The sequence below is a fragment of the Hyla sarda genome, chromosome 4 (assembly GCF_029499605.1).
Source record: "Hyla sarda isolate aHylSar1 chromosome 4, aHylSar1.hap1, whole genome shotgun sequence".
Taxonomy (NCBI): domain Eukaryota; kingdom Metazoa; phylum Chordata; class Amphibia; order Anura; family Hylidae; genus Hyla; species Hyla sarda.
This window is the reverse complement of record NC_079192.1, coordinates 327,629,963-327,690,693: the sequence shown is the minus strand read 5'-3', so window position 1 is coordinate 327,690,693 and position 60,731 is coordinate 327,629,963. Positions and strand designations below refer to the sequence as shown.

The 60,731-nt window shown below is 42.2% G+C and overlaps 1 protein-coding gene across 2 annotated transcripts; it reads right to left on the bottom strand.

Moving 5' to 3' along the window:
- Positions 1-9,973: 9,973 nt before the first annotated feature.
- On the bottom strand, positions 9,974-40,833 carry LOC130369600 (lateral signaling target protein 2 homolog). Of its 2 annotated transcripts, none has more exons than XM_056575025.1 (13): positions 40,716-40,833; positions 30,338-30,478; positions 26,792-26,929; positions 26,506-26,708; positions 23,918-24,007; positions 18,859-18,948; positions 17,165-17,266; positions 15,549-15,905; positions 14,044-14,123; positions 13,856-13,966; positions 12,582-12,659; positions 10,994-11,097; positions 9,974-10,903 (listed from the first exon to the last, which is right to left on the bottom strand). In XM_056575025.1, the coding sequence occupies exons 1-13, from the start codon at positions 40,755-40,757 to the stop codon at positions 10,760-10,762; spliced, it is 1,680 nt and encodes a 559-aa protein (XP_056431000.1). In that variant the 5' UTR covers positions 40,758-40,833; the 3' UTR covers positions 9,974-10,759. The 2 variants fall into 2 exon arrangements, with proteins under 2 accessions (XP_056431000.1, XP_056431001.1); XM_056575026.1 differs by lacking the exon at positions 40,716-40,833 and adding an exon at positions 33,736-33,954.
- Between the last annotated feature and the right edge of the window lie 19,898 nt (positions 40,834-60,731).

The following is a 60,731-nucleotide window of genomic DNA, read 5'->3' as shown; positions in this document are numbered from 1 at the left end:
TTGCCTAGAGATCCAAGGGCTCCTATGGATAGAGCAAAACTTTTGATGTATAAGCAAATTTAATAGGGGAAACAATGAAGCTTTTATTAAAAAAAAAAAAAAAAAAAAAAGCATAGGTACAAAAATGCAGTAACCAGAAAGGGTTTAAGCAAAAACTCGGGGTTAGAGAACAAAGGCAAAAGGGGGGTCACGGGGGACTGCAGAGAAAAATTAAAGAGCAACAATCTCCACAGAGAAAGGGCACTAAAGAGGTTAGAGGGCAGGGGGTCCACAAAGGTGAAGTAATGGAGTAAGGGGCAATCAATTCAGCCTCCATCCTTACCCACCTTGAAGCGTAAAAAAAGGTCATATAAACAAGAGTAGGTTGGGCTACCTGAGCAGCAAAATAATATTGAAAAAAAAAAAAAACACCGCTTGCATGTGAAAATGCATAATAGCTCTAGAAATACGCAGTCTCTTATAGGACCAAATATATGCAAAGACATGGCGCTGTAGGGATTGCAAGCCTACTTTCAGTATCGGAACAGGCACTGAACAAATAAAAAAGGCAAGGGATATATATGCGGCAAATGCCATTTCTTTACGTCTGCCGCAATGGTACGAAACAGTGGGAAATTGCGAATAAAGGGATTGTAAGTGAAGAGTCAGTCTGAGTGGGGGAGGCCAAAGGAAGAATGCTGAAAGCCAAATTAATTGTTGTACAGTGACAGGTGTATTGCAAAACAATCTCAGATTTAGTCATTTTTACTTGGCTTAAAGAAATTAAACAAGGTATGTAACAAATTTGGAAGGGACGGAAGAGGACTAGTACGTTTTAATAAAAGATTATCTGCATAAAGATTGATTAGAATATGTTGAGGAACCCCTCATATCAATTGGTGGCTAAAATAGAGAAGTATTTTAGCCACCAAATTAAGAAGTGAAATGTGGCAAAAATGTACTGGATGTAAAAGGGTGTTTTGGGGGTTTAGATATAACTTATTAGGGCATCTAAGAATTCTGAGGAAAAGAAGAAGAGAAGAGGGTGTCATAGAAAGAAGTAATGTGAGGTAACAAAATAAAGCAAACTATTTATAATATGAGGCCAATATACCATCTGGCCGGAGTCTACAACCCACACAAGTGGCCCAGGTAGTGCCGATCATCCAGGAGTACGTTGGCTGTGAGAGCCACAGAAGATAGTTCACCAACTACTGACCCTAGAAAACCACCGATACTTCACATAAGGAAGGGGGGGGGGGAAGGACCCCATGACTGTCCAGAGCCCGGAGAATACGCAGGGTCACTCTACAGAGCCCCTTGTACCAGTAGCAGGGTACTAGAACCACCGAGAAAAAGGCAATGACAGCATGGGCTTCTGGCCAGGACAATAGCAGACAGCACTGTGCACCCATGTTACATCCACATGGCAGCAATAAAGTGATCGCTTCTGCTGGAGAAGGTGGAACATTGCACCTGGAGGGTTAGTCATTGGACACCTCCCACAGGTAGTGGGGGACCGGAACCTCAGCTGCAAATGTGGCAGACTGCATGCTCCCTGAGACATTATAGGGAGAGCTCAGTACACGCAGGATCAACCCTTTGGCAACTCCCACGGGCAGTGGGGTACCAGAACTGCCAGTGCGGATGTGACAGACATCGCGCTGTCCATGGACGTCACAAAGGGTCCAAACTACATCGGTCCACTCACACGTATAGTGGGGTATTGGAACTGAAGCCGCCGATGCGGCAGACGTCACATACTCCCTAGGAGTCGTAGAGGGTCCATTATATGTCGGCAACTCTCACTCACAGTGGAGTGCCGGAACTGCGGATGTGGTAGACATCACGCCATCTATGGGTGTCGCAGAGTGTCCATTCTACATCAATCCACTCGCACATAGTGGGGCACCGAACTGGAGCTGCGGATGCGTCACATACTCCCTAGGAGTCGTAGAGGGACAATTGTACATCGGCCTACTTGCTGGAACTGCAAACGCAGATGTGGTATACACCACGCTGTCCATGGGCATCGTAGAGGGTCCATTCTACATCGGTCCACTCACACATAGTGGGGTACCATAGTGGGAAACTGGAGCCGCGGTTGCGAAAGGAGTCACGTACTCCCTAGGAGTCGTAAAGGGCAATGTGAGGTGCCAGGCAACCCCAAGCCACATAACTGAATAGGGGGTCTGAGGGAGATACTCCAAACCACAGAAGTGACAGGAGCAGGGGAAGGGCCATAGAAAAAAAAATTATGCAACTGTAATAACCATGTGTGGCCACTAGAGGGGGCCTAACACAGGGGGAGCAAACAGTGCTGAACAACATTCAGCCACTGGAGGGTGCAGAGTTTTCTTTTTAAAATATATTAATATGCAGATCGCACAGCCCTCAGGAGAAAGGGTGCACTGGTGAAAACACTCCCCCCAGATGCTGCCGAAGACGGCCTACAGTAAGGAGAAGCCGGACATTAAATTTATGGAACGCCTGCGGCCGCCGGGGCTCAGTGTGCTGGACACCGTGCCTCCCCGGCAGCCGTCCCAGTGACCAGGCCAGGTCCACACGGGGTCTCTGCTGCATGATCGGGGTGCCGACACACCTAAGGAAAGGAGGCGGAGCTATAGTTAGGCCCAAGCCGCGGGCTCAAATAGAGGACCGTCCGCGGCATAGCCGAGAAAAAGACAGCCCTTGTGTGCGCAGCACAGCGCAAGAAGCGGGCTGCGCATCGCAGCGCAGACCAGAGTGCTGCCAGGAGAGAAGACACAACGCTCCTCATGCCCCACAGCTTGTGGCCCGGATGAAGAAGACTGCCGTGCAGTGCAGGAGAAGGTGAGGGACTGACCCCTGTAGCAAAAATCAGGCACCGCCATACTCCAGTCGCCCCACGCTATAGAATAACAACAAAAGGAAAGAGGAAACTAAAAACTTTAGCTGGAACTAGGAAAAGAAACTAAAGAAATAAGACCAGGTTTGGAGAGCTCCAGACATGGGTCTGCCTCCTGCTGACACTAAGCTAAAACTGATTAGCTGTGTCTGAGGGCGGGTATATCCTGCTGGGAGAAGCAGACTTTTTTTTGCCTAGTAGTGTCAGCCTCCTAGTGGACAGCAGCATGGTCTCTGTGTTCCCCCAATAAGGCAACTGAGAAATGAACGTTGTTGAGCCCCAATCTAGCTTGCCATTAAAGGGGTACTCCAGTGGAAAACTTATTTTTTAAATCAACTGGTGCCAGAAAGTTAAACAGATTTGTAAATTACTTCTATAAAAAAATTGGGAAAATTGAAAAGAAAACCACAATTCAGCAAAATTTTGGAAAGTTTTGTTTTCACGCTGTACACTTTCCGGTAAAAATGACACGTTTTCTTTATTCTGTCGGTCAATACAATTAAAATGATACCCATGTTATATGCTTTTCTATGATTGTACCGCTAAAAAAAAATAAAATAAAAAAAAATATTTTTTAAACAAAATTAGTGTTTGAAATTGCCCTATTTTGACCACCTATAGCTTTCTAATTTTTCCTTATATGGGGCGATATGAGGGCTACTTTTTTACGCCATGATCTGTAGTTTTTATCAGTACCACTTTTGCTTAGGGTTGACTTTTTATACATTTTTTTGGAATAAAATGTGACAAAAACAGCACCTATTTTGGACTAACATGTTTTACGTTCACGCCGTTCCACATACGGGATAACTATTTTTTTTAATGCTTTTTGGGGGGATAAAATGGGAAAAACATACGTTTTACAGACGTTTATGAAAATTTTTTTTTTTTTTTTACACTTTAATAGTCCCCATAGGGCACTATTTATAGCAATCATTTGATTGCTAATACTGTGCAGTGCTATGTATAGGGAATAGCACTGCTCAGTATTATCGGTGATCTTCTGCTCTGGTCTGCTCGATCTCAGACCAGAGCAGAACACCCCGGGAGACAGCCATGCTGGATGATCAGATGATCATGGCGTCTGAGGGGTTAATTGCAGACATCCGCGGAAGTCCGCCATTACCGGCGGGTCACTGGCTACCGATCATGGCGGTGCGTAAATGTACGTCATGGTGCGTTCAGTACCAAGGCAGTTAACCCCTTAAGAACCAAGGACGTACCGGTACGTCCTTGGTCCTGCTCTCCCGATATAACGCGGGGTTACACAGTAACCCCGCTTCATATCATGGCGGGCCCAGCGTCATAGTGAAGCCGGGACCCGCCTCTAATAGCGTGCAGCGCCGATCGCGGCGCCGCGCGCTCAGAGCTGAGCCGCACGGCTAAAAGTGAAAGTTGCCGGCTAGCTCAGTCGGGCTAATTGCCGCGGCTAATCGCGGCATCCCGAACAGCTGACAGGACAGCAGGAGGGCCCCTACCTGCCTCCTCGCTGTCCGATCGCCGAATGACTGCTCAGTGCCTGAGATCCAGGCATGAGCAGTCATGCGGCAGAATCGTTGATCACTGGTTTCTTATGAGAAACCAGTGATCAGCATAGAAGATCAGTGTGTGCAGTGTTATAGGTCCCTATGGGAGCTATAACACTGCAAAAGAAAAGTGAAAAAAAAAAAGTGAATAAAGATAATTTAACTCCTCCCCTATTAAAAGTTTGAATCACCCCCCTTTTCCAATAAAAAAAAAAAAACAGTGTAAATTAAAATAAACATATATGGTATCACCGCGTGCGGAAATGTCCGAATTATAAAAATATATCATTAATTAAACCGCTCGGTCAATGGCGTGCGCGCAAAAAAATTCCAAAGTCCAAAATAGTGCATTTTTGGTCACTTTTTATATAATTTAAAAATGAATAAAAAGCGATCAATAAGTCCTATCAATGCAAAAATGGTACCGTTAAAAACTTCAGATCACGGCGCAAAAAATGAGCCCTCATACACGGAAAAATAAAAAAGTTATAGGGGTCAGAAGATGACAATTTTAAACGTATTAATTTTTCTAAACGCATTAAAGTCCGACAAAATCAAACCTATATAAGTAGGGTATCATTTTAATCGTATGGACCTACAGAATAAAGATAAGTTGTCAATTTTTCCCGAAAAATGTACTACGTAGAAACGGAAGCCCCCAAAAGTTACAAAACAGAGTTTTTTTTTTTCAATTTTGTCGCACAATTTTTTTTCCGTTTCACCGTAGATTTTTGGGCAAAATGACTGACGTCATTACAAAGTAGAATTGGTGGCGCAAAAAATAAGCCATCATATGGATTTTTAGGTGCAAAATTGAAAGAGTTATGATTTTTTAAAGGCAAGGAGCAAAAAACGAAAATGCAAAAACGGAAAAAACCCCGGTCCTTAAGGGGTTAAAGACTCAATTAAAATCACCATTTGGAATCAATTTTTTGTAGATCAGGGATTCAAGAAGTGTACACATACCAGAATAAAAAAAGACTGAGGAGAATCTGCTGGGGCATAAGTATTTACAAAAAAGTTTTTTTTGTTTTTGTTTTTTTTAAACCCCGTGGCCAATAAAATGTAATATCTACCCTCAGGGTCCTTAATTTTGTAACAGCATAAGAACACCTTTTCTCTTTGAAGCAAAAAGGAAGACATAAAACCTCTAGAGTAGGACCTGCGGAAAAATGAGGGTAAGAGGAGATAGTAACATGAGATTACTGACTAGAATATCAGGCTAGTGGACATAATCCCGAAAACATTTTTTGTGTTTGCTGGGCAAATTAAAACCTCTAACATAATGGGATATCACTCTACACGATTGTTTTGTAAAAACGCTAATGGCACAGCAAATGCAAAGAAGCAAAAATAAGATGGCAGATAAAAAAATAAAAATAAAAAAACGTATTGAGAGAATTTTAGCCAATGCAAATTGGAGGTATAGGTAGTGTATCCGAACAAAAAAATAAAAAAATAAAAAAAATAAAAAAAAAAAGTGAAAAAAGACACCAGATTGTCATACTTCCCAACCCCGGATTGGAAAAGTGGAGCACAGTCATACAGACCCTGCTGAGCCATCATATTAATTTATGGCACAAAACATAGGTAGAAATAGATCAGAGGCCCAAACAGAAAACAGTAGAAAGTTCAAAATTAGACTTCATAAGTACGGGATAGTGTCCTGAGAACATTGGACCAAAATGTTCTCCTCTGCAGGAGCAGTGGTACCTAAGCAAACAAGGATCACGGGGGCCAGAGCATTGTGAGGTCATGGCCCAGCCCCCGTGTGACGTCACACTCCGCCCCCTCAATGCAAGCCTATGGGAGGGGGTGTGACAGCTGTCACTCCCCCTCCCATAGGCTTGCATTGAGGGGGCGGAGTGTGACGTCACACGGATTGGGGCCGTGACATCACAATGCTCCGTCCCCCGTGATCGCCAGTAATCAGACCCAGAGCGAACGTGCTCCAGGGACTGATTCTAACGTGGTGCTGCGTGCAAGATCACAGGGGGTCCCCAGCGACGGGACCCCCACAATCAGGCATCTTATCCCCTATCCTTTGGATAGGGGATAAGATGTCTTAGCGCTGGAGTACCCCTTTAATCTGCTCCTTCTTTAGAGGGATGAGACCAAAGTCTGTCCTTTGTACCTGTATAGACAGAGCCAAATCTGAAGATAGATGTATAGAGGGAGACATACCTGGAAGCACAGAGGTAGAGATTTATCAAAACCTGTGCAAAGGAAAAGTTGACCAATTGCCTATAGCAACCAGATTGTTTTTTTTTTTTTTTTTTTTTAAAGGCATCTGAAAAATAAAAGTAGTAAATCTGATTGGTGCTATGGGCAACAGGTCAACTTTTCCTCTGCACAGGTTTTGATAAAACTCCCCCAGAGATATTTTCTTGTAGCTTGCAATAAAATATTTCTAACCTCCGAATAGCCGATATTTAGATTTGCGTTTCTGGGCAAACCTACATTTTTCGGTAATGCCAATGCTCTGTGGATGCGGTTAAACTACAAAAGCTCCAGCTCAAGTGGAGGAGCTAGGTCACAGCTTTAGAAAGGTAGTAATTTCAGGCAGGCCTTGCAAACGTTAATTATTTTCCATGTACTCTTGTCATCTAAAGTGCTCGTAACTTAGGCTCTTGCTCATCCATGTCTCTGTACGATCTCTACAGCATCCACGAGTTCTTCCATCTTGCATTCTGCAACAAAGAGCTGCGGTGAAAGCCCCGGAATCTGCAAAGTTAAGTCCAGTACTGCCTTGCTTCGTTCAGCCGGAAACACCTGCGTTACATAACAAAAAATGGCTGCAGGAGTAAGATCTTCCTGCTCTGTCACATCCACTCTCAGAGTGCCTGTCTAGGGACCACATACAGGACAACACCCATCTTGGCTAAGGTGCCTGCCCGGAAGACCTCTGGGATAGATAGTATGTTTAAACTATGGAATTTAGCAAGGAAAATTGCCTCACGAATTTCTCTTGAATCTATGCCCTGTCTACAATTTAACTGGAGCAGAAATGAGGCAGAATTGGCGCTTATTTCCGAGGCGATAGGACACAAAAAATTAACATGAAATTCAAACTAACATATGCTCCTCCAATACCACTGGGCAGCAGAGCCTTTAAAGAACATTGATAAGCAGCTATTTAGTGAAAAGGTTTTAAACACTTTAGGCTAGATAAATGGTCGCCGTTTAGGCCAGAGACTGTCAGCAAAGTGTGATCACATCCAGAGGTTGACTGCAATATACGGTACCTCCTATTTTACCACGGACTGATCAGAAGACCTGGGTTGATCTTATCTATGCTTTAAATAGATAGATATATCTATCGATATTTCTTTTTTTCTTGTATGTACAATTCAGGGGGAAATGGCACCCTCTTTAGCTGTGCAACCCCTCCCCCTTTTTCACAGGTGGAGTTTTAAATGGATCCAGCATGTCACCCAGTCAGAGGCTATATGCCCAGCAGAGGTGAGTGGATAGTTGAGCGTTAGGATGGGAACCTAGCACAAATTCTGAGCCTAAATGAGGCCACCTCCCCGTGGTGGATGGGGGATATGTTTTGATCAAAAGGTGTGCTAAGAGCCTTTATTTTTTGACCAATGTGTGCTGCTGCTGCAATCATATATTTATTTAATATATATATATATATATATATTATATATATATATTTATTTAATATTATATATATATATATATATATATATATATATATATATATATATATATATATATATATATATATCCATATCCACCTTCAACCGATCAAAGAACTTTCCTACATTGAGTTGATCATCTGTTTCTCATTTGTAACCATTTAAATTGTATTTAAAGAGGATTGTTTTTCACATCTATTTTGTAACATGCCCGATGAAGGGACCCAAGAGGTCTTGAAAGCTTGCAATCTAGATCTACCTTAGCCAACAAAAGGTATCATCGCTACTGCACTTGTCTCTATATTTGTCTAGGTAGACACTATTGTTTGAGGCTCATAGTGGACCTTAAGTCACCGACCAAAAAATTGATAATATGATATAGCAAAGGAGAGGTATACTGACATTGATTCACCGACAAGGACCTCACTATTCAGTAAATTATATAACAACCATTAAAACGTAACCTTTACTTAATTCATTAAAAAGGTAAACTATAATATAGATAATGGAAAATGAAAACACCTATGTAGTGATAAACCCCTGGAGCCCTGTGGAGTACACAGCCATGAACTTGGATATAGGTAGAAAGACCACTAATAGATGTTGAGTCTCGGGATTCCAAAGTTAATAATGATAATTGGATGGATAGTAACTATAGGAGGGGGAATGGTGCCCACTATTGGTAGTTGCCCGTCCCTCTGACCCTGCCTTTTGAGGGACCCATCTCCTTAACAGGGTGGCCTCAACCACGGTGATGGACCCTACTCTATTATTTTTTCCCTCATGTAGAGGTAGAGTAGGGTCCGTCACCGTGGTTGAGGCCACCCTGTTAAGGAGGTGGGTCCCTCAAAAGGCAGGGCCAGAGGGACGGGCAACTACCAATAGTGGGCACCATTCCCCCTCCTATAGTTACTATCCATCCAATCATTATTAACTTTGGAATCCCGAGACTCAAAATCTATTAGTGGTCTTTCTACCTATATCCAAGTTCATGGCTGTGTACTCCACAGGGCTCCAGGGGTTTATCACTACATAGGTGTTTTTCATTTTCCATTATCTATATTATCGTTTACCTTTTAATTAATTAAGTAAAGGCTAAGTTTTAATGGTTGTTATTTGCTGAATACTGAGGTCCTTGTCGGTGAATCATATTGGACCTTAACAACATGAGCATTCCAGAAGTTGGAAAGCTATTATGCAGGGCTGTGGAGGCAGTAAGCCAAACTTTCCATAGCAACTCCAAAACCTCTATATACATTTTGTATGTACAGTGATACCTTATTGAGAAGGCCACCCAAAATTGAGCACCCCCATAGAAGACCACCTTTCTGTGCAAAGGAAATGGCACTATGCATAATGTATAGTTGACTGGAAATCTAGTATTGATAAGAGGGTGATCTTCTTAAAGATTTGATCATTTGGAGAGCATAGGAGCTGTCAGCAGTTCAGGCAGAAGCAGTCAGCCTTAACATGGTAAGGGGGTCTCCAGTCCACCCTGGCCTAGGTACTTGATTGCAACTGCTACCTAAGAGCCTTCTAGTTACTGCCTCTCTCGCGCTATAGCATACCATCAGAAGCAGCAGCATAGAAGACATTATAAAGCAATGCAAGATGTAAGTCAAATAGTTGGATGAGAAATACTACAAGATGCAGCAGCCTGTGTGCCTTCATGTTTCCCCTCTCAGCTTGTCAATTGATCCTTCAGTAAGCCCATGAAGACATTTTTCAGGTAGGTGGAGAAAGAGGCATCTTCACCTAATATGATATTTTTACTAGGTTCCTTTGATTTAACTAGTTGTTTATGTAGAGTTTGCTGCATGTGCAATTCCTATTAAACTTCTAACAATGTTGGATGCCCAAATATCCTTTCTAAGCCTTCTACATGTAAAGCAGTGAAACACACTGTGTAAATATAAAACAATTTATTGCCATGACAACAGTAAAATGGTGCGCCCTGCACACCCTTAAGTTACTCATCTGTAATACAGCCCCTGAGTGATAGAAAATTGGAGGATTAAAAAGACAAAAAGTTATACAAAATATAACCAGTTGTAAGAACTCCACATACAAAACTATTGCTTTTTATAATTTTCCAGCATGTAGTTTACATGAGTGATAATGTTTAATCCTACATTACAATTAGATGCTATCGTAATGTTTGAAATACTCAAAAATCACAAATTTTATAAACCAGAGAGCTGAAGTATCACTTTAAAGTGCAACCAAATCCTGCAAAGAGGCTGGCACTGTGCTCCTCTTGGTACATAGCGAAGTCTTCAGTTCAGAGCTCAGAATTTGGCCACACTACGAATGTAGCGTACAGATCAAAAAGTATATTGCATATATTAGCAGAAGAGTATATACACCAAACATACTATACACATAGGGAAACAACATACAATCAGGTAAAGAGCCACAGTATAAAAATATACAAACAAACACTATAAAAACAGTCAAAAGGTATCAAAATCTTAAAAGTTGGCATTTCAATTGGGCTCAAATATGTACTAAAATCTAATTTATAAATTAGATACCCTGTAAAAAAAAAAATGATGTGCTCTATAAAACAGGCCCACTGCTTACACTTTAATGTAAACACATACAAGACTGCCTAAAAATATATACCCATATAAACCAGTCCATATCAGCACTGTTACAAGGGGCGCGTGAAATGTAGTTTTCAAACCACTTTTTTCCCAGGTGCCAATACAAGTGTCCAGCTAAGTGGTAATCTCGACCTCCTTTCTCTGCCGATTGTGAGGACTGCCATGCACGTGATAACAATGAGAACATACACGGACAGGTTGAGTACCGTAAACATGAGGAAGTGATGTTGTATAACCTGAGCAGCGGGAGCAGAAAATCTAAAGAGAAGGACAAAATTAAATGAGCATACTAGACCTAAGCTGTCCATTTGACCAACCAAACCAAGAAAAATAGTAATAATTTGCTACCTTTCCACAACTCCGACAGTGATGTCGTCTTCGCAATAGGGTGAAGGGTGCATAGCAGCTCATGCACAGAGTACTGGCACTGTCTGGAACCCATTCTGGAGGTTCTGGGCAAAAGAAAGAACAGCAATATAAGTATAACCTAATACCAAAATGCCAGTAAAACTCCCATGTAGGAGGCACTCTGACTAAAGGGTATGCTGCGTGCACGCTGTGCGGACACTTCTCTTACAGGCACACAGCAAACAGTGTTTGTGTGTGGGGCTGTGACTAGCACCATGGCGGCCAGCACAAGCAAGGCTGCACGTTATTAAGAGTCACCACAGACACAGGCAGATGATGGCTCATACAGCCGGACTGCAGAGGCTGGAGAGGGTAAATTTACCTGGCTGTTCTCCTCTGACCCATCTGACAAACCTGCAAGTCCCTCTGCACACCTGCCCGGTGGCTTTTAAAGCTTGTCCTATGACTGGACAAGCAGAGCAGAAGGGAGTCATCGGGTGCCATCACACCGAAGCAAAGAACAGTGAGAGCAGAGTAGAGGATCATGTTGCTGGTCTGAGCTTAAAGGGGTATTCCAGGCAAAACCTTTTTTTTTATATACATCAACTGGCTCCGGAAAGTTAAACAGATTTGTAAATTACTTCTATTAAAAAATCTTAATCCTTCCAATAGTTATTAGCTTCTGAAGTTTTCTGTCTAACTGCTCAATGATGATGTCACATCCTGGGAGCTGTGCATGATGGGAAAATATCCCCATAGGAACTGCACAGCTCCTGGGACATGAGTCATCAGAGAGCAGTTAGACAGAAAACAACTCAGCTTCAGAAGCTAATAACTATTGGAAGGATTAAGATTTTTTAATAGTAGTAATTTACAAATCTGTTTAACTTTCCGGAGCCAGTTGATATATATAAAAAAAAGGTTTTGCCTGGAATACCCCTTTAAGCCAGTAGCAGCAGAGAATACTAGAGAGGCCAGAGAAGAGTGTGAGAGTGAGTTTCACAAGATATATGGGGGAACTGTATATATCTGGGCACAATTATGGGGGCAATTTGGTAGGTGGCAGGTGCTGGACCCCTGGAACCCCCTGCGATCTCTTGTACGGCACACCAGCTCTCCTTGCGCACGGAGTACCGAACAGGAGACCGTGGGGTGGGAGTCTCAGCGGTTGGACCACGGCAATCATATCACTATCCCCAACGATCAGATATTGATCAGCTGTTTGAAGGGGCCACAGTTAGATGTAAGTACTGCAGCCTCTTCAATGTTTGTTTCTACTTGTCCTTGCATTGCCATACTTTTAGTAGCTGTGGTGCAGTATAAATTAGAGATTTCCTATTAAAATGAACTTAACGCAGTAATGTGCACCAGTACTACTAGTAGTACAGCTATAGAAGAATGAGCGGAAACAGTGCATATTATATTCTACTTGCCTACCATGCAAGCAGCAACAAGTACACAAAACTAAAATCAATTAAATGAACTAAATTATTAGACAAAGCCCACAAAAAAAACTAACTTAAATGTTGTAAATGGTAAGGAGTTTTCTGGAGCAGCACTGACAGTCCTAAACAGACAACAAACTTACCAACTGGTGCTTCCACAACTTTCCGCTCTCTTTGGCAAGCAGAACAATCTGGTAAATGAAATGCATTTTCAGGTGTTCCTGTAATAAAAATTGAATTAAAACAAGCTACTAGTTTAAATCAGCTTAGTGTACATACAACCCTACACTAGTATAGAAATAGAACTAGAATAAAGCACCACCTTCATAACAAGTGTGAAATGAGGATAACATGTGGGTATATTTAAGAAGGTGTTTTATCAGCATGAATATTCATCACACCCAGCTGTCTTCAAGCTTTCTAGCTTCAAAACCACATTAAAAAGGGAGACGTGAAAAAAATAAATAAATAAATAAATAAAGGTTAAAAAAAGGGACTCCGTTATTCCGCCTGAACCACTGGCAACATAAATCCAGACAAGCTCCGTTTTGCAGTGCCAACTATAGAAAATAGTCAGTCAAACTCCTGAGAGGCATGGCCATAAGCATACTGTCAGTGTGTTGTTAACAGAGGGAGTGGTCATCTGTCAAAAAGGTACAATACTTGTTATAGAGAGAAGAACCAGGGAAGACGAATGATAAGTTAGTAATGGCACACGCTAAGATATCACACCAGGACTTTATACGCAGTTAAGGCTGCTGATGCTGCTATTTAGAAGTGCATGATCTTCTCTGTGTGTGGTAGACATCATAGCCATAAGGCTCCACCCACCAGCTCTGGGAGAACTGAAAATTTGAGATGAAGCCTTCCAAGCAGAAATCTGGCATAAAATACCAAATACAAGTTATATAATGGCCAGAAAGAGTGCTGCATCTCATGTACACACAGGGCAGCTCATACTGAAAAGTCACCTAAAATGACATATACGCTTTAAGTGCTGACTGTAGAATTAATTGCCTCTGATAGATCTTGCAAAGTTGTTATAGTAGTAGGGGGTCTATAGCCTCTCCAACTTTCCACCTGGTGCCCTAGATGCCTGTGTAATCTGATATTTGCATATTGCTTAAAATGTCCCCTTTTAAAGAACAGACATTCAGTAAATACCACATAATACACAAGAGTCTGCCCTTTAACTATCATAGAAATCTGACACTGGTGGCAGCAGCGAGTATACCGTCACCAAGTTTACAAGAAATAACTATTTTGAGAGGGTCACGCATTTAGTCCTACTTTAGATAGTGGTCCATCAAGTGCAAAAAAAATATGGATCAGATGCGTTGAAATCCAACATGTATAACCAGCTATTTATAAACAGACATATCAGTTAAGTAGCATGAGCATACGGTATGTTGTTCACCTGTCTCACTTTGTGTGTCCACTTGCTGCCTAGAGCTCACTGTTTCAAACACTGTTTTCAGAATAACACGTAGGTCACTTGCAAAGTTAGTCTGTAGTTGGTCAGCAACACCTGCAAGACAGAGGACTACAATCAAGCTAGATGTAGGGCTACACATTAATATAAGAAAGTGTCAGAGGAAGACTTACCAGCAATGCACACAAAAAGGCGATGTAGCATATCACTGTCACTGCGGTACCGGGAGCGCACTTCACCGAGTTTGGATCCCCTACAATATAAAGAAATTTCAGCCCTTTCACTGCCAGAGAAAGTGTAATTATCTGGAATTAGTCACAACTGCAGGAGGACATTTAAATCACACCACAAACATTTTAAGATTTCACATGATCAATAAAGAGAAAAAAATTCCCATGCAATTGGCAACTCTCATATCCTTTATATGTGGCAAATTAGGGCTATTTATTACACACTTGCCATGAAGGGAATGGAAGTTACTGAGTGCCAGCGAGATGCAAAGAGAGCACAATAAAGGCCTTGTTCACACACTAAAATTGAAAAAAATAAACACTTTTTTTTACTGTAAAATAGTTATAATAAGCAATTTTTATATGTAATCATGTTTAATGTTGGTCTATGGAAAAGTGCACATATTGGCCCGGATTTATCAATCTGCCAGAAACAAAAACCATTAGATTTTAGAAAATATGCTTTTTATACCTATTTTACAGCCTGTTAAAAAAAGATAAAAAAAAAAAAAAAATTTTAAACAGGCTGTAAAATAGGTATAAAAAGCATATTTTCTAAAATCTAATGTTTTGTTTCTGGCAGATTGATAAATCCGGGCCAATATGTGCACTTTTCCATGGACCAACATTAAACTTGATTACATTAAAAATATTGCTTTTTATACCTATTTTATAGTAAATGTCATTTTTTTTTTTTTAATTCACGCATTCCAAGAGCCATAACTTTGTTCATTTACTGAGCTGAGCTATGTAAAGCTTTATTTAAAAAAAATTAAAAAAGTTTTTTTTTTTTTATAATAATAAATAATATTAATAAAATAATAATAAATAAAAACAACATGTATTCTGGTGTACTGATCTACTACATCCTGTCTCTAAAGAACCATCATAGCAGACCTGTGGGCTTTAGATGACCCGGCTGCCACGATTCAGCACCCTGCAATTTTGCCATAAAAGTGGGGGGGGTTGGCTCTGTCTAACTGCCTAGATGTTGTGGTTTCTGCCTATGGCATTTAGAGGGTTAAATGGCCAAAATGTATATGCTCTCCCCAATTATGGCTACTGCCAGTGGGTGTATGGTGTAATACACACCAGCCTGATGCAACTAGAAGAAAACAACATACCTCTGAAATGAGTCTGGACTCACAAGCCATAGTCCTACTACAGGTAATACAGCTATTTGACAGTCTGGACCACCTGATGCTAGGCTCTGCATAGGAAACATTCAGTGCCAAGGATGGCATCGGATCAGAAAAGCTTTCACCCAAAGTCTATAAGAGCAGTGTTTCCCAACCAGTGTGCCTCCAGCTGTTGCAAAACTACAACTCCCAGCATGCCTGGACAGCCTTCGGCTGTCCAGGCATGCTGGGAGTTGTAGTCTTGCAACAGCTGGAGGCACACTGGTTGGGAAACACTGCTCTATAGAGGATTGTTAGACATCTATTTACCTAATAGAACATCGGATATGTACACTGCGGAGAATCTCTGCAGGTCGTCTTGTAGGATTCATCAGTTTCACATCTTGGCTTCTCATGTATTCCGAGTCTACTGCCACACTACTTTGCTGACCACATGGAAAGTATGCACCAGATACCGTACTGTGTGAGAAATGTGTCCAAGGTGTATTTTGTTCACTAGCAGAGGAGAGCTGGGTATTCACAGATTGGTGACTGTCGTCTGAAGAACTTGTATCACTTGAAGTTGGCAGACATGATGACAGGCGCGTGGTAGGATCTTCAGAGGAAGAGCACAGTGCTCTCTCCAGGGACAATAGTTCATTTTCAGTCAATATGCAGAGCAGTTCCCTGATATAAGAAAGATAGTAGTGAATACTTTGAGCAACTAGACTACCTTGTTTCTTACTTTATTAAATCTACAACATTTAGGAAATATATAAGGGGAGATTTATCAAAACTTGTGTAGAGGAAAAATGGTATAGCCGCCCATAGCAGCCAGACTGCTTCTTTGATTTTTGAAAAGGTCTACGAAAAAGTGAAGCGATTGGTTGCTATGGGCAACTGCACCACTTTCCCTCAGCACAGATTTTGATAAATCCCCCCCAGAGTCTTTGTAGAAGAGTCAAGTCAAGCTGTACATGGTTTTTCTATTCTAAAAAAGGTATGAAGTGTTGATGTCATGAATGGGAGAAAGCATAGCTTCAAAGCAAGTCTGTGCAGCCAACTAGAGATGAGCGAACTTACAGTAAATTCGATTCGTCACGAACTTCTCGGCTCGGCAGTTGATGACTTTTCCTGCATAAATTAGTTCAGCTTTCCGGTGCTCCAGTGGGCTGGAAAAGGTGGATACAGTCCTAGGAGACTCTTTCCTAGGAATGTATCCACCTTTTCCAGCCCACCGGACCACCTGAAGGCTGAACTAATTTACGCAGGATAACTCCTCAACTGCCGAGCCGAGAAGTTCGTGACAAATCAAATTTACTGTAAGTTCGCTCATCTCTACAGCCAACCTACTAACAGGCTAATTTTAAAATACATAGAATACTAAAAAATAAATTTAAAAAAGTGTATTGTTTTCTACAATCTACACTAATTGAAAGCTAATCTTTTTTGTGCAGGTTCAAGCAAAGTTGTTAATTTTTCTTTCATCTATGAAGGCAATATGGGACTACAGTGTAAGGGGGTTTCCTGGTTTTATCAATGCTGTGTTGTCCAATCTAAAGGGGGTGAGTAAATCAGGTGGTTGTGGGAGTTTCTCACATCAGCTGCTTAGCTCTTCCTACCTTCACCATCCATTTTTGTAAGTGTACTGTTCACTCTGTGTTTTATGTTCCCAGTTTCAGGTAGATCAGACTTACACTGTTAGCCAAAACAATGCAGAGATCTTATATTGAAGAGGACCCCACATAAAGTGCGTATTTTAATGTTCCAGCTACACATGACCTGTGTAGCTGAAACATAAAAATGTGCATTACAATCATCTACAGGTTAAGACCTTAACCAGCAAAAATAATACAGTGGTAATAGTCACTTTACAGCTTTCACCCCAAACTGCAAGAATAGGTTTGTTGTACTGTCTGCATAAACATAAATCTATTTCCAGCCACCTTATTTTCTTCAGCAAGCCATAAAATGGACTGAAAAGTTCACACATCTCTTCTGGCTGTTTCTCCAAGTTTAGTGGTCCATCCGGAAATAGCAGAAGCCCACTGTAAGAGATTAGGTTTTCACATTAGAGACCTTAATTCTTATGTGTGAAATAGTTATTTTTTATGCTTTTACACTCTACCGCTCCTCTCTTCTGGATGTCCCTCACTCATGCCATCAGACAGACATTCTCTTCTAACAAGCATATAACCCAGCCAAAAGTATCCCTCAATCCCCACACCACCTCCACCTAACCTGTCTACAGTATCCCTATAGGATTGCAGTTGGTATTGCAAGGGATCCTGACCAACATGTAAAGCTATTTTGTTCATGTGTACCAAAGTGTTTAACATTTTCCAGTGTGTTATCCTAATATGCTAACAAGTCTTCATTAACAATTTCCTACCATTTAACTGCTATTAAGTGAATGCAGAAATTCCAACTGATGGATTTACTGATAAATTTAAACCATATTTTCACATCTTATTAAAAAAAAAGGTAGAGTTTTCTTTTATCCCCAAGATTAGAAAAAAAGGTTGTTTTTTTTTTTTTAATTACAACACACAGGAGGCAACATGATACCTATCCCAATGCCACTGACTTCTATGTCACAAAAAACAGTATCCAGCCTTTCAACAGGATGTAAAAATGCAATATAAAAACTTAGCCTTGAAGATAGCAGCAAGGTGGGAGGTTACACACCAGCTTGTTCAAGTCACACATTCCCCCCAATGTATCCCACTAGATCAGAGTTTCCCAACCAGAGTGCCTCCAGCTGTTTCAAAACTAGAATTCCCAGCATGCCTGAAAAGCCTTTGGCTGCTGGGAGTTGTAGTTTTGCGACAACTGGAAGCACCCTGGCTGGGAAACCCTGCACTAGACCATCTAGAAAATGGGGTGCATCTCAGAGGAAAAGGGATAAATGGACAAAGTACATTGGCCAGCATTTATCATTGTAGGTGTAAGTGAAGCATTTTACTACACCTTTTTATGTGTGCCGATAATGTGTAACCAAATTTATTAAATGGTCACAGAGCATTTGATACATTTTGTGCAGGTCACATGTTCTGAAATTTCTCTCTTCACATACATCAAAAAGCTAAGTCTGGACTGGTGCAGTTTTAGAGACTTTCCAGTGGCTTTGTGCTTTTTTTTTGCGCCTTTTCACAAAGGCGCAATTCATAAAACCCTTCCATATCATGTGTATTGCCAAAATCAGTGTATTGCATCTCAGAGTCAGCAGAAATGTGTAAACCAAAAGGCGCAAATAAACCCTGCTTGCGCCTTTTGTAGGCACAAAAAAAAAAATATAAAAAATAAAAAAACAGTCTAAAGAGTGATAAATGTCGGCCAATATGTCCAGCAAACAATGAACTTGAATACAGATCTCCTAATAGAAAATAACTGTGCGTGGTGGAAAGTGGGGGGGTTGACAAAAAAAAAAAAAAAAAAAAAAAAGCAAGAAGAAAGTAGCAGCCAATCACTGTGGCAGTAAGGGTTAAAATCCACAACATCTCCTGAAATCCGGTGTGCACTCAGTATAACTGCATTACTGGCAACTCCTTAATATAATGGTAATATTATAATTGCTGGAGTGATCCACCAATAAGCAGAGCAGCGGTGATGAATTGTAAAGTCCTGAATCTGATCTCACCTGATAATTGCCAAGCGTGGAATGGAAATCATCAACTCTGGTTCACAGTCATCTATCATTTCCTGGGTGAGATATCCTCTCTGGAGCGCTCTGTAACAAAAGCAGAAAAGTCTTTATTATATAGACCCCAAACATTAACACTATACCGTTACACAAATGCACCTCTCTCCAATCTTGCTATGCTTTAAATTTTCCCCAGAACAAGCAAATGTTTGCGACAAAAGGTTTACATATAAATGACTGCAGAACATTCTGCAACAAACTAGTCATATTTATGAATGAGGTTTGTAAAACTACATGCAACCTCTGTAAATTGTGCTTTTATTTCTCAACAAGTATAAAAATATATAAAATTGCAGTTACATGTTCATTCTTTGAAGATGTTATACGGCTCAGTCTATATGAGCAACATTGTTTGTAATGTATTTCAGAGACACACACACACACACACACACACACTTGTTGGCCAACAGCTATATTTCCTGATTTCCCCATGCACGTGCGCACTTGGCTTGGCCAAATGTGATTTCAATGAGAAGTTGGGGGAGATCCGCTACCACACCCCTCTGGCAACTGCTTATCTTTAGTGGGGGAAAAAAATTACTGGGTGCTGAAATTCAATATGCATAATACTTTTCTTCTCCACCATCATTTATCAGGGGAGAGTCAGGAGGCCCCCTATATAAATTAGACAATCATTCAATCCCACCTGTGTGTTAAAGGGGTACGCCTGAAAAAAATAAATAAACACACTTTTCCATTCTGCCTGGGCTGCAGCAAGTAAAATAAAGCTAAACTCACTATCCGCTGCCCCCCAGTGCTGCTGCAATCCCTCTCCCATCTTCCAGCCCTGGTCTTAGCAATGTCCTGTATCAGCCGGTGATAGGCTCAGTGGTAGTGTGATGTAACAGGTTCAGGCACTAGAAGAAGGCTGGGATCAGACTAGATAAGTTACACTGCCACTAAGCCTATCACCAGCCAAGGCAGGACATCACTGTGGTCAGTAATTAGCAGGAATAAGACCGCACCAGAGGACAGTAGAGCATTGCCAGAGGCATCGGAAGAGCAATGGTTAAGGTTTATTATTTCATATGAGGCAGCCCGGGCATTAAAAAAAAAATAATAATAATAATAGTAATTTGCTAGAGTATCCATCTAAGCCACATTTTCTCAAAAAAGTGTATGAGCCTTTATAATGGGGACCAGCAGAACATTCATCAAGTCAAACTAATCTGAAAGCCCAAAAGGAACTAGTGTGTACAGAACCTAAAACATTAGCAGCATTATATTCATTAAGCTGGGTTCAGAAACAGATAATATTAATGTAGCTTAAACTGAATCTGTCAGCAGCATCACCCGCACTAACCTGCTGTTATTCTCTGTTAGTGCAGGTGATGCGGATAAAAACTGTTTTTACCTTATCCTCCTACCATTCCAAAGATAGCCTTAAAATCTTATTATGTAAGTAAGAGTCTTGGTATATTCGGACCATTCCCTAGCCCTGAGGTGCACTGGCTCTTCTTTCAGGCCAATGTTGTGCCTCATGCTTATATCTCCAGCGGGGCTAGGCCGATCGATGACTGCACAAGTGGAGGATCTTAGCACCCCCACTAATAGGCAATACCAATGGGTAGTGTGGGCGATGCTGCTGACAGATTTTCTTTAAGGGTACGGTCACACAGGTGGATTCATTTAGTCTGATTAAGTCGAGGGAAGATTTTCCGCTGCAGATATTTTGCTGCGGCCCAAGCTCTGGCAGAAAAATTCCATTAGGAAATTCTGTTGCAGCAGACTCCCATTGTTTTCAATGAAACTCAGCTGCACTGTGCACAAGGCAGAATTTCCACCGTGGAAACATCTGGCACGGAAAGTCAAACTTCAGACACCCAAAAGGTCATACATGACAATTCTTTCTGTGAAATCTGATGCATTTCTGAGCAGTTCTAGCGGCTGCTTATTCTGCACACAGTGGAATGTCCACCCAGAAATTCCAGGTGGATATGTGGCCTTAAACTGATCAATACTATCTGAAGCATTTGCAATCAGAATAAAGGGAGAACAGTCTAACAGGAACCTGTCAGCTATGTTGTGCTGCCCTCGTAGAGGGACAGGTACATTATTTTCAGTGGTCTGTGGATGCAAATGCCTGATAAAAGGAATGCAGAATCTACAGCCACTAGCTGGAAGCCTGAAAACAGTCACCACTGCTCTGTCCACTAGCAAATTATTGAGAGCTTTCTCCCCATGCACTGTAATAAGGAGAAACTTGTCAATCATTGGCAAGTGGGTTTGGCAGCAGTGACTTTTCAGGCCACACACTGTCAGCTAGTGGTTGTAGATTCTGCAGATCTACATCATGTGTAGCACAAGGTACAGACCACATAATATCTCACATTCTATTTAAGTAGCAGATATATATTAGAGTTGCTGCTCTGTAGATTAGGCACTTCTTTATAAATTTTGCAACTTAAAGAGTACCTGTCACCAGATGTTCCTTGTGTATTCATCATAGCACTGCAACCATGTGAGGGCAGAAGTGGTCCCCCAGCATGCTTCAGTGATGTCATGCCTGCTGGGAAACTTCAACTTTCTCTTGCTGGGAGATTGGAGTGATAGGAGTAGTTAGGGAACATAGCCTGAGGTGACAGGTACTTTTTAAAGCGTATGTCAGATCACACACACACACACACACAAAAAAAAATAAAAACAAAAAATAAAAGAAAAATTGTTGTATGCTACTCAGTACCTCATCCTGATCATGTACATATAATGTCTATGTCTCTATCACCAATACTTCACAAAAATATAGCATATTATAGCTGCTCACTCTCCATCTTTCCAGAGGGAGGGGGTGTGTCCCTCTCTTACCAGCACTGATAAGTCAATGCTCTTGGAAGCGAGCCTGGCAGCCCTACTCTGACCCTTTACTCTGATTTTATGCTGTACACACACACACACACACACACACACACACACACACTGATTATTGGGGATTGCCTGTACTCTACCACCAAAGACAATATGGAGAGTGTATAACTTACATCTTCCTAAAATTTGTGCAAAGGTTTAGTACAGTGTTTTTTTTATGCATACATTATACATATATGTTCCTGTCATTCATGTGTATCATCCTTTGCCAGTCCTGTAATGCTGGGACTTATGCTGGGTAGTTTTGAAATAGTTGGAGGTATAGTATTTGGATAACTTTGAGCAGTGTTGCCTTCAGCTGTGTGCCTACAGCTTTTGAAAAACTACAACTCCCAGCATGCTCAGACATCCTTTGACTGTCCAGGCATGCTTGGAGTTGTAGTTTTGCAACAGCTGGACATATTTGGTAAAACTGTTACAGCAGTGTTGCTGGAGGCTGCGTTCCTCCTGCAGCCTTGTCCATCAGCCATCTCTTGTCCATGACCCTTGGACATGCTTATGCTGCTATAGGAGGTAGGAGGTATGGGGACTACTAGTGGTGGGATTTTCAAAGGCAGTTTTCCTTAATAAAATGTGACTTTAACCCCTTAAGGACCAAGCCCATTTTCACCTTAAGGACCAGGACAATTTTATTTTTGCATTTTCGTTTTTTTTCCTCCTCGCCTTCTAAAATCCATAACTCTTTTATATTTTCATCTACAGACCCATTTAAGGGCTTGTTTTTTGCGTGACCAATTGTACTTTGTAATGAAACCTCATTTTACCATAAAATGTACAGCGAACTCAAAAAAAATATATAAATTTAGGGAGGAAATTTAAATGAAAAAAACACAATTTTGCACATTGGAGGGTTTTGTTTTCACACTGCACATTTTATGGGAAAAATGACATGTGTTCTTTATTCTGTGGATCAATACTAGAGATGAGCGAACTTACAGTAAATTTGATTCGTCACAAACTTCTCGGCTTGGTAGTTGATGACTTATCCTGCATAAATTAGTTCAGCTTTCAGGTGCTCCGGTGGGCTGGAAAAGGTGGATACAGTCCGAGGAAAGAGTCTCCTAGGACTGTATCCACCTTTTCCAGCCCACCGGAGCACCTGAAAGCTGAACTAATTTATGCAGGATAAGTCATCAACTGCCGAGCCGAGAAGTTTGTGACGAATCGAATTTACTGTAAGTTCGCTCATCTCTAATCAATACGATAAAAATGATACCCATGGCTAGATACTTTTTTATTTTTGTACCGCTTAAAAAATAAAAAGCTAAAAATCACCCTATTTTGACCACCTATAAAACTCTTTCATTTTTCCGTATATAGGGCGGTATTAGGGCTAATTTTTTGCGCTGTCATCTGTACTTTTTATTGATACCACATTTGCATATATAAAAACTTTTAGATCCTTTTTTTATTAATTTTTTTAATAAAATGTGACAAAAAGCAGCATTTTGGACTTTTATTTTTTACATTTACGCCATTCACTGTACGGGATCATTAACATTATATTTTGATAGTTTGGACATTTGCGCACGCAGCGATACCAAATATCTTTATTTAAATTTTAAAAAAATTACGCTTTTTGGGGGTAAAATGGGAAAAATTGACAATTTTTATTTTTATTGGGGGGAGGGGATTTTTTACTTTATTTTTACATATTTCAAGTTTTACACTTTTTATGTCCCAATAGGGGACTATTTATTGCAATCATTTTATTGCTAATACTGTTCAGTGCTATGAGTAGAGCATAGCACTGATCAGTGTTATCGTTGATCTTCTGCTCGATCTCAGACCAGAGCAGAAGACCCATGGAGACGGCCGGAGCCAGGTGAGGGGACCTCCGGCTGCCATGCTGGATGATCAGATCGCCGCTGCAGCGCTGCGGGCGATCCAATCATCCAAAGTACCGCACTGCTGCAGATGCCGTGAACCTGCAGTGTATGACGCGAGCACCGTTCCGATGCTCGCGGTCATACACAGGACGTAAATGTCCTGGTGTGGGAAGTACCGCCAAACCAGGACGTAAATTTACGTCCGTGGGTTAAAGAAGTAGATTAGAAAAACTATTGTTTTGCCAAGATGTACAACATATAAAAACTTTTTATATCTGACAGTGCCCATTTAAGACGCTTACCTTGAAACAGTCTCACAGAAGAGTACAGCTACTTCCTGCTGCTCATAGATTTCTTCAGGAGACTTTACGCTGACCACTAATGACATATACCTGCCACATAGACAAAAATAGGCAAGAAAATAAGCAGATAAGCAAGACTGCATGGATAATCCTGAACACCTAACACTGAAAACTGGCTATACATATTAGATGAAAGTTGGCCAAGCCCACAGATTTTGCTTTTGAATAAGCCCTTTCGGTTTCTGGCTGCGCCTTTTTTGCTTTACTCTTCCTACTGAAAACACATACACAGCTCAGAAAGATACATGGAAGGATTAAGAAATAGCTGTTCAACCAAATGTTTATTTGTATGGCAGCATAGGTCATGTTTAGATGTGACAAAACTACTCCAATTGATGTCTATGGGAGAGAGAGAGGTCTAGGCATGATCTGTGACCTGGGCAGAGGTCACCATGCAGAGAGAAGAAGGGGAGCTGTGACCTTCATAGAATAGACCTAATCAAAATATATTTAAACAAATATTAAAAAGTAAAAAAAAAAAAAAAAAAAAAAAAAAAAAGCTAATAATACTCAAAAGTAACCCTTTTAGAAATAAAAAGGGGTTTTCCCAATCTCATCGATCACTATATATTTCAAAAGAAAGCAATTTAGTAAATGCATCTTATTAGCAAAATTGCCAACTTATGTGGTGCCCATCCACTGTTGCAACCGTTTACAGCTCGTTGCCCATGATATCAGCCATTGATCTGCTGTTGAAGCGGATGGCCGGGAAGCAGACGTCACTTCCTTCACATAGTGGCATAAGGACGGGACAAGAGGCTCACAGATGGCTCTAGGGCTTGTGTTCCTGGAGCCGTATGTGATAAGCTTGTTGTACACAGAAGGTGGCCGGGTAGGAGGACACTCCTGAGATTGTCCTCTGCATCGATCCAATACTGTCTGAACGGACTGATTTATCAAAATGTGTGATTTAAACTGGAGAGATTCTGCCCATAACAATCAATCACAGCTCAGCTTTCATAGGTTTAACCAGCTCTGGTAAAGTGAAAGCTGTGCTATGTCTGTAAAAAGCTAGAGAGAGATTACAGCACAGCTTTTACTTTACCAGAGCTAAAGATATGAAAGCTGAGCTGTGATTGGTTGTAGACAGTTTCTCTCTCAGCTTGATGATTCATTTGAATGTCCCGCCCCCAAACCAGGAAGTGGAGCAATACAGGGGGCTCAAATAATGAGGTTAGATTACTTCTTTAACAGGTTTCTCTGCCCTATGCACCATGCTTAAAGGGGTACTCCACTGCTCAGCGTATGGAACAAGCGCTGGGCAGCGGAGTACCCCTTTAAGGCCTCATGCACATAGCTGCATTCATTTTCGCATTTCATTGCCTGCTATAATCCCATACAGCGCCTCTGGTTTTGACAGGGTTTTTTTTCCATACAGTAAGCAACACTGTATAGTGTATTATGAAGGTATTCATAATATGGCAGTACACAAAAGGTACAGTTTTGTAAGGCTTCTTTAAGTTTCAGGCTTCTTACATGCAGCAATTACATCTTTCTAACAATTTTCATATTCGATACAATGTCCAGTTAAACTGAATGTAGTATGCGCCCTAAAAAATAAATAAATACACACCACATAAAAAGAACCTAAACTTTAAGCGGTTAATAAAGCATCTTGTATCGGTAGTCTAGCCAAGTATAACCTGCCTGATAACTAGGAGTTGCACTACTATACAGATTACCGTATTTTTCGCCGTATAAGACGCACTTTTTCTTCCCCAAAACTGGGGGGAAAAAGTCGGTGCGTCTTATGCGGCGAATACACACCTATCGCGGAAGTCCCTGCGGCCATCAACGGCCGGGACCCGCGGCTAATACAGGACATGACCGATCGCGGTGATGCCCTGTATTAACCCTTCAGACGCGGCGATCAAAGCTGACCGCCACGTCTGAAGGGAAAGGGACACTAACCCGGCTGTTCGGGACCACCGCGATTTCACCGCGGCGGTCCCGAACAGCCCGACTGAATAGCCAGGTTAGTGCTTACAGGACACCGGGAGGGACCTTACCTGCCTCCTCGGTGTCTTCTCCGTTCAGGGATCCCCTGTATGGCCGGCGCTCTCCTTCCTCGTCATCATGTCGTCGCGTACGTGCGTAAAGACGTGATGACGGAGAGCAAAGATACCCAGCCAGGAGCAGAGACGTTTCGGAGCGACGGGGGACACTGCGACAGCAATGGAGCAACATCCTGGGCAGCGGTGACGGGTCCGGAGCGGCGGGGACACGTGAGTATTACCTCCTATGCAGTGGTCTTCAATCTGCAGACCTCCAGATGTTGCAAAACTACAACTCCCAGCATGCCCGGACAGCCAACGGCTGTCCGGGCATGCTGGGAGTTGTAGTTTTGCAACATTTGGAGGTCCGCAGATTGAAGACCACTATTGACTTCAAAATCTATTTTTTTTTAGATTTTGCACCTATAAATTGGGTGCGTCTTATACGCCGGTGCATCCTATAGGGCGAAAGATACGGTAGTTTCTTTATACATTTGGCATAATGTAAACCAAACATTGTTAGCAGATACGCACCTCAGCTCAAACTCAGCACACAGGTTGTCATACTGTAACATAGGCTTGTGGGTCGATTCTGGATATATCCCAGGATCTTCAAGGCTTTGTTCCCTAAGAACTCTTCTTAGACATTCCAGACTTCGAAGCAGCTCTTGGGCCAGTGGTCGAAGTAAAATTCCATCTGCTTCTTCCACTTCAACGTATGTGCCTCCTACCAAGAGCTAAAAAAAGAAAAAATACTTATGTTGTTAAGTTCTATACCCAGAAAACTACGAGGATTAAAACGGAGGTCACACAACCATACCTCAGCAGCAAAGAGGAGATGAGTTGTCATAGTATTATTCACAATGTCATCAGGAAACTTCAGATGGTAGTCTCTCTGCCTCCTTTTTGTTGGTACACACTGCTCCAGAATCTGCTCCAGTATTGCAAGCATGCGCTCCTGCAGGCAGAAACAAGATTCCAGAAGACAGGTTGGTCAAGTTGATTTTTAAAATGTTTATTGGCTTAGAAAAACATGGCTGCTCAAATCCCTTGAAAGGGGTACTCTGCTGGGGAAAAAACGTGTTTTTTTTTTTTTTTTTTTTTTGTTTTGTTTTTTTTAAATCAACTGGTGCCAGAAAGTTAAACATATTTGTAAATTACTTCTATTTAAACATGTTAACCCTTCCAGTACTTAGCTGCTGTATGTTCTAGAGGAAGTTATTTTCCTTTTTGAATTTCTTGAATTTCTGTCTGACCACAGTGCTCTCTGCTCATGTCAGGAACTGTCCAGAGCAGGATAGGTTTGCTATGGAGAATTGCTCCTGCTCTGGACAGTTCCTGACATGGACAGAGGTGTCAAGAGAGAGCACTGTGGTCAGACAAAAGAAATTCTAAGGCCCCTTTCACACTATAATTTTTTTTTTACTTCTATTAAAAAAATCTTAATCCTTTCAGTACTTATGAGCTTCTGAAGTTAAGGTTGTTCTTTTCTGTCTCAGTGCTCTGAGTGCTCTCTGATGACACATGTCTCGGGAACCGCCCAGTTTAGAAGAGGTTTGCTATGGGGATTTGCTTCTAAACTGGGCGGTTCCCGAGACATGTGTCATCAGAGAGCACTGAGACAGAAAACAACAACCTTAACTTCAGAAGCTCATAAGTACTGAAAGGATTAAGATTTTTTAATAGAAGTAATTTACAAAACCCGTTTAACTTTCTGGAGCCAGTTGATATGTAAAAAAATAAATAAAATAAAAAATAAAAGTTTTCCTGGAATACCCCTTTAATATTGCAATTAAAAACCAGAACACCTCCTGCAAGGCCATCCTACTGATAGCTTACAGTGGGGCAAAAAAAGTATTTAGTCAGCCATCAATTGTGCAAGTTCTGCCACTTAAAAAGATGAGAGGCCTGTAATTTTCATCATAGGTATACCTCAACTATGAGACAGAATGAGAAAAAATAAATAAATTCACTGATTTTTAAAGAATGTATTTGCAAATTATGGTGGAAAATAAGTATTTGGTCAATAACAAAAGTTCATCTAAATACTTTGTTAGATACCCTTTGTTGGAAATGACAGAGGTTAAAACGATTCCTGTAAGTCTTCACAAGGTTTTCACACATTGTTGCAGGTATTTTGGCCCATTCCTCCATGCAGATCTCCTCTAGATCAGTGATGTTTTGGGGCTGTCACTAGGCAACACAGACTTTCATCTCCCTCCAAAGGTTTTCTATGGGGTTGAGATCTGGAGACTGGCTAGGCCACTCCAGGACCTTGAAATGCTTCTTATAAAGCCACTCCTTCCTTGCCTGGGTGGTGTGTTTGGGATCATTGTCGTCATGCTGAAAGACCCAACCACGTTTCATCTTCAATGCCCTTGCTAAGGGAAGGAGGTGGTTTTCACTCAAAATCTCATGATACATGGCCCCATTCATTCTTTCCTTTACACGGATCAGTCGTCCTGGTCTCTTAGCATAAAAACAGCCCTAAAACATGATGTTTCCACTGTAGGTATGGTTTCACAGTAGGCATGGTGTTCTTTGGATGCAACTTAGCATTCTTTCTCCTCCAAACACGACAAAGTTTTTACCAAAAAGTTCTACTTTGGTTTCATCTGACCATATGATATTCTCCCAATCCTCTTCTGGATCATCCAAATGCTCTCTAGCAAACTTCAGATGGACCCGGACATGTACTGGCTTAAGCAGGGGGACACATCTGGCACTGCATGATTTGAGTCCCTGGAGACGTAGTGTGTTGCCGATGGTAGCCTTTGTTACTTTGGTCCCAGCTCTCTGCAGGTCGTTCACTAGGTCCCCTCTGTGTGGTTCTGGGATTTTTGCTCATAGTTCTTGTGATCATTTTGACACCATGGGGCGAGATCTTGCGTGGAGCCCCAGATCAAGGGAGATTATCAGTTGTCTTCCATTTTCTAATAATTGCTCCCACAATTGATTTCTTCACACCAAGCTGCTTGCCTATTACAGATTCAGCCTTCCCAGCCTTTTGTTTCTGGGGTCCTTCGACAGCTCTTTGGTCTTGGCCATAGTGGAGTTTGGAGCGTGACTGTTTGAGGTTGTGGATAGGTGTCTTTTATACTGATAAGTTCAAACAGGTGCCATTAATACAGGTAAGGAGTGGAGGACAGAGGAGACTCTTAACCCATTAAGGACCAAGCCCATTTTGACCTTAAGGACCAGGCGAATTTTTTATTTTAGCATATTTGCTTTTTCCTCCTCGTCTTCTAAAAATCGTAACTTTTATATTTTCACCCACAGACTAGTATGGGGGCTTGTTTTTGTGCGACCAGTTGTCCTGCGTAATCACTAATTTTACCATAAAATTATGGCGCAATCAAAAAATTACTATGTGTGTGTGGGGAAATTAAAAAGAAAACCGCAATTTTTGGAAGGTTTCGTTTTCACAATTTACGGTAAAAATAAAATCGCAAAAAAATAAAAATAAAAACGCAAACTTTTTAACCAAAATAGTATGTGTAAAATCCTTCTATTTTGACGACCTATACCTTTTTCCTTATAAGCGGCAGTATTAGGGCAAATTTTTTTGCGCCATGATCTGTACTTTTTATTGATACCACATTTGTGTATATAAAACAAAAAATTTTTAAATTTTTTTGAATAAAATGTGGACAAAAAAAGCAGCAATTTAGTGCTTTTTTTTTCACGTTCATCGTATGGGATCAACAACATTTTAATAGTACGGACATACCAAATATGTGTTTTTTTTTTTTTTTTTTTTTCTTTCTTTCTACACTTCTGGGGTAAAATGGGAAAAACATTTTTTTTTATTGGGGAGGGGATTATTTTTTTACTTTGATTTATACACTTTAACAGTCCCCATAGGGGACTGTATCTATAGCAATCCTTTGATTGCTAATACTGTTCAGTGCTATGCATAGGGCATAGCACTGATCAATGTTATCGGTCATCTTCTGCTCTGGTCTGCTGGATCTCAGACCAGAGCGGAAGACCCCAGGAGACGGACGGAGCCAGGTGAGGGGACCTCCGGCTGCCATGCTGGATGATTGGATCCCCGCGGCAGCGCTGCGGGCAATACGATCATCCATTTAAAAGTACTGCACTGCCGCAGATGCTGTGATCTGTATTGATCACAGCATGAGGGGGGTTAATAGCGTACATTCCGCGTGATCGTGGATGTCCGCCATTACCGGCGGGCCCCTGGCTGCTGATGACGCGGCCATCGGATTTGGATCCGGATATGGATTTTTTTTCTCATTATGTCTCTGATGAAATTTACAGCATATCATCTTTTTAGTTGGGAGAACTTGCACAACTGGTGGCTGACTAAATATTTTTTTGCCCCACTGTACAATGAAAGACTTACCTGGCTGTTGTGTAACTGGCTGAGCAGGACCAAATAGTTCTGAGGATCCTTTCGCACATTGAGGCATTGTAACTCATGTACAATGGTGCTCACTTCCTCATCAATATAAAAGAACTTTGCCAGCAGACGGGGATCGGACTTCTGTGGAGAAATAACAGCCATGTGTCATGCTGCAATCCATTACTGTACAAGGAAAAACTCAGCTTTTTTATGGTTTGACAAAATGTCACAAGATAACAGTTGTCAATCTGCAGAGAGCTTAACCTTTAGTACTGAAAGATTTACAGTGCCTCACATGGGGGTGCTATGCCAAGAACAAACCATTTCAGGCCTTCTCTGTACAAAATGAGGTTTATCACAAGGGTAGCCAGCGGCAGAACACACCGTCAAGCTATCCATGAGGCCAACATAGTTACTTTACTTGGTAAGATTAAAAATAAAGAACATTGCCTTTAAGTATATTTTGTTGTGCTTTGTACTCCGTGCAAAAAACATTTTCTTAATAAGACAATGATAAAAAATAAAGTTTTGCTTGTACAGTATGCTATACGAGTTCTATTTTCTCAATATACTTGTACACAGCCTATATGATTTTCCACTTTCTATCTGATCTCTAATCTATTTTTCAAATAACAGGTGACAGAAAATAAGCATGAGATGACAAGATGTCCACCTAAAAGGCCCCTTTACAGAGTCCTACTTATAAAACAGTGGGACAAGCCAAATATGGAATTGGCCTTTTCATAGGGCATGACATTTAAAAGTGGTCGCTAACCTTTTGAAGGTGTAGTACCACTGCTCCTGTGCCCTAATTCTAACTATGGCCTCGTCAACACTGCGGACAATCCGCACGCGGGATTTTGCTTGCAGCAGAGTCCCATTGTTTTCAATGGGACTCTTCTCTATTCCGGAAGCGGAATGTACGTCTGTTCAATGAATGAACATTTTTTTTTTTTTTTTTATTTATTTATTTTTTTAAGCAAAATTCTACCAGGACTGCATTACAGTCTTTGGAGACAACAATGTCCGTACAGTTCTACTGCTGAATTATTTGGTGGCGCCTATTGCAAGAGGCCAGCCAGCCGAATTACACCAGCTAAATGTCCATATCGTGGACAAGGCCTAACAGGGTCCTAAATTACTATATGTTTTTCATAATACTGTGTCTTTCTATATGTAAATATAACACGTGGCATTTGACACAACAGCTGCTGGTGAACAGTCAGTCAGCATAGAGGACAGATAGGTGCCTTCCCAGTACCCTCACATTTTAAAGCCCCCTGTAATATTAGTCCAAAGCCCCTTGTCACTATAACAATAAATATGTAAGTATGCCTGCATATCCCCAGTCTACATCCAGAGTATGATGCTGCCACCACTAGGCTTTTTTGTAGGGATGGTATTGGCCAGGTAATTAACAGTGCCCGCTTCCTTTTAGACATGATTCTTAGAATTGAATACACCCTTAGCGCCGGTGTGAGGTGCAGACTTGTATCGGCTCCTGCGCCTCACACCGGCATTAAAGAAAAATAAGGGGGAAGTCGGTCTGTCCCTGCTAGCCCGATACAGGGCTAAATCTATTTTAAAAATATCACTTGCCCGGCGCCCAAAACTACTTGTCCGGGGCATCAGGCGATAGGATTTCCACATCCCTGCCGTGACATTTTTACTTGCATTTTAGACGCTACAATCAAATTTGATTGTGGTGTCTAAGGGGTTAAAGCCGGGCATCACCGTGATTGGTGATGTCTGGCATTAGAGATGGGTCCTGGTGGCAGATAGCCACCAAGCCCACCCAGGTATGACCTGCGCTCAGCTCCTGAGCGCATGTCATAGAAGGGGAGTGGGACGCTGTCATCCACAAGAGGTTAAAGGTTGAATTGCGGAAGGTAGAAGTGATTCTCACCATGGGAAGCAATTCACACTTGACAACTGAATGCATTTAAAAAGAAAATGCTTTAGTAGTTTCAACTTCTTAATACAAAATAGGAAAAAACTCCACTTTTTGAAAGTACAAAAGTTACTTCACCAGCAGTGCTCACTAGTAACGTCCGACAGTCCTGATCCAGCAACCGGTACAATTTCATCCTTTCACTGGCATAGCGGAGCCGATTCTCCTTCCTCTCACGGGGTGAACAGGTGAGTGATTGCCGGACACTGCCGACATTTCAGAGGACACGCCCCCTTTCTCAAGTGACCCTATTGTGCACCCTAAGAGGAAGGAGGATCAGCTCTGCTATGCCCATGAACGGATGAAATTGTACCGGTTGCTGGATCAGGACTGTCAGACATTACTAGTCAGCACTGTGGGTGAAGTAACTTTTGTACTTTCAAAAAGTGGAGTTTTTTCCTATTTTGTATTAAGAAGCTCAAACTACTAAAGCATGTTTGGGGCCTACATTGTCATTATGTGTCAGCTTACTATGGCCATTTACCAAAACAAAACGTATGTTTGAGATAACAGCCAAATTATCTGTTTAGTACTTGCAATAATCTTTTCAGCTAAAACTTCACTGAACACCAGTAATGTATACAAGCAAGCACCTGCAGTACAACAGGGCTTTTTACAGGTCACTAGTCCTAAGAGGGAACTCGCTGGTCTGCCCTTACCCTTTTTAAATTTTATTTTATCCTAACTGGAAATACTTAAAAAAGTGGCTCCTGGAAGCAGACACACATTAGGGCATAGGTTCCTTTTTAGGGTGCGTTCACACAGAGTAATTCAAGAGGAATTTACTCGAGTAATTCCTCTTGAATTCTCCGCTACAAACTAATGCACATCTCCTCTGCCCATTGACTTCAATGTTCTTTCCGCTGTCCTGTTCACACTGCGGAAATTCTGCTAGCAGAATTCCGACGCTGAATTCCATTCCACTTGAAGAAAGGGCATGTTCATTCTTCAAGCGGCATCCGCTAGCAATGGTAAAAAAAAAATTCTGCCCGAGATAGTTTTCACACGCAATTCGTGGGCAATTTGCACGGAATTCGCTGAAAACCCTTCACTTCCTTCTCCCCCATTTGCGCGCAAATTTCCTGCAAAAATAAAAAATTCTTTTTTCCGCCAGTAAATTTTTCAACGTGAATTACTCTTCATTTACTCCATGTGAACGCACCTTTAGGCCTAGCAGCAGTAACCCTGCTCTTCCCAGCTTCCTCTTCTCTTTTCACATACCCAGTTCTTTCACCTGCCACTCTGGCAGTACTCCAGAAATCATGTCTGTTAGCTGCTCTCTCTCTGCTGGCCCCATACAGTACATATTTCACTTTTTCAGTGGGTGGCACTCTTACCCACAGAGTTCTTAAAACACTCCCAAGCACCACTCCCGTCTGTAGAGACTGCGCCCCTTCAGCTCTGAACACCACAACCCCTTTTTCTATTCTGCAGCACCGGGACACACCTTACAGAAACTTTCATTTGGCATCCTTGGCAAGAAGATAAACTGTAGTCATCCACTCCACCTAAAGGAACACTCCCTCTCATGTACACAAAGTTCACTTGGTCCATACTTCTACAGCCGGGCACCTCAACATCGCTTTAGTCACTGGCACATGGCTACATTCTAGATCTCTGATGGCTTCCTGGTCATTGGCTCTTTGCAGTTCCTGTGTCCCTAATGCGGGGTTACATTTGATTTGTCTTTTCAGAAGCAGCCCTTGCATTTTGGCGCATAATACAAGCCTAAAATGCATTGGAAAAAAAATAATTATTGCACAAGAAGTCACAGCACAGCATGAGGTCTGGGAGTCAGTCAAGCTGATGTCTTTATGGCATCCACCTTGCTAAAGACACACATCACACATGCCGAAGCTTTGCACCTAATGATTGATGTAATAAAGAAACCAGCTAGATTAACTCACGGACCACAGACTGCTGTGACTTCTTGTCCTTGGTATTTTAAGCCAGGGCTTAACAAATTTGTTTAGTATCTTGGATTTTTTTGTTTGTTTTTTTACTGGTACTACTTTACTTTTTGATCATTTTTTTATTGATTTTATAGATGGTGACCAGAAATCTGCAGTTTGGTGGAGGGGTTTAAAGCTTTTGTTTTTTCTATCCTGTTGATCATGTAGGAGAAAAGGAATGTGATCATTTACTTTAGTTTAGTTTGGACAAATCCACATACCAACTCACAGCCTGCACTGGCCTGAGAACCAATTTGCACCTCAACGATTGAACCACCAGGTATGCACGCCATAACTGTTTAAATGTGGCATTTAAACAGTTAAATGAGAGACACTGGAGTGATCTTCCATGTATTACTGCCAGATGTCAACCAGTACCTGCCAGGTATGACGCAGGCCCAGCTCCTGGGCACGAGTCATAATCCCACAACTGATCCATGACAAATGTCGGTCATGGGTCTGAAAGGGGTTTTAATGGAAAAAACCTTGGCACCAAGATTCCCAGTAGCCATGGAGGCATGGCACCTGTGATTTGTCGAGCCCTGTTTTATGCAGATCACTTATTCCATACATATTCCTTGTGGAAGTTTGTTGGAAATTTATAATATAGATTCAATTTACTAAATGAGACTTTTGGTCAAAAGAGTGCAAATATCCAGTTGTAGAGTGTTCTTCCATTAGAGGAAGAATTCCAACAAATACATGTATGACCTAAGTTGCACAGGTCATTCTAGGGCTGAAGCATTCTCTGGTTTAACATAGAACCGATGACAAGCTTTGAGATTGATTTAGGTCATTTCAGTTTAAGAAAGATTTGGGTAATGTTTAAGACCTTTGGCATGGAGTTTCACCCATAGGAAGTAACAATGGGCAGCCTTATTATCAGTGATTAGTTAGAGCAATTATCTGAAGCTTGACAAGGAAAACAGAGCAAGAGATATCACCTATTGAGACCTACCTGATAAAGCTATCATAAGTGAACACAGATCGCAAACTAATTAAGTTCTCACAAAGAAAAAAAATTGATTAACTTCTGTATTTTTTCATGTCAATCTGCAAGAGAAGATTCTTTTCCCCTTTAAGAGAACGTAAGATACAGAAAGCATGTCTATACTAACATAAGAACACAAACAGCAGAGAAATGCAGTCGTCTGGCAGGTTTAACAAGAAACTATGATAAAGCAGAAAAGTGCAAGAATCACAGTACAGGTCATGTTTCTAAACAAGGCTTTAGGGCTGGGTGTTCATACTTTCATAAGCGCGTCACAATGAGTGTCATAAGATACCGTAAGCAGCAGCATGTCAATACAGGTTCCAAATGAAAAATAAAATATGGACACAATTTATAGTCAAGGTGGAAAATGGACAGCTTTTATGCATGGAGAATCCGATAATTTTTTCCCCTATGCTTCTGATAGGATCTTTGTGGCCTAATTTACAAAAGCCATGTTACGGGTGGTTCACACTGTTCGGGAAGTACATCTGAAGGGTAAGTCCTAAGCATACCAGCAAAAAGGTGTGGTGAATTATACCTGTGATCTGTAGTGCTACCGAGTCCCACAAAATAAAGTTGTGTGTGTAAACTTAACATATTAGACGTCCATTAAAGGGGTACCCAACTACAGAGTAGGGGCCTTAAGAAGCGCAGCCAGCGTGAGACGGTTCCGTAGCCCGAGACTACCTCCTTTCCCTGTCGTCACCCTGCACTTACTTTGTCTGTACCTGGATGTCTTCAATAAAGCTACCTTTTCTGAAGCTGCAAACGTGGCGAGTGCACTTGTTTACTTTCTATATGTCTACATTTGCTGAAGTACTTGTTACTTATACAAGTCTGCACCCCCACCACCTCGCAGGACAGACCCACTGCCAGAGAGTGTCATAGAAGGACAATTTTAGACGTACACATTACCACATAGCAGTGCCAGGTGTGTTCTTCTAGCCATGTGTTATTTTCTTTTTGATTTTCCTTTCTGTCTGACCACAGTGCTCTCTGCTGACACCTCTGTCCATGTCAGGAACTGTCCAAAGCAGGAGAGGTTTACTATGGGGATTTGCTCCTACTCTGGACAGTTCCTGACATGGACAGAGGTGTCAGCAGAGGGCATTGTGGTCAGACTGAAAGGAAATTAAAGATAAGAACTTCCTGTGGAGCATACAGCAGCTTATAAATACTGAAAGGATTAAGATTCTTTAATACAAGTAATTTAAAAATCTTTTTTACTTATAGGCATGCCTTTTCACTGGGATGCTGACATATGGGAGATGTGCAAGTAGGGCAACATCAAAACTTACTGTTTCTGGCCCACATTCTAGAGACAGATGCAGGTCTCACCATTTGAGCATGCAGATATAAGGAATTTGTGGAATATCCTGTGATAGGCTATAAATAAAGATGAGAATACCCCTTAACATGTCTGTTCAGTAAACAATTATTTCCTAGACCAATAATATTGCTTAAACATTAATAGTCAAGATAAAGAATTCATTTTTGTGCCATAGAAATAACCTTCTCGATATCAGGTAGAGGCAGTGGAGTTACATACAAAGAATAGTTTTCTTCATTTACATCAGTATTTGTCATTAAGTTTCCTGTCTGTTTATGAGTAGACTCTACTAACCTGTCCTAGGCTACACAGCTAAGCTGAGCATCAGACAACAGGAAATACCAGTCTATAAAGTGTGCAAAAACTGGATACTCTTATGTGGATTGTCTCACACACACACACACTTTATTATTTGACCACAAACTAACCAGACTAGCTCGATATCAGACTGTTCTTTCACATGGAATGATGGGACCATTCCTTTTTTTTTTTTATACATAAACAACTAGACCCCCTATTGTTAGCTGTTCAATAGAAAGAATTCGGGCACTGCTCTGAAATATGGGGATTGTCAAAGTAGACACGTAAATCAGTTACCAAGTCTTTTATAGAAAAGAACTGTGTGTACAAAAAGCTTAAAAGACCAACACACCAAAGGCCACACCCAAAATGCCTCTGTGTATAACGGGCAAACTGCACATAAAATGAGGTCTGGTCCAAAAACCAGAAATATCCCAGCACCCATAGGCATAATTGATATATTTTACCATCTATACCCTCTTAAATCCCCTACAGTATATCAAAATTGACATTTTTTTGCACAAAGCAATTCTATTCAAACCATGAGAATAGTCTTATAGAATATAGTAAATGTCAACTTCTTCAGTTTTCAACAACCAAGACTGCTGTTTGGCATCCATACCTCCCATACAAGTGAATGGAAATTCTGGTAAGAACACAGCAAGTTCTAAACTCAACATCTCTAAAAAGATATACTACTAAGACTCCTTTTACATGCACATAAAGGTGCCCAATACCACTACCAACCATGTACATGTCGATTGGCACTTGATAAAAGCATAGCTTACACTGCCCAATTATTGGGAGTGACCATCCACACAAATTGCTGGATCATTTGTGCCGCCATTCACTTCCATTATTGTTGGCAGTACATACCCCATTTACAAGAGAAATATACTGTCAACAATTTAATATTTACAGTCCAGCACAGTTGATGTGATCAGTCAACGAAAAGTGTTTGTTTGCTTATTGGCTGATCATCAACCCATGTAAAAGGACCTTAAATTAGTAAGGTGCAAAGTTTGCACACAAACAGTAGATGAAGATATGTTTTGGCTAAACAGACACACATGCACTCTGTGCATGATCCCTGCCAAGGCTGGGTGCACATGTTTTCTCCCATACGGGAGCGCATACGGCAGGGGGGAGCTGAAACCTTGCGCTCCCGTATGCCTTTCTATGTGCTCCCATATGTAATTCATTTCAATGACCCGGCCGGAGTGAAACGTTCGGTCGGCTAATTTTTGCGCCGTATGCGCTTTTACAACCGGACCTGAAACCGTGGTTGACCACAGTTTTAGGTCCGGGGGGAAAGCGCATACGGCGCAAAAATGAAATTAATTACATACGGGAGCACATAGAAAGGCATACGGGAGCGCAAGGTTTCAGCTCCCCCCTGCCGTATGGGAGAAAACGTGATGTGAACCCAGCCTTACTCAGAGCTATTACAGCCTTTTCTGGGGCCAGAGATAGAAATGGGGAAAAAAATAAATAAATTAAAGATATGCCCCATGAAGGAGAATATGTACTTTAAATAACCATATAATAATATTATAATAATTCCACTTTTAAAGTTTAATTGTCATTTAAAAAAAAAAAAAAAAAACTGACATTTCAAACGTTTTGATCAGTTAGGAAGAATTATGGCCAGAGATTCCGAGTGCGGCACGTGCCAGCTTAATCAGTTGGCGTTAGGACCGCAAGGATATTTCTGTCCTGACAGACGGCAATGTCTGTAGTGTGTAGTCCGCCAAGACATTGAGAAAGTTCAATGTTCAGGCAGAATTTTTAGATGGAAATTGCACCCAGAAAATTCCGTAGTGTGAATGGGTTAACGAAAAAAAAAAAACATTCCCCTGCATTTTACCCTCAGGCAGCGGAATTTTCATCCGAAATTCAGAAGCAGATTTCCAATCGAGAAATTCCGTAGTGCGAACCCGGTCTTGGAATCTCAGTGCCGAGACCCCACCGGATCACGAAAATGAGCAGATGGAAGCGCAGAGTTGGGCTCTTCACTACAATACAATGTGCAGTAAATGTTGTAGAATTTCCTAGCGGAATTTTTCACGCAGATTTCACTAGGAAATTCGGCCGTGTGAACATTGCCTGACTGTGCCCTAAATGGCAAACAAAACGGACTTACCCACATGTATTTTAATGCTCAATGGCCCCAATTTACTAAGAGTGGAATTAGAGATGAGCGAACAGTAAATTTGATTCGTCACAAACTTCTTGGCTCGGCAGTTGATGAATTATCCTGCATAAATGAGTTCAGCTTTCAGGTGCTCCGGTGGGCTGGAAAAGGTGGATACAGTCCTAAGAAAGAGTTTCCTAGGACTGTATCCACCTTTTCCAGCCCACTGGAGCACCTGAAAGCTGAACTCATTTATGCAGGATAAGTCATCAACTGCCGAGCCGAGAAGTTCGTGACGAATCGAATTTACTGTAAGTTCGCTCATCTCTACTAATAACCATAACAGGATCCCATGCAAAGAGCCACATCCTGTATTAAGGAACCAACATATATACACACACTATATCCTTTTCTTTGCGTACACAATAGCATAGTTTAATACATTCTTGCATAGAGCAAAATTAAAGGGGTTATCCAGGAAAAAAAAAAATTTTTTATATATCAACTGGCTCCAGAAAGTTAAACAGATTTGTAAATTACTTCTATTAAAAAAATCGTAATCCTTTCAGTACTTATGAGCTGCTGAAGCTGAGTTGTTCTTTTCTGTCTAAGTGCTCTCTGATGACACATGTCTCAGAAACTGTCCAGAGTAGAAGCAAATCCCCATAGCAAACCTCTTCTACTCTGTGCAGTTCCTGAGACAAGCAGAGATGTCAGCAGAGAGCACTGTTGTCAGACAGAAAAGAACAACTCAACTACAGCAGCTGATAATTATTGAAAGGATTAAGTTTTTTTTAATAGAAGTAATTTACAAATCTGTTTAACTTTCTGGAGCCAGGTGATATAAAAAAAAAATAAGTTTTTTTTCCCCCCTGGAATACCCCTTTAAACATACTGTAATGGAAATTATTAAAAAGGTGACAAGAACAGTGAACGCCCAAGAGACAGGATGTTTTAAGGATTTTAGGAGATCTATATCGGTGGGCTGGGCTTGGTATGGGAATGTCCTATTACTCCCTTATCGTCATCTTCCCCTATGGACACGTTCTAGGATGACCAGAGGCCGGGAAAGCACAGACCACTCATTCACCATCCAGTATGGAGCCCACTTTGTTCTTCCAGGCAGCAGGTATCTTGTTGGCATCATATCAGTGTATCCTAAAGAGGTTTCCTCCAGCAGTTGTGAAACTACAACTCCCAGCATGCCCGGACAGCCTTCGGCTGTCCGGGCATGCTGGGAGTTGGAGTTTCCCCACAGCAATAGATAAATATTACCAATGCTGCCATTCAGGGTGATGCCCAGTCTACAATGTGCCAACATAACTTGTGCTTGTTGCTGAACAGTGATAAAGCAGATACTAGTCCATAGTCTGGGAGGTTCCCTATAGACACACAGCTATTGCTTCTAGCAGAGTGCCCCTTTATGGGCCATTAGTACCAGTGTCCATACATTCACCACTTCGTTCTGGGTGTAATGTGAACAAAGACAGAAGAAGCTGGCAGCACATGATCCATTGTCCGCAGCCCCGGAACAGGTATAACAACAAGTACTGCAGACTGCTAGGGGCGCCCCCTTCCATCTGATGGACAGCAGGGTGTATGGTCAGTCACATCATCAGGAAGGATGGGAATACAGGAAGAACCAAACCGCAGCATACACAGCAGGTGTGAACAGGGGCGACGTGTTCTCCCCACCAGTTGAGCGCCCTCTCCCTACCTTGGGTCGGTTCAGCCACCTCCGCACCACAGAAGGCAACATGGTCCCGTCCGGTCTCCAGCGCTCACTAATAGTACTGCTCCGTCACCGCATGACCACGTTCACACCTCACTCCGCCCTCACCTGTTTAAACAATGACTGGCGTGCTGACGTCACCCGACCTGGGACACTGCCGGGCGGTGACCTCACGGGTGGGCGGGGCCTGTGCTGTGGAGGGACAGGTCTGACTAGGCTGAACCCTGGGGACCTGGAGCTGTCCTCATTATGTAGGAGGATGATAATGCTACTTATCATACAGAATAGAAATACATTATTACAGTAATTAATAATAATGCATAATAGCAGTAAGTCATAATAATAAATGATAATACATAGTGGTACATGAGAATCCTCATAATAAAAATAATAATAAATGATAATACATAGTAATACATGAGAATACATAATAGAAGTAATAATATATAGTAGTAGTACATGAGCATCCTCACTATACAGAATTATATTACATTATGATACAGTATATGGTAATACATGAGAATCCTCATAATACATAAAAAATAATACATTATAATACATAGTAATACATCAGAATAATACATAATGACAATAAGTAATAAAACATAGTAGTACATGAGAATCCTCATACATAATAATACATAGTAGTACATAAGAATAATACATAGTAGTACATGAGAATTCTCATAATAAAAATGATAATACATAGTAATACATGAGAATCCTCATACATAATAATACATAGTAGTACATAAGAATAATACATAGTAGTACATGAGAATTCTCATAATAAAAATGATAATACATAGTAATACATGAGAATCCTCATACATAATAATACATAGTAGTACATAAGAATAATACATAGTAGTACATGAGAATCCTCATACATAATAATAATAATAATAATACATAGTAATACATGAGAATACATAATAGAAGTAAGTAATAATATATAGTAATATTTCATTAGTATCCTCACTATACAGAATTATATTAAATTATGATATATGGTAATACATGAGAATCCTCATAATACATAAAAAATAATACATTATAATACATAGTAATACATGAGAATAATACATAATGGCAATAAGTAATAATACATAGTAGTACATGAGAATCCTCATACATAATAATAATAAATAATAATACATGGTAGTACATAAGAATAATACATAGTAGTACATGAGAATTCTCATAATAAAAATGATAATACATAGTAATACATGAAAATAATACATAATAGAAATAAGTAATAATATATAGTAGTACTTGAGAATCCTCATTATACAGAATAATAAAAATAAATGATAATATAAAGTAGTACATGAGAATCCTCATTATACAGAATAATAATAATAATATAAAGTAGTACATGAGAATCCTCATAATACATAAAATAATAATAAAACATGATACATTATGATCATACATAATGGCATAATGGCAATAAGTAATAATACATAGTAGTGCATGAGAATCATAATACATAAGAATAATAATAATAAAATGATAATACATAGCAGTACATATGAATAATACACAATAGAAACAAGTTGTTACGCCTAGCGCTCCGGGTCCCCGCTCCTCCCCGGAGCGCTCACGGCGTCTTTCTCCCTGCAGCGCCCCGGTCAGTCCCGCTGACCGGGAGCGCTGCACTGTTTTGGCCGTTGGGGATGCGATTCGCACAGCGGGACGCACCCGCTCGCGAGTCGCATCCCAGGTCACTTACCCGTCCCGGTCCCCTGCTGTCATGTGCTGGCGCGCGCGGCTCCGCTCTCTAGGGCGCGCGCGCGCCAGCTCTCTGAGACTTAAAGGGCCAGTGCACCAATGATTGGTGCCTGGCCCAATTAGCTTAATTGGCTCCCACCTGCTCCCTGCCTTTATCTAGTCTCCTCCCTTGCACTCCCTTGCCGGATCTTGTTGCCTTGTGCCAGTGAAAGCGTTTAGTGTGTCCAAAGCCTGTGTTACCTGAACTTCTGCTACCCATCCTGACTACGAACCTTGCCGCCTGCCCCCGACCTTCTGCTACGTCTGACCTTGCTTCTGCCTACTCCCTTGTACCGCGCCCATCTTCAGCAGCCAGAGAGGTGAGCCGTTGCTAGTGGATACGACCTGGTCACTACCGCCGCAGCAAGACCATCCCGCTTTGCGGCGGGCTCTGGTGAAAACCAGTAGTGGCTTAGAACCGGTCCACTAGCACGGTCCACGCCAATCCCTCTCTGGCACAGAGGATCCACTACCTGGAAGCCGAATCGTGACAGTAGATCCGGCCATGGATCCCGCTGAGGTGCCGCTGCCAAGTCTCGCTGATCTTCCCACGGTGGTCGCTCAGCAATCGCAGCAGATTGCCCAACAAGGACAGCAGCTGTCGCAGTTGACCGCCATGTTACAGCAAATTCTGCCCCTGCTACAGCAGCAACCATCTCCTCCGCCAGCTCCTGCACCTCCTCCGCAGCGAGTGGCCGCTCCTAACCTCCGCTTGTCCCTGCCGGACAAATTTGATGGGGACTCCAGACTCTGCCGTGGATTTTTGTCTCAGTGTTCCCTGCATATGGAGATGTTGTCAGACTTGTTTCCTACAGAACGGTCTAAGGTGGCGTTCGTAGTAAGCCTTCTTTCAGGAAAGGCCTTGTCTTGGGCCACACCGCTCTGGGACCGCAATGATCCTGCCACAGCCACAGTCCAGTCCTTTTTTGCTGAAGTCCGAAGTGTCTTTGAGGAACCTGCCCGAGCCTCTTCTGCTGAGACTGCCCTGCTGAACCTGGTCCAGGGTAATTCTTCCGTTGGCGAGTACGCCATACAATTCCGTACTTTTGCATCTGAACTATCCTGGAATAATGAGGCTCTCTGCGCGACCTTTAAAAAAGGCCTATCCAGTCGCATCAAGGATGTGCTGGCCGCACGAGAGATTCCTGCCAACCTCCAAGAACTCATCCATTTGGCTACCCGCATTGACATGCGTTTTTCTGAGCGACACCAAGAGCTCCGCCAGGAAAAAGACTTAGATCTCTGGGCACCTCTCCCACAGCATCCTTTGCAGTCTATGCCTGGGCCTCCCGCCGAGGAGGCCATGCAAGTGGATCGGTCTCGCCTGACCCAGGAAGAGAGGAATCGCCGTAGAGAAGAAAATCTCTGTCTGTACTGTGCCAGTACCGAGCATTTCTTGGTGGATTGCCCTATCCGTCCTCCACGCCTGGGAAACGCACGCACGCACCCAGCTCACGTGGGTGTGGCATCTCTTGGTTCTAAATCTTCTTCTCCACGTCTCACGGTGCCCGTGCGGATTTCTCCTACAGCCAACTCCTCCCTCTCAGCCTTGGCCTGCTTGGACTCTGGTGCCTCCGGGAATTTTATTTTGGAGTCCTTTGTCAATAAATTCTGCATCCCGGTGACCCGTCTCGCCAAACCGCTCTACATTTCCGCGGTCAACGGAGCCAGATTGGACTGCACCGTGCGTTACCGCACAGAACCCCTCCTGATGTCTATCGGACCCCACCACGAAAGGATTCAGTTCTTCATTCTCCCCAGTTGTACCTCTGAGGTCCTCCTCGGTCTGCCATGGCTCCGGCTTCATTCCCCCACCCTTGATTGGACCACCGGGGAGATAAAGAACTGGGACTCTGCCTGCCATAGGAAGTGCCTCTCCCCCCCTCCCAGTCCCGTCAGGCAAACCTCTGTGCCTCCTCATGGCCCCCGTCCTGGTGTCACACTGCCCCGTGCCCGGCTTCGCCCTCTGCCCTCCCTCCCCATTCCCACTCCTGCTGTACTGCCTGCCGTTGAGGAAACCCTCCATTCTTTCCCGGGGTCCTCATCCCAGGGGAGGCAGTTGCCGGTCAAAGAAAAGGGGAGACCTAAGGGGGGGGGTACTGTTACGCCTAGCGCTCCGGGTCCCCGCTCCTCCCCGGAGCGCTCACGGCGTCTTTCTCCCTGCAGCGCCCCGGTCAGTCCCGCTGACCGGGAGCGCTGCACTGTTTTGGCCGTTGGGGATGCGATTCGCACAGCGGGACGCACCCGCTCGCGAGTCGCATCCCAGGTCACTTACCCGTCCCGGTCCCCTGCTGTCATGTGCTGGCGCGCGCGGCTCCGCTCTCTAGGGCGCGCGCGCGCCAGCTCTCTGAGACTTAAAGGGCCAGTGCACCAATGATTGGTGCCTGGCCCAATTAGCTTAATTGGCTCCCACCTGCTCCCTGCCTTTATCTAGTCTCCTCCCTTGCACTCCCTTGCCGGATCTTGTTGCCTTGTGCCAGTGAAAGCGTTTAGTGTGTCCAAAGCCTGTGTTACCTGAACTTCTGCTACCCATCCTGACTACGAACCTTGCCGCCTGCCCCCGACCTTCTGCTACGTCTGACCTTGCTTCTGCCTACTCCCTTGTACCGCGCCCATCTTCAGCAGCCAGAGAGGTGAGCCGTTGCTAGTGGATACGACCTGGTCACTACCGCCGCAGCAAGACCATCCCGCTTTGCGGCGGGCTCTGGTGAAAACCAGTAGTGGCTTAGAACCGGTCCACTAGCACGGTCCACGCCAATCCCTCTCTGGCACAGAGGATCCACTACCTGGAAGCCGAATCGTGACACAAGTAATAATACATAGTCGTACATGTGAATCCTCATAATAATAATAATAATAAAAATTATAATAGATAGTAGTACATGAGAATAATAAATAACAGAAATAAGTAATAATATATAGTAGTACATGGGAATCCTCATTATGCAGAATAATATTGAATAATAATACATACTAGTACATGAGAATAATACATAATAGCAATAAGTAATTATACATAGTAGTACATGAGAATCCTCATAATACGTAATATCATACACAGATCACCAATCAGAAATGTTCTCCATATACAGTAGGGCAAAAAAGTATTTAGTCAGCCACCAATTGTGCAAATTCTCCCACTTAAAAAGATGAGAGAGGCCTGTAATTTTCATCATAGGTATACCTCAACTATGAGAGACAGAATGAGAAAAAAATCCATAGAATCACATTGTCTGATTTTGAAAGAATTTATTTGCAAATTATGGTGGAAAATAAGTATTTGGTCACCTACAAACAAGCAAGATTTATGGCTCTCACAGACCTATAACTTCTTCTTTATGAGTCTCCTCTGTCCTCCACTCGTTACCTGTATTAATGGCACCTGTTTGAATTTATCAGTATAAAAGACACCAGTCCACAACCTCAGTCACACTCCAAACTCCACTATGTCCAAGGAGCTGTCGAAGGACACCAGAAACAAAATTGTAGGCCTGCACCAGGCTGGGAAGACTGCATCTGCAATAGGCAAGCAGCTTGGTGTGAAGACATCAACTGTGAGAGCAATTATTAGAAAATGGAAGACATACAAGACCACTGATAATCTCCCTCGATCTGGGGCTCCACGCATAATCTCACCCCGTGGGGTCAAAATGATCACAAGAACGCTGAGCAAAAATCCCCGAACCACATGGGGGGACCTAGTGAATGACCTGCAGAGAGCTGTGACCAAAGTAACAAAGGCTACCATCAGTAACACACTACTCCGCCAGGGACTCAAATCATGCAGTGCCAGACGTGTCCCCCTACTTAAGCCAGTACTGTAACGGGTCACTGCAGGTGGTGGATCCTCCGGGCTTGTGTGGATGATTATGTGAGCCATGCCAGGGAGCGGAGTCTAAGGTGCCGCTGGTTTTCACCAGAGCCTGCCGCAAAGCGGGATGGTCTTGCTGCGGCAGGCAGCAACCAGGTCGTTACCCCTGGCATGACTCGTCCACACAGGTTGCTGGGATGTGGCGTGGCACAGAAGGAAACTGGCAAGACATGGTCAAGGTAGCAGTAGGTCAAGGCAGGCGGCACAGGTGCAGGGTCAGATAACGGAACAAGGATCTGGTACAAAGAAATCAGGAACACAGAAACATAGTAGCTTTCTCTTGGGCACAAAGGCAACAAAGATCTGGCCGGGATACAAGGGAGGAGCAAGTACTTGAAACAAGAGCACAGGTGAATACACTTAATTAAATGAACACTGGCCCTTTAAATGTAAGAGCTCCGGCTCGCGTGCACACCCTAGGAGGCAGGGGCACACGCGCCGGGGCTGCGGGAACAGAAAGACCAGGGAGGTGAGTGACGGGCTGGGATTTGCACGCGGGCACATACCCGAGATGCGAATCCCAGCCCTGCCGGCAGCAGGGACATGACAATGGAGCTCTCACGGCCAGTGTGTCTGGCCGGAGCGCAGATGTTACAACTACATGTCCGGGCCCGTCTGAAGTTTGCTAGAGAGCATTTGGATGATCCAGAAGAGGATTGGGAGAATGTCATATGGTCAGATGAAACCAAAGTAGAACTTTTTGGTAAAAGCTCAACTCGTCGTGTTTGAAGAAAAAAGAATGCTGAGTTGAATCCAAAGAACACCATACCTACTGTGAAGCATGGGGGTGGAAACATCATGCTTTGGGGATGTTTTAATGCTAAGAGACCAGGACAACTGATCCGTGTAAAGGAAAGAATGAATGGGGCCATGTGCCGTGAGATTTTGAGTGAAAGCCTCCTTCCATCAGCAAGGGCATTGAAGATGAAACGTGGTTGGGTCTTTCAGCATAACAATGATCCCAAACACACCGTCAGGGCAATGAAGGAGCGGCTTTGTAAGAAGTATTTCAAGGTCCTGGAGTGGCCTAGCCAGTCTCCAGATCTCAACCCCATAGAAAACCTTTGGAGGGAGTTGAAAGTCCGTGTTGCCCAGCGACAGCGCAAAACATCACTGCTCTAGAGGAGATCTACATGGAAGAATGGGCCAAAATACCAGCAACAGTGTGTGAAAACCTTGTGAAGACTTACAGAAAACATTTGACCTCTGTCATTGCCAACAAAGGGTATATAACAAAGTATTGAGAAGAACTTTTGTTATTGACCAAATACTTATTTTCCACCATAATTCGCAAATAAATTCTTTAAAAATCAGAAAATGTGACAGGCCTCTCATCTTTTTAAGTGGGAGAACCTGCACAATTGGTGGCTGAAAAAATACTTTTTTGCCCCACTGTATATGGCTGGATTTCCATAGCGGCCGATCCACTTGCATAGAGAAACAAAGCTGTAAAGAAGAGATGTCACCAAAAAACATACAAAGAAAGACTAAGGCCTGAGTTCATACTGAGAAGAGCATAGTGTATTGTACAAGTCATTACTGACTCTTTAGAAAGGTTAGATAGGACATTCCCAACACACCTCTGAGCACTGAGGATACTAAGCATGAAGGGCTGCTGGCTGTGTCATGCTTCAGCCTCTCTCATACAGTATAATTTACACCATCATAAACAGCCATAGCATAATTCTAAATGATTGTCTTTGGATTATACACTAATAGTGCTATGCAGAGATACACCAAGATTGATAATTACCACCATATAGTGATTAAATAAGGGTACGTCCACAGACATTAACAGACCATAACTGACTAATCCACTTTGCCCATACAGTTTTCTTCAATTTTTTAATCGTCATATTGTAAGAGATATAACTTTAGTATTTTTTTTTCAACATAGCCGTATGAGAGCATATTTGTTATGGGACAGGTAGTACTTATTAATGACACCCTTTTGGGGTTGCTATAACTTATTGAATAAATTATATTCATTATTTTTATCAGGATAATGAAACAAATGCAAGTTTTTATTTAAAAAAAATATTGTCACTACATTCTAAGACCCATAAACTTTTTTCAACACTTTTCTTCATGGAGCTGGATGTTGGCTTGTATTTTTGGGGAAAAAGTTGTAGTTTTTATTGATGTCATTTTCAGGTACATACAATTTTTTGGTCATTATCTTTTTTGAGGTGGATTAACATAATACTGCCATTTTCACAGTTAAAGGGGTACTCCGCCCCAAGACATATTATCCCCTATCCAAAGGATAGGGGATAAGGTGTCTGATCGCGGGGGTCCCACCGCTGGGGACCCCCGCAATCTAGCATGCAGCACCCACCTGTAAGTAATGCCGGAAGCACTGGAGGTTCTCAGTCTTTTCCCTCCCGACCACGAGGACGGATTATCGTGACGTCACGACTCTGCCCCCGTGTGACGTCACGCCCCGCCCCCTCAATGCAAGTCTATGGGAGGGGGTGTAACGTCCGTCTCTTATCTTATCCTCTATCTTGGGGATAGGGCATACGTTTTTATGCATGACATCTTCATTAAGGGCTTCTATATTCCACTTTTTCCCTTTATTTTTGATGGTGTGGTTTACATATTCTAGGCAGTGAGCAGTGCCACCAACTATAACAAAAATAACTGTGTGCCACTATTTTTCTACTTTTTTTGTGGGAGAGGGAATATTTTATATGGGCTAGTGGGTGGTAGCTGGAAGCCAGAAGATGCTGCAGGAGTGTGCAAGGCGTCTTCATGTGGCATACATTATTAGGTAGTTTGTTTCCCCATATATACAACCCGGATAGTTCTCTTCCACACCGCACCCCGTAACACAAAACATGATTTAGGGAGGTAATGGTATAATGCCTGGTGGGCTGATTGACCTTTGGTGGATTAAGCATATTTTGTGCTGTATCTGGCATTTTTTGTTACTTTCTTAATATGTATGTGTACATTGAATGATTACTGTGCCCAAGGGGCAGTGCAATATTTACACCATTGTTCACAGGATGGTGAGGGATCAGAGTTAGACCTTTTTATGGATATTTTTTACTTGCCATGTATTAATTTTCACATGAATTTGATTACAGTTTATACCAGTATATATACATTTTTCATTGTTTCCTTCATGCTAAGTCTTTATTTTTCAGCACCAGTATACTGTGCCAGTTCTCTGTGTGATTTGTTTGTTGTTTTGTAGTGTATTTTTAATGGTGTTTTTGTATTTCTTTCTATATGAATTCAATAAAAACTTTGTCTCTTTAATATGATTTTGTTGAGTTTACCTGTTTGTATAAAGGATTTGTTATTTCAGTACAGGTAGCATATGCTGAGGTGTCACATTTATAGGAGTATATTACTTAGTACAGGAAGCAGAGTAATTCACAATTGCATTTCTATTGTTTCTACAGTCAGTTGCGGAACACAGTTAGTGACCTAAACATGAAAGGTGGGGGCATTTACGACCAGCTACCTTTACATTGCTTCCTGTAATGGCCCATTATTGTATACGTATAAAGGGTGCTATGCTATCATGAGCCACTTCTGAGCTAACAGTTGCTCCTTCCACTACATGTTATCAGTCTACTACTGATCCAGGTGCTAAGGTGTCACCTATATACTCCAGTGGCAATTTATTTCTTAATTTATATTACAGCAACTGGAGAAGCAGTAAGGTATAAGAAAAAATACAAGATACCACCTGCTGTCCAGTAGTGCTTAAAATATAAAGAAAAGAGCTCAGTGAAAGATTTTCTTTTTACTCCTGAAGTAGCAAATAAAGTATAATAAAAACATGTCAATGTACTCTAATTCATTATTTGTTTTTTTGAGGGCAGATTGTATCTCATTGATGTGGGTTACTCAGTTAATACTATGCGCGTATCACATGTCCACAGCATAAATCTCGTGTCAATGGCATAAGTAAATAGACAATACTTTAGAACAAACATTGTTACGTTTAGTGTAACAAGTCTTACTTTAACAAAATTGTATGTTAGGATTCGGCAGGCTGGATGTGGATCCTCTGTGTCAGCGAGGGATTGGCGTGGACCGTACCGGTGGACCGGGTCTAAGCTGCTACTGGTATTCACCAGAGCCCGCCGCAAAGCGGGATGGTCTTGCTGCAGCGGTAGCAACCAGGTCGTATCCACCGGTAAAGGCTCAACCTCGCTGACTGCTGAGAAGACGTGGGACAGAAGGACTAGACAGAGGAGAGGTCAGACGTAGCAGAAGGTCAGGGCAGGCGGCAAGGTTCGTAGTCAATGGTAACGGCAGAAGGTCTGGAAACACTGGAAAGGCAATCACAGGAAACGCTTTCACTAGGCACAAGGGCAACAAGATTATAAATGTACCTGGGGGTGGAGCGGAGGGAGGGGTTAGAATAGTTAATAGGAATAGGCTTCATAGGAAAATAAAACTTATACCCTTGAATCCCATTAACCCCAATAACATAAAGGATGGAAATGTAAAGTGTATGTTCACAAATGCCAGAAGCCTAGCAAATAAAATGGGGGAGCTTGAGGCCTTGATACTGGAGGAACATATTAATATAGTTGGGGTCACTGAGACATGGCTGGACTCCTCGCATGACTGGGCTGTCAATCTGCAGGGGTTTACATTGTTTCGCAAAGATAGAATGAACAGAAAAGGTGGTGGAGTCTGTCTGTATGTAAGAAGTGGTATGAAAGTCAGTGTGAACGATGCCATAGTGTGTGATGATTCTGAGGATGTGGAATCACTGTGGGTAGAATTACAAAAGGAGGGAAATACTGAAAAAATAATACTTGGTGTAATCTACAGACCCCCTAATATCACTGAAGAGATAGAAGGTCGGCTGCATAAACAAATAGAGAGGGCCGCCTAGGCAGGTACAGTGGTAATAATGGGAGATTTTAACTATCCAGATATAGATTGGGGTCCGGGGTTGGCTAAAACTACAAAGGGGCGACAATTCCTAAATTTATTGCAGGATAATTTTATGGGCCAGTTTGTAGAGGACCCAACAAGAAGTGATGCCTTGTTGGATCTGATCATTTCCAACAACGCAGAGCTGGTTGGTAATGTAACTGCGCGGGAAAACCTTGGTAATAGCGACCACAATATAGTTACTTTTGACTTAAAATGTAGAAAACAAAGACAGACGGGGAAGGCAAAAACATATAACTTTAAAAAGGCAAACTTCCCTGGGCTGAGATCTGCACTACAGGACATAGACTGGGGGGAGGTGTTCTCAAATACTGATACAGAAGGTAATTGGGACATCTTTAAATCAACTCTAAATAACTATACAGCTAAATATATACCAAAGGGGAACAAATATAAACGATTAAAACTAAATCCTACATGGCTGACAAATGATGTTAAAAGAGCAATAAACAACAAAAAAATAGCCTTCAAAAAATACAAATCTGATGGGTCAGCTATAACATTTAAACAGTACAAAGAGCTTAATAAAATCTGTAAAAATGTAATAAAAACAGCAAAAATTCAAAATGAGAGACAAGTGGCCAAAGAAAGCAAAACTAATCCTAAATATTTTTTTAGATATATAAATGCAAAAAAACCAAGGACAGAGCATGTAGGACCCCTTAATAATGATAATGGGGAGGTTGTCACGGGTGATCAAGAGAAGGCGGAGCTACTGAATGGGTTCTTTAGTTCTGTATATACTAAGGAAGAAGGAGGAGCTGACATTGGACAGGTCAGTGCTGGTAACACATCATGTAATGTACTGGCTTAATGTAGAGATGGTACAAGGTAAGTTAAGTAATATAAATGTAAGCAAATCTCCAGGGCCAGATGGATTGCACCCAAGAGTTCTTAGAGAGGTAAGTTCAGTAATATCTGTACCCCTGTTCATGATATTTAGAGATTCACTGGTGTCTGGTATTGTGCCAAGGGACTGGCGCAAGGCGAATGTGGTGCCAATCTTCAAAAAGGGCTCTAGGTCTTCCCCAGGAAACTATAGACCGGTAAGTTTAACGTGCATTGTGGGTAAATTGTTTAAAGGACTTATAAGGGATTACATACAGGAATACATAGGGGACAATTGTATTATAAGTGATAGCCAGCATGGGTTTACTAAGGATAGAAGTTGTCAAACCAATTTAATTTGCTTTTATGAAGAGGTGAGTAGAAGCCTTGACAGAGGAATGGCTGTGGATATAGTGTTTCTGGATTTTGCTAAAGCGTTTGATACTGTCCCTCATAGACGTCTGACAGGTAAGTTAAGGTCTTTGGGTTTGGAAATTTTAGTTTGTAACTGGATTGAACACTGGCTCATGGATCGTACCCAGAGAGTGGTGGTCAATGATTCGTACTCTGGTTGGTCCCCGGTTGTTAGTGGTGTACCCCAAGGTTCTGTACTGGGACCGCTGTTGTTTAATTTATTTATCAATGATATAGAGGATGGTATTAACAGCTCTGTTTCTATCTTTGCAGATGACACCAAGCTTTGTAGCACGGTACAGTCTATAGAGGAGGTGTATAGGTTACAAGATGACTTGGATAGACTAAGTGTCTGGGCATCCATTTGGCAAATGAGGTTCAATGTGGATAAATGTAAAGTTATGCATCTGGGTACTAATAACATGCATGCATCGTATGTCTTAGGGGGGATTAAACTGGCAGAGTCACTGGTAGAGAAGGATCTGGGTGTACTTGTAGATCACAGACTACAGAATAGCATGCAATGTCAGGCTGCTGCTTCCAAGGCCGGCAGGATATTGTCATGTATAAAAAGAGGCATGGACTCAAGGGACAGGGACATAATACTCCCCCTTTATAAAGCATTGGTACGGCCTCACCTGGAATATGCTGTTCAGTTTTGGTCGCCTGTACATAAAAGGGACACTGTGGAGCTGGAAAGGGTGCAGAGACGCGCGACTAAACTAATATGGGGCATGGAACATCTTAGCTATGAGGAGCGATTAAAGGAGTTACAATTATTTAGTCTTGAGAAGAGACGTTTAAGGGGGGATATGATAAACGTATATAAGTATATTAATGGCCCATACAAAAAATATGGAGAAAAACTGTTCCAGGTTAAACCGCCCCAAAGGACGAGGGGGCACTCCCTCCGTCTGGAGAAGAAAAAGTTTAGTCTCAAGGGGCGACACGCCTTCTTTACCATGAGAACTGTGAACTTATGGAACAGTCTACCTCAGGAACTGGTCACAGCAGGAAAAATTAACAGCTTTAAAACAGGATTAGATACATTCCTGGAACAAAATAACATTAATGCTTATGAAGAAATATAAAATCCCATCCCTTCCCCAATATCGCGCCACACCCCTACCCTTCAATTCCCTAGTTGAACTTGATGGACATGTCTTTTTTCGATCGTACTAACTATGTAACTATGTAAGATCCGGCAATACTGGGAAGGGGAAGTGAGGTAATATAGGCTAAGGCACAGGTGGGAGCTAATTACACTGATTGGGCTAGGCACCAATTAGTGGTGCACTGGCCCATTAAATCTTAGAGAGCTGGCGCGCGCGCCAGGACGTGACAGCCGGGGCCCGGGGCAGGTAAGTGGATTGGGATGCGATCCGCGAGCGGGCGCGTCCCGCTATGCGAATCGCATCCCCGTCGGCAGTGTCAGTGCAACGCTCCTGGTCAGCGGGTCTGACCGGGGCGCTGCAGAGGGGAGAACGCCGCGAGCGCTCTGGGGAGGAGCAGGGACCCGGGGCGCTCGGCGTAACATTGTACTAATACACATATGTATAAGTACCACTTAGATAGTCATCCCAGTGCACTTATTGTCAAGCATATGTCTTTTTTCGACCGTAATAACTATGATATGTTCAAATATAGGGACATGTCAAAAGCTTTTATTGGTCAGGGTCAGAGGGGGAGATTTATCAAAATCTGAGCAGAGGAAAAGTGGTCCATTTGCCCATAGCAACCAATCAGATTGCTTCTTAAATTATTAAGAAGCCATCTGATTGGTTGCTAGGGGCAAGTGGTCCACTTTTCCTCTACACAGGTTTTGATAAATCTCCCCCAGAGTGTTAGACCTCAACCGATCAGAAGAACTAGAAGGTCTCCGCTATGTGAGAAGGGTGATCCCATAGACTTACATTATGGGCTAAGCAAGCACTTCTCCTGGCTTGTTCTACTGATCAGTCAGGGTCTGAACACTCAGACCCCAACAAATAAAAAATGTTGATATGTCTCTATGAAAAGTCTTTGATAATGACAGGTTCCTTTTAAGGCACCATTCATTTTTCTGGTAGGCACTCGCAGAACAAGCCAGCCCTTGGACAGCTTGAAAATGTATTGTTTCCAGGGACTGAATGCATTTCCGAGCAGATTCTGCAGAGAGAATTGACATGTACATTATTTATAAGGATTGTGGAATCAGAATTTCTGCAGCAGATGTTTTTGCTGCAAAAAAACTGCCGTGTGGACAGTGCAGCAATCTGCCATTGAAAACAATAGGATTTGGGATTTTCGAGTTAAATTTTTCTGCCAGATTCCGCTCTAAAATTCTGCCGTGTGAATGAGACCTTAGAAGTCATGCTACAGAATTCAGGAGAAAAACAAGAATCCGGAGGCAAAATGGAGACCTATACCAGCTCTGTTACAGTTCTTAACTGAGATGTATTACAGCCATGTATATCATATAATCGTATTGCACATGGGGATGCTCCAAATTTACCCCAACACAAATACAAATAATAAAACACATAGACGGTTCATTGTAAAATGATATGGCCACAGACTTTATTAAGGGTTACCATACCAGAATAAAGACTCAAATAAATAATCAGCAAATATTACCCAACCAGTAAGAGCTTGACAGCCCCACTGACAAAGACTGTGACAAAGATGAATTGGGTGGTGGGAGGGTGGGGCTGGTCAGGTCTTCATTCCTACTTGACCACACACCACTGACTTCAAAACCGCTCATTAAGGCTATGTTCACACGATGGAAGATTCCGCAGCAACAGAGTCCCACTGATTTCAATGGGAGATTTTGCTGCACTGTTTACTGTACATAGCAGAATGTCTGTGCTGGATACATCTGGCATGGATATCCATTGCCATCTATGAAATGGCGCATTTCGGAGTGGTCCTAGTGCTGTCAGGGTAATGTCTGCATGGAGATTTTTGTGCGGACATTCACTTGTCTGAACACTGCCTAAATCCTCTTGAATCTTCTGCTACTGTGCTGCCAAGCCAATCAGCAACCTACCAAAACGCATCACAAACAGGGGTGCGTAACATAACATATGTTAAAGGTAAGGTTACATGTAGCGTATACGCTGCATATTTCATGCTGTGTATTTGGCGCTAACAAAGTCTATGGGTGTTTTTTTTATTACTCAAATAGTCTATGCTAGCAAAGAAATACGCAGCATCAAATAAGCAGCGTATATGCTACGTGTGACCCTACCCTAACACAACAAATATAGGTTCTAATGAGAATAGAAGGGGGAATAACCTCTCAAAATTCAATATATTTGGGGAAATCTAATGGTGCATTTGCTTGCCCTTCCACTATGGCTACCAAGGCCTTTATCAGAAGGTTGTATCATTTAACCCTACCTAAACAAATACTTAGCTATTGAAGTATTTGTTTAGCTGGGGTCTTACACCAAGATGAACAGATGAACTTTGCTTTTCAAACAAAAACTAAATTGTCAGAGATTATTGTTATATTGTTAAACAAATATTTTAAGTCTAGCAACTAAAAAGAAATAGCAAATGTAAGCATCCTCTTTCTTTACATCAAACATTAGGAAAACTATGTATGAACAAGGTCTGAGATGAACTACACATAAGATGACAGAGCTGGAACGAGGGTGGTGAGTCAGACGTTTTTTCAACATTCCTTTTTGTTAAAAGCCATGTTAAAATGTGAACAGATCCTGTAGGCACTTTATGGGACTAACCCATTTTTTTTTCTTTTCTTCTCACTTCAGATACGTGAATACAGAGGACTACTTCAGATTCGGTGAACTACGACGATTACAATTTTTTTTTCCAATAAAATGGTTAGCAAGGGCTGTGGGGGAGTGTTTTTTTGTAATAAACACATTTTTTATTATGTGATGTGTTTATTTTAAATGACTTTACAGGCTAAGTAGTGGAAGCCTTCAGGGAACCACACACATTTTTTTATTTTTGGAAAAAAAAAGTGTGGGATTTCCTTTATGTTTATTACAGCCAGATACCAATCGAGCAGCAGCCTGGTGTTAACAGGGTGGGTAACCATTGTTTTTGTCCCTCCCCAGCCTAAATAACCCCAGCTTGTTACCGCATAGGTCCAAGATACAACTATGGTGGTGGGTACAGACAGGGCCGGCCTTAGGTGTTCATGCGCCCTGTGCGAGCTAGCCCTGTGCCCCCCCCCCCACATGAACGTACACAAAGAGGAAAAAAATCTTTGTGACAAATATTTTTTTAAAATATTTAATCATTCCACTGCCCCCTTAATCAGTCCCATTTCCCCCTTCACCAGTCCCCTGCCCCCCTTAATCAGATGCAGTATAGTTCCCCCACATTAGGTGCAGTATAGCTTCCCCACATTAGGTGCAGTATAGTTCCCCACATTAGGTGCAGTATAGTTCCCCCACATTAGGTGCAGTATAGTTCCCCCACATTAGGTGCAGTATAGCTCCCCCACATTAGGTGCAGTATAGTTCCCCCACATTAGGTGCAGTATAGCTCCCCCACATTAGGTGCAGTATAGTTCCCCCACATTAGGTGCAGTATAGTTCCCCCACATTAGGTGCAGTATAGTTCCCCCACATTAGGTGCAGTATAGTTCCCCCACATTAGGTGCAGTATAGCTCCCCCACATTAGGTGCAGTATAGTTCCCCACATTAGGTGCAGTATAGTTCCCCCACATTAGGTTGGCAGTATAGTCCCCCCACATTAGGTTGGCAGTATAGTTCCCCCACATTAGGTGCAGTATAGTTCCCCAAATTAGGTAGTAGCAGGTTCCCCACATTAGTTAGAAGCAGGTTCCCCACATTAGGTAGTAGCAGGTTCTCCCCACATTATGTAGAAGCAGGCTCCCCACATTAGGTAGAAGCAGGTCACCCCCCCCCCCCCCCCCGGACTCACACACACACACCCACACACAGACAGACACCAACAGATGCACACACACACACAGACACCCACACACACACACAGACAGACACCCACACACACACACACACACAGACAGACACCCACACACACACAGACATCCACACATGCACACACACACAGACAGACACCCACACACACACAGACATCCACACATACACAGACAGACATCCACACACACAGACAGACAGACACCCACACACACAGACAGACACCCACACATGCACACACACACAGACAGACATCCACACACACAGACAGACACCGACACATGCACACACACATAGACACATTTACATGTCCTGCGCTGCGCTTCTCTCCAACGGCGGCCTGACGAGTGACATCATTGACATCCTCTTGTGCGGGTCTGCGGATTTACGTCACATGTGCGACGTCCCTCTTCAGACTCGGGCCGGCCAGCCAACCAGAGACGCGGAGGAGGTCTGGGTAAGTGAAACCTCCCTGTGTAATGAAGAAAACTGTGCCCTGAAGCGGAATGTGATCCTCCGCATAGGGACACAGTTGAGGGAGGGTAGTGGGAATGGAATGAGAGGGAGGGCCTGCAAAGCAGAAAACTATGTCCCTGTGCGGAGGGTCACATTCCGCTACAGGGCACAGTTTTCTTCATTACTCCGGCATTTAGCGCTGCTTGCCCGAAGCAGCGCTGAATGTCTGAAGAAGTTACCTGCCCGCCACCTCACACCAGAACTGCACGTCGGGCAATACAAATTAAATTTTCCTGGTGGGAGCTGTGTCGGCCGCCCGGCGCCCCTGTTGCTATGGCGCCCTGTGCGGCCGCACAGCTCGCACACCCCTAAGGCCGGCCCTGGGTACAGAGGTAAAAATTAGGGGTTATTTGGGTGTTTTTTAAGGCTATCGCTATGCCCCAGCATGATAATGGACATGGGGGGGAATTGATCATTGTAGGTGTAAGTGAAGAATTTTTCTACACTTTTTTTTGTGCACTAGTAATGTGTAGGAGCACCAAATTTATTAAAGGGCCGCAGGGCATTTCATACATTTTATGCAGGTACACATTTTCTGAAATTTCACTCTTCACATACACCAAAAAGCTAAGTCTGGGCTGGTGTAGTTTTGCGCCTTTTTGATGGTTTTTGTGACTTTTTTTTTTTAAAAGTCGCAGTTGATCAATTCATTACCACTGCACAAGACTAACCTTAACAGCAGGTCTTTACATTCTTTTAACCCCTTAACGACGAAGGACGTATATTTACTTCCTCCGCCGGCTCCTGCGATATGCCGCGGGGTCACGCGGTGTCCCCACGTCATATTGGGTTGGTCCCGGCGGCTATCAACGGCCGGGACCCGCGGCTAATACAGGACATCACCGATCGCGGTGATGCCCTGTATTAACCCTTCATACGTGGCGATCAAAGCTGACCGCCGCGTCTGAAGTGAAAGTATCCCGGCTGCTCAGTCGGGCTGTTCGGGACCGCCGCGGTGTCCCCAACTGCTTACAGCACACCGGGAGGGCCCTTACCTGCCTCCTTGGTGTCCGATCGACGAATGACTGCTCCGTGCCTGAGATCCAGGCAGGAGCAGTCAAGCGCCGATAACACTGATCACAGGCGTGTTAATACACGCCAGTGATCTGTATAGAAGATCAGTGTGTGCAGTGTTATAGGTCCCTATGGGACCTATAAGACTGCAAAAAAAAAAAAAGTAAAAAAAAAGTGTTAATGAAGGTCAACTTCCCTAATAAAAGTTTGAATCACACCCCTTTTCCCATAAAAAAAAAAACTGTGAAAATAAACATATGTGGTATTGCCGCGTGCGTAAATGTCCGAACTATTAAAATATATTGTTAACTAAACCGCACGGTCAATGGCGTACACGTAATAAAATTCCAAATTCCAAAAAACGTATTTTTGGTCACTTTTTATACCATTAAAAAATTATTAAAAAGTGATCAAAAAGTCTGATCAAAACAAAAATGGTAAAAATGGTACTGATAAAAACATCAGATCACGGCGCAAAAAATGAGTCCTCATTCCGCCCTGTACGTGGAAAAATAAAAAAGTTATAGGGGTCAGAAGAGGACATTTTTTAACGTATACATTTATCTGCATGTAGTTATGATTTTTTACAGAAGAATGACAAAATGTAACCTATATAAGTAGGGTATCATTTTAACCGTATGGACCTACAGAATAATGATAAGGTGTCATTTTTACCGAAATATGCACTGCGTAGAAACGGAAGCCTCCAAAATTTACAAAATGGCGTTTTTTCTTCGATTTTGTCGCACAATGATTTTTTTTTCCATTTCGCCGTGAATTTTTGGGTAAAATGACTAATGCCACTGCAAAGTAGAATTGGTGATGCAAAAAATAAACCATAATATGGATTTTTAGGTGGAAAATTGAAAGGGTAATGATTTTTAAAAGGTAAGGAGGAAAAAACCTTGCGTCCTTAAAGGGTTAAAAAAAAGATAAACCAAAAAGTTGCAAAAAATTGCCTGAGGTACAGTGCTGCGTCAAATGTACAACAAATATACACACAAAAACAGCTCTAAAGACAATGATAAATGCCCCCATTAGTCTATAGGCCTGTAATGTAATAAAAAAAAAAAACTCATGAAAAAAATAACAAAAAAACAATACTGTTCATCTTTGAAGTTCAATGAAGTAGTTCTCTGCATACAAGTATCTGAAACAAGAAGAAAAGAAAAAAGGCAAAACATGTAGTAATGTTAGTAAATTTTTTATGCTCTTTCCTGGGGAGAGCACCCATAAAGTGCATAAAAAGTCTGTTCACATTTAAAGGGGTATTCCAGGCAAAACCTTTTCATATACATATCAACTGGCTCCGGAAAGTTAAACCGATTTGTAAATTACTTCTATTAAAAAATCTTAATCCTTCCAATAGTTATTAGCTTCTGAAGTTTTCTGTCTAACTGCTCAATGATGATGTCCCGTCCCGGGAGCTGTGCATGATGGGAGAATATCCCCATAGGAACTGCACAGCTCCCTGGACGTGAGTCATCAGATAGCAGTTAGACAGAAAACAACAACTCAACTTCAGAAGCTAATAACTATTGGAAGAATTAAGATTTTTTAATAGAAGTAATTTACAAATCTGTTTAACTTTCCGGAGCCAGTTGATATATAAAAAAAAGTTTTGGCCTGGAATACCCCTTTAACATGCTTTTTCTTTAAAAACAAAAAGGCATGCGAAACCCTCAAGATGTGAGCAGAGCCTGACTCACCACCCTCATTTTATTTAT

Excerpts from the sequence above, each read along its gene's own strand:
- LOC130369600 (XM_056575025.1), bottom strand. The coding sequence starts at position 40,757 with ATGTTGCCTTCTGTGGTGCGGAGGTGGCTGAACCGACCCAAG. Across the intron at positions 26,930-30,337 it reads GCCAGTTACACAACAGCCAG|GAGCGCATGCTTGCAATACT; the intron begins GTAAGTCTTTCA and ends TTCTGCCTGCAG. Across the intron at positions 26,709-26,791 it reads ATCTCCTCTTTGCTGCTGAG|CTCTTGGTAGGAGGCACATA; the intron begins GTATGGTTGTGT and ends TTCTTTTTTTAG.